Source organism: Sorex fumeus, unplaced genomic scaffold (genome assembly GCF_029834395.1).
Source record: "Sorex fumeus unplaced genomic scaffold, SorFum_2.1 ptg000078l, whole genome shotgun sequence".
Lineage (NCBI taxonomy): Eukaryota > Metazoa > Chordata > Mammalia > Eulipotyphla > Soricidae > Sorex > Sorex fumeus.
In genome coordinates, this window is record NW_026606135.1 from 9,642,729 (window position 1) to 9,714,817 (window position 72,089).

The window sequence follows — 72,089 nt, forward strand, 5'->3', positions numbered from 1 at the left end:
TGAAAAAGCATTGTGAAGTGATTTGCTTTCTACAGCTGGGTTCAAGAATTAAATGTTGGTTTTGGATTTCTGCTATTTTACTTATTGACCCTGGAAGTATTTCTACTGAAAGTCAGATAGTTAAGAAATTGGTTTCTGTGCACTGGAGACGTGGCCAGCACTTTCATTGTTTTTGGGTCACACATGGCAGTGCTCAGGGATCACTCCAGGTGGTGCTCAGGAGACCAAATGCAGTTCCAGGAACTGAATCCCCCTTTGCCCCCCTCCCCTCCCCGCGTGCAAGGCCAGCTCCTTAACTCCTCTCTCTCCGACCCCCATAGCAGCACTTTGTTAAAAGTGATTGAACCTGGGCCTTATGCATGCGATGCATGTGCTCAACCCTCTTGGGCCTAAGAGTTCACTTCCAAAGAGGTCCACTTTGAATCTCAGTGAGCCATTTAAGAGGAGATCTCGGTAAAAACTACTGGCTGTGCAGAATACAGATGACCAACATCTAAGCTGTTTCCTTGGAGAAGTGAGGAGGTTGGAAGCTTAGGAACTTTGGGGGACTGAGAGCCTTTCCTCCCATGGGATGGTATTTAAGCTAAAATGGTATCAACAACTTATTGATAGGTTAACACTTAGAAGATCAGCTCCAGCACAAGTCAGAGGTCCAGTATTTCCTGGGCATGGGCCAACCCCAAGCACACCCCAGAAGCTCAAAGCAGCCTCCATGGGAAGCAGGAGATTGGTACCCAGTAACCCATATCTCTTTGACACATCCTAATGATGATCATTATTATTCCTTTGGTCCTTTGACCACAGCACTTTCATTGTTTTTGGGTCACACATGGCAGTGCTCAGGGATCACTCCAGGTGGTGCTCAGGAGACCAAATGCAGTTCCAGGGACTGAATCCCCCTTCGCGCCCCTCCCCTCCCCGCGTGCAAGGCCAGCTCCTTAACTCCTCTCTCTCTCCGACCTCCATAGTAGCACTCTGCTAAAAGTGATTGAACCTGGGCCTTATGCACGCGATGCATGTGCTCAACCCTCTGGGGCCTAAGAGTTCACTTCCAAAGAGGTCCACTTTGAATCTCAGTGAGCCATTTAAGAGGAGATCTCGGTAAAAACTACTGGCTGTGCAGAATACAGATGACCAACATCTAAGCTGTTTCCTTGGAGAAGTGGGGAGGTTGGAAGCTTAGGAACTTTGGGGGACTGAGAGCCTTTCCTCCCATGGGATGGTATTTAAGCTAAAATGGTATCAACAACTTATTGATAGGTTAACACTTAGAAGATCAGCTCCAGCACAAGTCAGAGGTCCAGTATTTCCTGGGCATGGGCCAACCCCAAGCACACCCCAGAAGCTCAAAGCAGCCTCCGTGGGAAGCAGGAGATTGGTACCCAGTAACCCATATCTCCTTGACACATCCTAATGATGATCATTATTATTCCTTTGGTCTTTTGACCACAGCACTTTCATTGTTTTTTTTTTTTATTTATTGAATCACCTTGGGAAAGATTACAAAGCTTTCAGGTTTAGGTCTCAGTCATGCAAATATCAAACACATTTCCCTTTACCAACACTTATTTTTTACCATGAAGAACCCCAATAAAACCCCACCCCCCACCCCTCCCAGTCCCTGTGGGGCAGATGAATTCTAGTTAACACTCTATCTGCTTTGATTAGATTCATTGTTTCAATAAAAGATTCACCGCTATTATTTAGAGTTTACCCCCCCCCCCCATCAGACATGCTGAAAAAGCATTGTGAAGTGATTTGCTTTCTACAGCTGGGTTCAAGAATTAAATGTTGGTTTTGGATTTCTGCTATTTTACTTATTGACCCTGGAAGTATTTCTACTGAAAGTCAGATAGTTAAGAAATTGGTTTCTGTGCACTGGAGACGTGGCCAGCACTTTCATTGTTTTTGGGTCACACATGGCAGTGCTCAGGGATCACTCCAGGTGGTGCTCAGGAGACCAAATGCAGTTCCAGGGACTGAATCCCCCTTCGCCCACCTCCTCTCCCCGCGTGCAAGGCCAGCTCCTGAACTCCTCTCTCTCTCCGACCCCCATAGCAGCACTCTGTTAAAAGTGATTGAACCTGGGCCTTATGCACGCGATGCATGTGCTCAACCTCTTGGGCCTAAGAGTTCACTTCCAAAGAGGTCCACTTTGAATCTCAGTGAGCCATTTAAGAGGAGATCTCGGTAAAAACTACTGGCTGTGCAGAATACAGATGACCAACATCTAAGCTGTTTCCTTGGAGAAGTGAGGAGGTTGGAAGCTTAGGAACTTTGGGGGACTGAGAGCCTTTCCTCCCATGGGATGGTATTTAAGCTAAAATGGTATCAAGAACTTATTGATAGGTTAACACTTAGAAGATCAGCTCCAGCACAAGCTCTTTGTTAAAAAAAAAAAGTCTTAAGAATTACAATCCCGGCTTGCCTTCCCGCGCTACTATTGTATGGTGCAGGTGCTCAAAGCAGAGCACCAGTCCTGAATATCCCCGGGCACCAAAGGTGGGTAGACTCCGAGGCCACCAACTCTCTTCTCCCACACTTCAAGTGAGTCGCTGCAACAGCTGGATGCAGTGATCAAGGGTTCTGAGCACATGCTTTGCGTGCATAAGGCCCAGGTTTGCGTGATCTCTGCTCTTTACCCGCCCTAGCTCCCTCATTCTCGCAACCCCCCGAGACGCTAATTATCGCTTTACAGAAGAAACGTGCGACGAGGGCCAGGCCGCTTTGCAGAGCTGAGTCGGCGGAGGGGAGCGGCGCTGGCCACGCCCCGCGGGCGGGCCCGATGACGTCACGGGGACCCGTGGTGCCCCGCGCGGCCGCGCTGCCATTGGCCCGGCGGCCCGGGCGCCCTGTTCAAATTCAGGCGCCGAGGCGTTTCTCGGCGTTTCTTCGCAGGCTCCGGGCGCCGGAGCAGGAAGAGCGGCTGTTGCTCGCGTCTCGGTCCGGTGCCGGAGAAGAGCCCAGGCCGGATCCCGCCCCGAAGGCCTGCCGGCGCGCCGCCGCCGACGCCCGCCGCCCCCGCCGAGCGCCCCGCGCCCCCGCGCCCGCCTGGACCTCGGCCTCCCGTCGCGCCGCCATGGCGTCCCAGCCCAGCTCCTCGGCCAAGAAGAAGGACGAGAAGGGCAAGAACATCCAGGTGGTCGTGAGGTGCAGGTAGGCCGAGCCCGGCGGGGTCGGACTCCGGGGCGGGGGGGTGGCGGTCCTGCGCGCCCCCCAGAAGGGGTTTCCGTGGGCGAGTTCTCGCCGCCCCGGGCGGTGGTGCGGGAAAGCAGCCCGGGTCGCCGCGAGCGCCTGCTCTTGCAGGAGCGAGAACGTCACACACACACACACACACACACATCCAAAACCCGAGACCGACAAGGGTTCACACATGCACACGCACACAACACGTACACAGCAAACGCACGCACTTACACCCAAAATCCGATATTGACAAGGGCTTGGATATCTACACACACACACACACACACACACACACACATCCAAAACTCGAGACCGACAAGGGTTCACACATGCACACGCACACAACACGTACACAGCAAACGCACACACTTACACCCAAAATCCGATATTGACAAGGGCTTGGATATCTACACACACACACACACACACACACACACACACATCCAAAACTCGAGACCGACAAGGGTTCACACATGCACACGCACACAACACGTACACAGCAAGCGCACACTCTTACACCCAAAATCCGATATTGACAAGGGCTTGGATATCTACACACACACACACACACACACATCCAAAACCCGAGACCGACAAGGGTTCACACATGCACACGCACACAACACGTACACAGCAAACGCACACTCTTACACCCAAAATCCGATATTGACAAGGGCTTGGATATCTACACACACACACACACACACACCCAAAACCCGAGACCGACAAGGGTTCACACATGCACACGCACACAACACGTACACAGCAAGCGCACACTCTTACACCCAAAATCCGATATTGACAAGGGCTTGGATATCTACACACACACACACACACACACCCAAAACCCGAGACCGACAAGGGTTCACACATGCACACGCACACAACACGTACACAGCAAACGCACGCACTTACACCCAAAATCCGATATTGACAAGGGCTTGGATATCTACACACACACACACACACACACACACACACATCCAAAACTCGAGACCGACAAGGGTTCACACATGCACACGCACACAACACGTACACAGCAAACGCACACACTTACACCCAAAATCCGATATTGACAAGGGCTTGGATATCTACACACACACACACACACACACACACACACACATCCAAAACTCGAGACCGACAAGGGTTCACACATGCACACGCACACAACACGTACACAGCAAGCGCACACTCTTACACCCAAAATCCGATATTGACAAGGGCTTGGATATCTACACACACACACACACACACACATCCAAAACCCGAGACCGACAAGGGTTCACACATGCACACGCACACAACACGTACACAGCAAACGCACACTCTTACACCCAAAATCCGATATTGACAAGGGCTTGGATATCTACACACACACACACACACACACCCAAAACCCGAGACCGACAAGGGTTCACACATGCACACGCACACAACACGTACACAGCAAGCGCACACTCTTACACCCAAAATCCGATATTGACAAGGGCTTGGATATCTACACACACACACACACACACACCCAAAACCCGAGACCGACAAGGGTTCACACATGCACACGCACACAACACGTACACAGCAAGCGCACACACTTACACCCAAAATCCAATATTGACAAGGGCTTGGATATCTACACACACACACACACACATCCAAAACCCGAGACCGACAAGGGTTCACACATGCACACGCACACAACACGTACACAGCAAACGCACACACTTACACCCAAAATCCGATATTGACAAGGGCTTGGATATCTACACACACACACACACACACACACACACACACAACCAAAACCGATACCGACAAGGGTTCACACATGCACACGCACACAACACGTACACAGCAAACGCACACACTTACACCCAAAATCCGATATTGACAAGGGCTTGGATATCTACACACACACACACACGCACACACACACACACTGACAAGGACTTGGGTATCTACTTCGACGTGCCTCTCTCCTTGTGGTTCTTTCGTTTCCGTAAAGCGGCACGCACCCTTGCCCGACTTCAGCACTGTCGCTGAGTTTGCCAGGCTTTTCTCCCCCCTCACTTTTGGAGACATGATCTTAGAAAACTTGTGTTCCTTTGCTATAGAGTGATGTTTTCCTGATTCCTGCTGGATGAGTAAATATCGCGTTTTTAAAAATTAAGAATGCTTGTTTTTGAGCGAATCAAGAAGACAACTAGACAGTGAAGCTGTTTGGTGGTGCTGCAAATAGATCTTTCCTACACCCAAGGAATGGGCTTGGAGATGTTCAACTCTCCCCTGATCCAACTTTAAATAACTACCCAATTTTTACCTGATTTTTAAATATTTGGGGGGTGTGGAGGGTTTCAGCTGTGCCGAGCGGTGCTCCAGAGGCCTTGTGTGTATGCGGTCCAAGGTTAGCTGCATGCAAGGCAAGTGCCTTAGCCCCTGTACTGAGCCTCCACACCCAGTTTTTCAGTGGACTAGAAAAGGAAGACACTATTCCAACGTTCAGGGAACCTATGCTTAGAGATTTGCTTATTAAAAGGTCCTCCAATTTACTGATCTGTGTTTTGTTTGTTTTTGTGGCCATTTAAAAAATTCTACCAACTACCCACACAGAAAATTGTAAATTAGCAAGTATTCTAAAATTAAGAAGTTGTTTAAAAATGTATCAGTAAACTTGGTTATTGCTGTCTCGGGTTTGGCGACTTGAGTTGTAGCTGTCAGGGGTGACCATTACTTGCTTTGTAAAATATGTGCCAGAGAGAAAATGTGGTGGATCTTTTTAGGGAGATATCCTTAGTTGCCTTCAAGGGTTTCTGTTAAGTTACTTTTCTGAAGAGTTAAAAAAAAAATTTCAACCCATATTGCAGCTGCAAACTTTTAGTTGATTTTGGTATTTGAAAGTAGTATTTTGATTGTTTAAGGCGATCTTTGTTGAGTTTTAATTTCTTCTTTTTCTCATTTTTGGTTAGTTACAGAACATACCAGACCTATGTAATAAACATAGGTTTATTTCATTCTTTACCATCGGTCAAATTCCAGTTTAACGTTACCCAGAACTTCCCCTTTTTGTTTCCACTTTTGTGTTTGCCTCACCCTATGATGTTTGGGGTCTACCTTTGGCTTTGTGCTGCAGGTTGTTTGGGTGGTCAGTGGACCATACACTGTCTGGATCTAACTGTGCTGGTTGCATTACAAGAAAGCCTCCTTAATCTCTGTATCAGGTCACTGAATTTCATGTCTATATCCCTAAACATTTCAACCCTTACCTTAGAAGCAATTTTATTTTGTTTTTGGGGATTGAGGGGAGTTTGTCATATGCATAGGTCTTTTGCAAGCAGACCTATGTAATGTATGTAGGTTTGTACTCCCCAAGCCCTCTGAGACATCTCCTAGCCCCTCTTGTACTTTGTAATTAATCAAGTATTTGGATTGTGTCTGTTATTTGCAATACATTTGGGGGGGGGGGGGGGTGGAGTGCGTGTGACCGTATTGAACTTACTCCTGGCTATTTGCTAAGGGATCACTCCTGAGGGTGCTTGGGAGGACCCAGTGCAGGTCCAGGGATTGCAGGGCTGGGGATTGAACCCAGGCCCTACCTGCTATACTGTTGCTCCTGTCACAGGTATTTGCAATAGTTTTTGAGTCAAAAGATTTTTTTTTCCCTTTATGGGTCACACCTGGTGATGCACAGGGCTTACTCCTGGCTCAGCACTCAGGAATTACCCCCTGGTGGTGCTCAGGGGACCATATGGGATGCTGGGAATCAAACCCAGCACAAAAATTTGTAAGTCTACAACTGTACCTCATAGTGTTTCACTAATAATAAAAATAAATAAAATAAAATAAAATTTTATTTTTATAAAGTTGTTCACAATAATTTATTACATTCCATATTCTAACACCAATCCCACTACCATACCTTCCCACAACTATTATTTCGAATATTCCCACCACTCGCAAAGCCTGACCCCAAGCAGGAACTAAATAATTTGTTTTGTATTGCTTATATCGGAGAGCCCCCGGCAAGCTACCGAGAGTATTCGATATGCCAGACACAGTAACAACAAAGTCTCCAATGGAGACGTTACTGGGCCCACTCGAGCAAATCGACGATCAACGGGAGGGCCTTTGCTTATATCGATCCAAAAATTTCTTTAGAGGAAAGTGTATGAAGATTGTTGTATCTCATACAAGAGATTAGTAGCATGTTGTTACAGGTTGAACCTGTGTGCTTTTTTTCCCCCCAAGATCACTTGCCTTCTGCTTTACACTCCACCAAATATGGTGTGCGATTCTTGGTACATCAGTGGGACAGAGTATGAGATGTTGCGTGCCCACAAATGATGTGCACTCCAGGAATTCTAAATATTTTAAACAGCTAGAGTTAAATTATTAACTGGACTGTGACTTTGGGGTCTGGAGGCATTTCTGAAGCTTGTTGCTCTCTTCCAGGATTTATTTGTGAGTCTTAGATTATGTCCTGCTAGAAATCTTTAAAAAAATCTTTTTTTGTTGTTGTTTGTATTTTGATTTTGGGCCATCCCCACTGGTGCTCAGGGCATACTCCTGGCTCTGTGCTCAGGGCACACTCTTGGTGGGGCTCAGGGACCATATGGAGTGCTGGGAATTGAATCTGGGTAGGCTATGTGCAAGATAAGTTCCCTACCCACTATGCTATCTCTTTGGCCCCCTTTATTTATTTATTTTTTATTAGTGAAACACCATGAGGTACAGTTGTAGACTTACAAATTTTTGTTCTTGGGTTTTGATTATACAATGATCAAATACCCATCCCTCCGCCAGTGCCCATTTTCCACCACCATGGATAATATCCCTCCCACCCCACCCCCTCATCCCACCCTGCCTCTGTGGCAGGGCATTCCCTTTTGTTCTCTCTCTCCTTTTGGGTGTTGTGGTCTGCAAAAGAGGCATTTAGTGGCAAACATGTTCAGTCCATTGACCCCCTCTTTTTAATTTTAAAACTTTTTTTTTTCTAGTTTTTGGGTCACACCCAGCGATGCTTAGGGGTTACTCCTGGCTCTGCACTCAGGAATTACTCTTAATGGTGCTCGGGGGACCATATGGAAATTCAGCCCAGTCGGCCGTGTGTAAGCAAGCGCCCTACCCACTGTGCTATCACTCCAGCCACTAATTTTAAAACTTAACTGAGAAGACAAAAAAAATACAGAAAATCACAAAGATCATTTAGACATTTTAATATTTAACTTGTGTACAATAATAGCATTCAATATCAATTTATTCAATAAATAGCTAATATATTAATAAAAATCAATAATGCTTGTACACTTGATATTTATACAGAATGGATTGATTATCATAGTTTCAGAGGTATTGTGATGAACAGTACCTTTGTAACTACCTCCAGTTCTTAAGAAATGAAAAATTAAATATGACTTTGTTGAGCCTTAAGAAAGCCCTCCCAGTGGCCTGTCATATTCCCCCAAGTAAACAATAAGATGGCCACTTGTTTATCGTTCCCATCCCAGTAGTCTTTGACAGAAAGTGGTGAGATTGTATGGCTTTATTATTTTTTTGCTTTTTGGGTCACACCTGGTGATGCACAGGGGTTACTCCTGGTTCTGCACTCAGGAATTACCCCCTGGTGGTGGTGCTCAGGGGACCATATGGGATGCTGGGAATCAAACCCAGGTCAGCCGCGTGCAAGGCAAATGCCCTACCCGCTGTGCTATTGCTTCAGCCCTGATTGTGTGGCTTTACGTTGCAGAGTGAATACCTGTTTGCTGCTTGCACAGTGTGCCCTGTTTCCATATCCGTTGATCTCCAGCACTTAGGCTCTCTTCTGTTTTGTTTTTGGGCAGCACTCCACTGTACTCTGCAATCACTCTTGGCAGGACTCAAGGGACCATATGTGCTAGGGATTTAACCCTAACCCAGATCATCTGAACTATCCCTCCAGCCCCTGATTTTTTTTTTTTGGTTGTTGTTAAAGACTTTAAAGCAACTGTTGTGAAAAGAGAAAAATAATTAAGTGCATAAAATAACGTGTTTTAAAGAAATTTACTTAATAAATGTGAAGAGAGAAAGAGAAAGCGCTCAAAGAAAACTCCAGTTTCTCTAGAGGGGAAGAAAAGCTGAGAATACACCTCAGATTGCTATTTGACCAATCCCCAGGGTGGAGAATGAGCCTGTAAAAATCACTCTTAGGTAAGGCAAGGGCCAGACTTGGCCCCAGAGATTGACTACTACAGAGCTCTACGTCATCCAGCAGTAGGCTCTCAATGTGATGCCCTGGCTCTCCCTTTGAAAGCAAATTTAAGTACTTTACCTTAGGCCCTTTGCAAAATCTGTGATTGGAAAACAGTTGCTAAAAATTGCTAGGTGGGGCCCAGGGCCATAGTAGAGCAGCTAGGGTGCCTGCCTTGCCGCATGGTCTCCCGGTGATACTCAGCTTCACCAGGTGTAGCCCTGGAGGCCCCCAGCATCACTTGGTGCTGTCCTGGTGATTCCAGCACCAGGAACTTAAACAGCGAGGCTTCCCTAGGTTTTAGTTACGTAACTGGCTTTCTTGCTTTTCCTTTTGTTTTTGGACCATGTCTGGCATTGCTCAGGGGCTTCCCTCTCCTACCTCCCCGCCCTCTGTTCATTTCTAGTTCATAAACATGTAATGATTTAGTTTACTTGTTTGGCCTGAGTGTTCTTACTCACCCTAGTATGGGTGGTAGGGGCATCTGATGATGGGAGGGGGATTGTGAGGGGTTACTGAGATGCCAAGAATTGAAGCCAAGGTTCTTGCATGCAAAGAATACAATCCAGACATCCACCAGGCTTAGTTGTACATATCTTTGAAAATAATAAAAGCCTAACTTTCTTTGCTTTTTGGGTCACACCCGGCTATGCACAGGGGTTACTCCTGGCAGTGCTCGGGGGACCATATGGGATACTGGGAATTGAACCCGGGTTGGCCGTGTGCAAGGCAAATGCCCTACCTGCTGTGCTATCACTCCAGCCCCTAAACCCTAACTTTCTTTCTGGATTTGTACTCTGAAAATTATGTTTGGCTTATAGTGTTATTTAGCCCACTTTTAATCTCTATAATTAGTAAGGTAAAGGTAAAGGCCCTCCCGTTGTTCATCGATTTGCTCGAGCGGGCCAGTAACGTCTCCATTGGAGACTTTGTTGTTACTGTGTTTGGCATATCGAGTACGTCACGGGTAGCTTGCCAGGCTCTGCCGTGCGGGTGAGATACTCTCGATAGCTTGCCGGGCTCTATAATTAGTAAGATAGTAAAAAATTCACATTGTTCTTAAGCAGGTAATGAAAATGCCATAAGTGATTATTAGGAGTTCTTGAATAACTGTATTTTTTTTTTATAGATCGTTTAATTCAGCAGAACGGAAAGTTGGTGCCTTTTGTGTAGTAGAATGTGATCAAGTTAGGAAAGAAGTCAGTGTGCGGACTGGAGGATTGAATGATAAGAGCTCAAGGAAAACCTACACTTTCGATATGGTACTGCTTAAATACTGCTGCTACTTTATTATCTGCTAACGTGAAGTCACCCAGATAGCATGGTCTCATACATGATTCTCATACACAGATAAATCTGATTTGACTTTTTGAGTGGCTGTGGTTTCTTGTGGGCCAAATTATTTAAGATATTAAAAACAAAATTAATTTTTTGAATTTTATTTAAACCATAGTGATTTACAATATTGTTAATGATACGGTTTCATGCATACAACTAAGACAAAAATTATTAAAGTGAGTAATATTGCGGATTATTTCCATGAAGAAACATTTTTGTTTTTTAAAATAGGTATTTGGACCATCTACTAAACAAATTGATGTTTACCGAAGTGTTGTTTGTCCAATTCTGGATGAAGTCATTATGGGCTACAATTGTACAATTTTTGCGTGAGTGAAATGCTATTTTTTTGTTGTTTTTGGATGACACCTGTCCTCAATCCTTCTGTCTCTACTCAGGGATCACTCCTTGCTACTGCCGGGGAGACCATATATGGTACAGGGGATCGAATTTGGGTTGGGCACATGCAAGGCAAGCGCTTTACCTGCAATACTGTCATTCCAACTCTAACATGTTATTATTTAGTTTAGTGAAAAGGTTTGGATGTATTTGCTTTTCACCAATGCTTCTTTCATCTTGACAGATATGGCCAAACTGGCACCGGAAAAACCTTTACAATGGAAGGTGAAAGGTCACCTAATGGAGAGTATACTTGGGAGGAGGTATTGTTTATAGAAGACTTATATCATTAAAGTGACTAAAATGCAACTGAATATAACTTACTTGAGGGCCTCTGTCATGAAATAGAATTGTGCAAGACAAGCTCCCTACCCACTGTGCTGTCTCTTCGGCACACATATAATGAATGTAATTAAGTATTACATTCTATAATAAAATGAAGCTAAAGTATTTGTTATAGTTCCTGGGATTTTTTTTTGTTTTTTGGAGTGGGGAGGAATTTAGGCTACCCTTGGCTCTGGACTTGAGAGTCCCTCCTGGCAGTGCTGGGGGACCATATGTAGTGCAGGGGGTTAAACTGGGGTCAGCGTTAAGCAAGGCAAGCGCCTTAACCCCTCTACCTCCCTGATCAGGTGGCTCCCATCTTAGAAACAGTTTCATTGGCACAGAGAGAAGCAATTCATAAGGCACAAATGATGTCTAGGACTGGGGAGATGTCTCAGCGCACTGAATCACATGCACTGCATGTAGGAGCCTTTGCTTCTATCTCTGGTACCATGTGGTCACCCTGAGCATTACCAGGTGTGACTCAAAAACTGAGAAAGAAGGAAAGTCTACTTGGGACAGAATGGGTGGAGTAGGATATTACGGAAATGTGAAAGATGAGTAGTATTTGAAATGGAAGACTTTGCTTTGAGAATGAGTTAAAGTTAGCTTTGCTGGGGAAGTTTGATATTTTACTGATGACCTTGCATATTCAAGAAATAAAAATCATTATTGTTGGGTTTTGTTTTGTTTTGTTGGATTTTGTTTTTGTTTTTTTTGGCCACTCCTGGCAGTGCTCAGGGTTTACATCTGGCTCTGCACTGATGGATCACTTCTGGTAGTGTGGGGGTTACAATACTTGGTGCCAGGGGTCAAACTCAGATTGTCTGCATGTAAGGCAAGTATCTTACTTGCTGTGCTATCTTTCTGTCCCTGTTATTGTTGGGTTTTATAAAAAGCACAAAGAACATTTCACAAAGATTTCCACTAAATATATCTCAGTTTTTTTCTAATTTATTTTTTATTAGTGAAACACTTTGAGGTACAGTTGTAGACTTTAAAATTTTTGTGCTTGGGTTTCAATTATACAATGAATATATCTCAATTTTAGTTACTGACTAAATTTTTTAAATTCACATCAAAGGAATGTAAATTGTCTTTATAGTATTTTTATAGCTACAGAATTAACGTTATGCAGGGATTATAAAGTTATATGAATTGTAATGATAGGAGACAGGGAAGATGCTTAAGGAATACTTGTAAACTCCACATATTCATAACAGTATTATTAAGGATATTAAGATATTTGAGAGACTTTATGGCAATTAGAGAATATACTGTTGGGTCATACTCAGCTGTGCTCAGGGATCACTCCTGGAGGTGTTCCAGGATATGCATGGTTGGGTATTGAACCCAGGTCAGCTGCATGCTTAGGCAAGCACCTTACCTGCTTTACTATCTCTCTGACCCTATTGTGCCCCTTCCCTGATTTAAGTTGTTATAGTCTCATGAGGAAAGTTGGGAAGAATCATTGAACTGGTTCCATGAGTAATTTGGCTTGTTTGGTTTCTGAGTAGTATTCAGGCATCAAGTGCCTAACAAGTATGATAGATATGTGTAGGATAATGAAGAATTACTTTTGAATGGGCGGTCGAGACTTCTCTAACAACAGTACTTCTCCTTTTTTAAACTTTCTTTGGCATACTTTTTGTTTAAGTGTATTATTAAAGGAGATTCTTGTTACATGTGTTTAAATTGCTTCACTAAATGGCATTCTTTATTTTAGTTCTTATTACTATAATTTCAGGATCCCTTGGCTGGCATAATTCCACGTACTCTTCATCAAATTTTTGAGAAACTTAATAATAATGGCACTGAATTTTCCGTCAAAGTATCCCTGTTGGAAATCTATAATGAGGAACTCTTTGATCTACTTAACCCATCTTCTGATGTGTCTGAGAGATTGCAGATGTTTGATGACCCCCGTAACAAGGTAGTTCAGTCTTTGTAATGAAAAGTCTCTAAATTATAAATTGTATGTGATGCCTTGAGAAATCTCATTCTCTCTCTCTCTCTCTCTCTCTCTCTCTCTGTGTGTGTGTGTGTGTGTGTTAATCTAATGGGATACTTTTTTGATATCTGGTCAGAGGGGAGTAATAATCAAAGGTTTGGAAGAGATTACAGTACACAACAAGGATGAAGTTTATCAAATTTTGGAGAAAGGTGCAGCTAAAAGGACCACTGCAGCAACACTGATGAATGCATACTCTAGGTAAGGAAACCATATTTCCATTGCCCCACTTTCTTTCAAATAATTAGGAACTTGCTGTGGGTTGTCCAGGGAACAAAGGTATTCTGTTGGGTGTAGATCACACCTAGATTGTACGCTAGGTTCTTTACTTGTTGGGCCATACCTGGAGCTGTTCATGGTTCTATGCTTAGGCCTCTGTGCTCAGGCATCACTCCTGGCTGTATTATCTCTCTGGCCCCATAAAATTTTATTATTTTGGGGGGAGCGGGTTTGCTCCAGGGTTTCTCCCAGCTTTGTGCTTAGGGTTCAGTCTCTGTTCTTAAAGATTGAACCTGGGCCTGCCTTCAGCATTCCAGGCAGTTGTACAGACTAGGGAGCTATCTTTCAGTCTGTTTTTCAGTCTGTTTTCTTTTCTTTTTCTTTCTTTCTTCTTTTTTTTTTTCGATTCTCAGGGATTATTTATGGTTTTTCACTCAGGAATCACTCCTGGTAGTGCTCAGGGTACCATATGGGATGCTGGGAATCGAACCCGGGTCAGCCATGTGCAAAGCAAATGCCCTACAAATGCCCTACCCTCTGTGCTATTGTTCCAGCCCCCTTTATTTTTTTGTTTTTAAGTCACACTTTTTAAGAAAGCTTAGGGCTTTCTCTTGACTTTGTGCTCACAAGTCACTCCTGGTGATATTCAGGGAATCATATGTGATGTCAGGGATTGAACGAGGATTGGCCACATCCAAGGCAAGCTCTAAGCTCTATAGTCTGTCTCTGGACCTCATAACAGTTTTAACTGAAATTCTGTTTTCAAAAGTGTGCATTTAAGGGGCTGTGGAGATGATATAGTGGGTAGACACTTGGCTTTCATGTGGCTGTTCCAGGTTCTATCCCCAGGATCACACATGGTTCCTTGAGCCCACCAGGTGTGATCCCTGACATAGTGCTGGAAGTAAGCTCTGAGTACTACTGGGTGTGGCTCAAAACCAAAAACCAAACAAAACCAAGCTAAATAAATAAAAGTACTATCTCTTGCATTATGATGAGAGCTAGTACATGGATCCAGCGATCACTCTTTTGTAGTGCTTTTATTGTAGCCATTCCTAGTAGAATTGAGGTAGAATTTTTCTGCTGACATTCCCAAAGGAGAATAGTGTAGCCTTGCGTTAATCTAATGGTTTGTTTGCTGTTGTTGGACTATGAATATTTTCAGTGGTTCTCATGATTAGCAAGGTTGATTGCAGCTTCTCCCTCTGATTCAAACTGTGGCTTATTCCAGTCCTGTCTTGCCTCACATATACTTTTCTGAGGTGTTTGAGGATTTAAGTTCCTATGACCATTAGGATATTTTTTATTACTGACTTAATAGGATATCCTCTGAAAACTGCAGGTACCTAAAAATAAAAATCCACCCAAATTTTGCTCTATGCAGTTTTCCAAAATCTAAATCTTAGGCTGTCTCCTTTTGGATACTTATTTTACTCTGGTGATTTAGATTTGGGCTGGAGCGATAGCACAGCAGGTAGGGCATTTGCCTTGCACAGGGCCAACCCAGGTTCGATTCCTCTGTCCCTCTGGGAGAGCCTGGCAAGCTAGTGAGAGTATCCCGCCCTCACGGCAGAGCCTGGCAAGCTACCCGTAGCGTATCCAATATGCCAAAAACAGTAACAAGAAGTCTCACAATGGAGATGTTACTGGTACCTGCTCGAGCAAATCGATGAACAACAGGAGGACAGTGCTACAATGATTTAGACTTAGATATTTTTTTTTTCTGTTTTGAGTATTTTGTAGAAAGCATACATGTTTTCATTGTAATGACTGGGCAACTTGAACTTGTTTTTTCAGTCGTTCCCATTCAGTCTTCTCTGTTACAATCCATATGAAAGAAACTACTATCGATGGAGAGGAGCTTGTGAAAATTGGGAAGTTGAATTTGGTAAGCATTTCCCTTGATATGGTTCCCCACCCCCCTCTCCAGCTTTATGGATGTATAAATGATAAAATGATCTATTTAAAGTGTACAACACAAACATAAACTAAATGAAACAGTACTAAGCTTTTGTACTAGAAGGCCAATTAGTGGTTACCAGAAGGGAAGGTGGGATGGGAGGTATGTATGAATCAAAATGCACATGTTAATTTTTAATGCTGCGCACCTGAAATCTGTATCATATAATGCAGTGAAACTTTAAAATGTCAGCAATAGAAAAGCAGGTATGCAACACCCTGGTGTGGTATACTTTGTGAAATGGTCAAAGGATAACCCTATGAGGATTATTATCTCATCTGTTGCCTCTCTTGATTCCTTCGCGCGCACGTGTTTGTGAGAACACTTAAGATCGCTCACCACCTGGGGGATAGATTAGATGCCAGAGCATGTGCCCTGAGTGTGGAGCTGAGGGGTTGATCCCTTCCTCTGACTGGTAGGCTCCTGTTAGGTAGCCCCTGAATCCCCTAACACTGCTGGCTGTGGCCCTGTAAATTAAGAAAATAAACCAAAACCCCTACACTCAGCGAATTTCAGAGTCTCGTTTTTGAAGTTGTTTCGGGGTGTCCCTAGGTATACCTGGTGCTGCTGGTACATGGCATCAGGGACAGACCCCAGGCCTTCTATGTGCAAGGCACTTACTTTGCCATCTGAGCCACGAAGTATTCTCAGCCAGCCCCTCAGGGCAATATTAACATCTCACAGGCAATCTGTCAGTTCCCTGGAACTTACTCATCTTTATATTTGTGGGCTGGGGGTGGGGGTGTTGAGCCTATCAGTGGCCAGGGTTTAACTCCTGGCAGGGCTTGAGGGACTGTGTGGTGCTAGAGATCAAATCCCGGTCAGCCTCCTATAAGACAAGTGCCTTATCCACTATGCTAATACCCCTCCAGCCCAGATTCTTGATGACTCTGCACAGCGGTTTCACATTTTGGCCTCTTCAATAGTTTTGTGGTCACTTGTTTATTAGCTTTATAGTGAGTTGCTTAACTATCAAATTATTTGGTCATTCCTGGCAGGGTTTGGGATACCGTTTGTGTTGCGGGGGCTCGAACCTTGGTTGTCCGTGCACAAGACAAGTGCCCTACTCTGTAGTATATCTCTCAATATAATATAAAAATGAAGAAGTCTTCAAGTCTAAATATAATTGACAACTTTTTTTTTAAAGGTTGATCTTGCAGGAAGTGAAAACATTGGCCGTTCTGGAGCAGTTGATAAGAGAGCTCGGGAAGCTGGAAATATCAATCAGTCTCTGTTGACTTTGGGAAGAGTTATTACTGCTCTCGTAGAAAGAACACCTCATGTTCCTTATCGAGAATCTAAGCTAACTAGAATCCTACAGGATTCTCTTGGGGGCCGTACGAAAACATCTATCATTGCAACAATTTCCCCTGCATCTCTCAATCTTGAGGTAAGCCCTTTGAAAGGTATCTGTAAGTGTAGTAGCAATGTACTTGCTCTCATTCTTACATAGTAATCATATTTTTTTAAAGTTTTGAGCTGGAACAATAGTGTTGCTGGTAAGGCCCTTTCCTTGCATGTGCCTGACATGGGATCAATCCCCAGCACCCATTTGGTCCCTGGAACTGTACTAGGAGCAATCCCTGAGCACCACCAGATGTGACCCAAGAAACAAAAACAAAGTTGCATATGGACAAAAGGATCACTTAATCACTTAACTTCCCGTTGGTCATCGATTTGCTCGAGCGGGCGCCACTAACGTCTCCATTTGTCCCTGTCGCGTGCTAGTGTAGCCCAATGGCATCTGTTCGCTCTATGCGAACGGACAAAAGGATATTGCTGAGAAAAATTTCTCCATTTTTAAAATGCTTTTATTTCTTTTCAATAGTGTTAATATCTGCCCCATCCCATCCTACTTCTTAGTAACTCTTAGTTCTGTTGTCATGGTCCAAGAATTTATTTTCATTGTCCTGGCAGAAAAATGACATTTTTTTGTTTTGGTATGTTTTGTTCTGGGGCCACACCCAGCTATGCTCAGGGCTTAACTCCTGGCTCTGAACTCAGGGATCACTCCTGGCAGGGTTTGGGGTATCATATGTGGTACGGGGATTCGAACCTTGGTTGGCTATGCACAGGACAAATGCCCTACCCTGTAGTCCCTCCTTTCATTAAAAATTGTTTTTCTTACTGAGTTGTAATTTACAGACCATAAACTTCAAGTAAAATGTATAACTCAGGCTGGAGAGATAGCACAGCCGGTAGGGCGTTTGCCTTGCATGCGGCCCGCCCTGGTTCGATTCCCAGCATCCCATATGGTCCCCTGAGCGCCGCCAGGATAACTCCTGAGTGCAGAGCCATGCACGAGCAACCCCTGTGCATTGCTGGGTGTGTCCCCCGTCCCCCCCCCCCCCAAAAATGTATAACTCAGGAGCTGGAAAGGTAGTATAGTAGGGTAGGGTGCTTGCCTTGCATGCAGTTGACCTGAGTTTGATATCTGGTTCCGCTTAAGGTTTCCTGAGTCCCACTGGGAGTGATGCCTGAATGCTGAGCCAGGAATTTGCGACTGTCTCCAAGAGAATCTTGTAGGGATTATTTATTTAATTTTAATAGAATGATTGTGAGATACAGTTACAAACTTGTTCATGACTGGATTTCAGTCATACAGTGTTCCAACATCTAGCACTTAACGAGTGTACATTTCCCACCACCAATATCCCCAGTCTCCATCCAGTACCTCATTCTATGGTCCCCCGTTCCCAGCTTGCTTGTAAGACAGATACCCTCCTCCCTCCTTTCCTTTTCCCCTCTCTCCCTCCGCCCTACCTGCTTTACTATCACTCTTGCCCTCCTCTTTCCTATTTAAAATTTTTTTTCTTCCATTGCCTTTGTTGTGATGTTGATGACCAGGAGCTTGCAGTTCTTCAAGGGTTGCTACCTTTGTTGGGACACCCCAGGATTGCCATGGGCAGTGGTGCCAGATGCCCCTTCTCAGGTGGGACAATGGGCAATGGAACTTCCGGCCTCAGGTCTGCAGGACAGACAGACCCAGACCCTGGGCAGTCTTCACCTGATGCTGGATTTAGTACCCTTAGTGGCAGATTTAAATTATTATGCAGAGGGTTTTGATACAGAAAAATATAACTCTCATAATGTCTTTAGTAATTTTCCTCTTTTGACTGCAGGAAACACTGAGCACATTGGAATATGCTCATAGAGCAAAGAACATACTGAATAAGCCTGAAGTCAACCAGAAACTCACCAAAAAAGCTCTTATTAAGGTAATTATGAAGTTTTGTGCAACAATACAGTATTATTTGACAAAAGGGAAAATAAAAAATTAGTTAAGCAGTTTTTAAAATTTGCATTAAATCTCTTTTATGTTAAAATGTTTTTTTCCCAAATGTTAACATGTTAATGTTAGCAGCTATAGGAGTCAGTACATAATTTATTTACTTATTTGGGAGTTTGGGGATTCCTCCTGGTGGAGCCACTCCTGGTGCCACTTAGTGACCCATATGTACGAGCAGTGCTAAGGATCCAACCCCAGTCAGCTGCTTACGAGGCATGCGCTCTGCTTGCTATCTACTTTGTACCTTTACAAAAACAATTTGTTGTTGTGTTTGAAGCTGCATCCAGTGGTGTTTACTCCTGTCTCTGTGCTCTGGAATCCTGCCTAGTGGTGTGATTATACCTAGTGGCTGGAATTGAACCCAGATCTGCCGTTTACAAGTCAGCACCATAACTCTGAACTGTGTCTCCAGACCCCTTTGCAAAACTTTATTTTTTTGTTTTGGGGCCAAAAACCTGGCAGAGCTCAGGGCTCCCTTCTGGCTCTGCTATCAGGGATAACTCCTGATAGTGCTCAGGGGACCATATGGAATGCAAGAACTCAAACCTAGGTCGTCTACATGCAAGGCAAATACCCTTCTCACTATACTATCATCCCGGCCCCCTCTGCAAATTTTAAGACATATTTGCAACTTCAGAGTGAGGTCTACACGGCATAACTTCATTCATTGTAAGTTTTAGTATTTTTACAGAATTTTGCAACATCACTACAGTGAGATCAGAATAATTTTCTCCTGTAGAGGTTTTTTTTTTTGTCCCTTTTCCAATCAGGTATTCCTGACTATCTCTAGAGAGGTCTTTTCTAGACGTTTTCTCTATAATTGGAATCAAATACTACTCAGTCTTCTTGCATCGTCTATTACTGGGCATAACATTTGGGCTTCGTCTGTGTTGTAACATGTACCAATTAAGTACTTTTTTTCTTTTTTTTTTTTGTGGAAATGTACTACATTTTCTGGATAACACATGTTTATTCATTCACCAGTTGATGAATTTTTAAATTTTTAATTATTTTTCTGGTGCAAGTTTGGTTTGCAAGTTGAACACTGAATGCAACATATTTGTGTTAATGTATTTTTATGTCTCTTGGGTAAGACCCAGCAATTTAATTTCTCAGTTATCGAATACATTCATATTTAACTTTTTTTGTGGGTGGGGGATCACTCCTGGCAGTACTTTGGGGACTATATGTACCTGGGATCGAACCAGGGTTGGCTGCATGCAAGGCAAGCACCTTACCCATTGGCTCTGGCCCCTTTAAGAGACTTTTGAAGGCTGTTTAATTATTATTATAAGCAAATGACAACAGAACGAAAGCATGGTTCTGACTCTGTTTGCTGTGGGTTGTATTGGGCAGTGTTTGGAGAGTGCTGGCCTTTCCTGGGAGCCAGTATGCAGAGCTCCCCAGCCCTGCTGCTCACTTTCATCAGACATGTTTATACTTTAAAAATCACAAGGTAGCTATTTTTGTATTTGTTGCATATCCTCCCCACATTTAATACTAAAATGAGTTAAGTGCTAAATTGACCCCTTGAACTTTCTTTCTGTGTAGGAATATACAGAAGAGATAGAGCGTCTGAAACGAGATCTTGCTGCGACCCGCGAGAAAAATGGAGTGTACCTTTCAGAAGAAAATTTCAAGTAAGTTCTTGGCAATGGAAGTTAATTTTCAAGAATGATCATTTTCTGTTAACAGAACTGAAGTGAAACGGACAAATATGACACTAAAGTACATCTATTGCCTATTAGAAATGTTAGTTTATGGTTGGAATGATAGTACATTCCATTGATAGGTCAGGCATTTGCCTGGCACATGGTCAACCCTGATTCAATCCTAGCATCCCCTATGGTCACCTGAGTTCACGAGGAGTGACCCCAGAGCACAGACGCAGGAGCCAACCCTGAGCACTGCCAGGTAGGGGGCAAAACCAAAACAGAATGAATGCTGCTTCTTAGGGGGCTGAGGTTTTGGGCTTTGTACCCAGGGGTCACTCCTGGCACTCTCGGGAACCATCTACAGTGCTAGGATTGACGTGGGGTCAGCTGTGTGCAAGGCAAGAGCTCCTGTACTGTCTCTGGCCCAGCAGTCATTTCTGAAGCTTGTTTATGCTCAAGAGATCAGAAAAACTGGTGATAATGGTCTCGAATTACCCGGTTCAAAATGTCAGTGGTACATAGAATGACTGCACTCATTTGTAGAATATAAAATGACATAATATGAGACTAACACCCAAGGACAGTAGAGACAAGGGCCAGGAAAACTGTTCCACGGTTGGAAGCCTGCCTCATAAGCTAGGGAAGAAGGCAGCTGGAACAGAGAAGGGATCACTAAGTCAGTGATGGTTGGAAGGATCACTCGGGATGGGAGATGTGTGCTGAAAGTAGATAAAGACCCAAACAAGATGGCCTCTCAGTGGTCTGTATTGCAAACTATATTGCCCAAAAGCAGAGAGAAAGTAAGAAGGAAATTGTCTGCCATAGAGGCAGGGGGAGGGGTGGGCATGGCGGAAGGATACTGGGGTCACTGGCCGTAGAAAATGTGCACTGGTGGAGGGATGGTTGTCCCATCATTGTATGACTGAAATTCAAGCATGAACGCTTTGTAACTGTCTCACAGTGATTCAGTTTAAAGAAAAGTCAGTAGTACTGAGGCTGGGAAACTACACCTCAGAAAGAGTCTTGCTTACGTGATGTAATAGTGTATGTGTTGGGGCGAATATTGGGTTGTGTTCAGTATGATTGTTCTGAAAGCACAACTATGTAATTCACTTCTCCAGTTTTTAACCTTTTGTTGCCTTCAAGTTCAGCTTGTCCTGAATTTTGTTTCCTGTCTAGAGCCCATGTTCCCAGTTACAGGTGCAAAGATGCTTAAGTTGTGTTTCGTGGTACGTGCTTTATGTGAATTAAAGTCCTCTATCAGCTGTGTACCTTTTCAAGTTTTATATTTGCGCACTTCTCCCTTCTTAGGCAAGGATTCTCAGTTTAAACATGTAGCTCATAAGGAAAACAGACTAGTTTTAAAATAAAGGCAAGGAATATATTTGTGTTTTGCAGTTTGTAATTATTGCTTATTGACTTTCAGTCTTACCAAAATTCTGATAATGGTGTTGATGATGGATAACTGCCACAATATATTAGAATATATTTTATAGGAATTGGGAAAATATACTTACTGTTATATTATTCTCAAACTTTATTTTAGAGTCATGAGTGAAAAACTAACAGTTCAAGAAGAACAGATTGTAGAATCGATGGAAAAAATTGGTGCATTAGAGGAGGAACTAAGCAAGGTAAGCATTCAAAATACTCTCAAATGTTAAGTGAAAAAAGCAGATATTGAAATTTCAGTCTGTGAGTGACCTAAGTCTGTGCGGGACCTTCAGTTCTTCTGAAGCTTTTTCTAAAAGTAAGTTGTTTTATAATTTTATTATTTTCAGTAAAATAAATGCTGTTTTGACAGTTATATTAATGCACAATGCAAGAAATTAATAGAATTTTGTAATTGGGGGGCTGGGCCACACCCAGCAGTACTCAGGTTACTCTTGGCTTTGTGCTCAGATATCACTCCTGGTGATGCTCAGGGGGTCATATATGATGTTGGGGATTAAATCTGGATTGGCCCCATGCAAGGCAAGTGCCCCTCCCAATGTACTAGCGCTCCAGCCCTTGAATTGTGTAATTTTAATTTTTACATCTGAATAGGCTTCTTTTCCACTGGTGTTTTTCTATTTATCTGTCTGACCAGGTCATAAAATTACTCATTAACGTTGATCTTTGACTTTGCAGAAGATTCTAAAAAAGCACAGTTACACCACTGTCTTGCTAAATTCCGACCCTGTTCTTTGCCAGCTGCTCGTTCATCTTCCAAATCACATTTATTGCCAACCAAAATCATTGGAACCTCTTTGTCTTTAACCCGTAAAATCTGTTCCTTCAAATCCTGTAAATCATTAAATGTGGATTGAGCTGTAGTAGAATATACTAGTGCAAACCCTTGGCTATTCTTCATATACAAATCCCTGTAAACCGCTCTGTTTCTTCATATACAAGTTCTTCATACACAAATCGCTGTAAACTGCTGTTTCTGCTTGCTGTATCCAGGATTTCCAGCATATACTGTTGGCAATCTACCTCAACTTGCTTTCTATAGGAATCTTCTATTGTTGGATCATTTTTTTTTTTTTTTTTTTTGGCTCTTTGGGTTACACCCGGCGATGCACAGGGGACCATATGAGATGCTGGGAAGACAATTGCGTTGCAAGGCAAATTCCCTACCCGCTGTGCTATTGCTCAACAAAAATTCCCTGAACAAATTGAACTGTCAGAGCAGACTTTCACACACCTGCACCAAGGTCCACTAGCTTATACTCACTGCATGATGTGGCCACTTTAAATACTGACTCTGCACCAGGCTGTTTACAATCGGGGAGCCCCAGAGAGGGGGAGGGCGAGAGTCCTCCGCACCCCAAGGGATCCAGCCCCGGCACCTAACCTCCACTACCCAACTGCAGCCACGATCCAGGCCACTTTCTGGGCGAAGTGACCACGCAATACGTCATATGACACTTCCTACCTATTGTCCAAAATCACCACACCATATTTGATAGAGTTCAGACAATAGGCAACAGGCCATAGAGAGAAATATATAAATATATGCCTCTCGGAGTGCCCGGCAAGCTACTGAGAGTATCCCGCTCGCATGGGCAGAGCCTGGCAAGCTCCCCCTGTCATATTCGATATGCTAAAACCATTAATTATAACGGGTCTCATTCCCCTGACCCTGAAAGAACCTCCAGTCGTTGGGGAGGATGAGTAAGGAGAGGCTGCTAAAATCTCAGGGCTGGGATGAATAGAGACACTACTGGCGCCCGCTCGAGTAAATTGATGAACAACAGGATGACAGTGACAGTGATACATCTAAATAATGGATTTCGAGCCATTTCCATCTACATGCTAATCAAGGAGGGAATGCAGATATTGGGAGGGAGAAACTAAGATCTGACTCCTCTTCATGTTGGGAGTGATACCAGGAAACTGGAGTTAATACCAGTACACTAATCTATAATTTGGTTGATATTTTTTTTTAATATTTCTGATTGAGAGGTGCTGTTAGATGTCACTCAGGCTGTGCTCAAGGCTCACTCCTGTGGGGCTTAGGGAACCATATGTGGTATCAGAGAGTGATTGAACTGGGGGCTCACCACATGCAAGACAATCCACCTGTATCTGCTGTACTACCCCTTTGGCCCTGTAATTCGTTTTCTTAAATTGTTCTGTTTTTCACTGGGTCTACTCACAACAGTGCCAGGGGACATACTGAGGTGTTGGGGTGGGATTGGTGGTGCAGAGAAGAAACTCCAGCCCTTGTCTGTGGTACTTTTCCTTTTTTTTTTTTTTGCTTCTTGGGTCACACCCGACGATGCACAGGCGTTACTCCTGGCTCTGCACTCAGGAAATATCCATGGCGGTGCTCTGGGGACCATATGGGATGCTGGGAATCAAACCCGGGTCGGCCATGTGCAAGGCAAATGCCCTACCCGCTGTGCTATTGCTCTAGCCCTAGACATATAATTTTTCATTGGAGCTCTGTTCCCTGCCCTTCATCCTTGTATTTTTGGACAGATGGTAAATAAAATGAGCTGGTGTGCTCCATAACTTGTTAACCTATTGCAGTTTTTTTCATGGGAATAATTTGTTTGGTTCTAATATTCTATACTATATAGTAATATAATATTTAGCTAATGTTATTTGCTTATGTTTATAATTTCTCTAATATGGAAGCATCATATTGGATTATAAACTAGCCAAGACTCATAAACCAGTTACATTTTATTATTATAAAAATTTTTTGAGGTGTTTTTGGTTTGTAAGCATGTAAATATTTGCGGGGCAGGAGAGATAGTACATAGTGGGAAAGGCACTTGCCTTGCATGCGCCTGATGCAAGTTATTCCTGACTTTAGAGCCAGGAGTGATCCCTGAGCATTGCTGGGTGTGACCCAAAAGCTAAAAAAAAAAAAAGTAGTATGTAAAGATTTATAAGTTTTTGGGTAAATGTTACCAAACCATGCCTACCACCAATACCAACGTTCCCTCCCACTGTCACAGGCCCTTCCTTACCACTTCTTCCCTCAGTTCCTATTTTTATTCTTTTTTTAAATTAATCACTTAACTTCCCGTTAGTTGTCAGTTTGCTCGAGCGGACGCCAGTAACGTCTCCATTTGTCCCTGTCGCGTGCTAGTGTAGCCCAATGGCATCTGTTCGCTCTGGGAACATGAAGAGCCTCAAACCGATCGTTCATGATCTTGACGAAGAAATCTGACCATTTGGTAGGTGGGCGGCCACGCGGTCTCTTGACATCCCGTGGAATCCAGTCAGTAACAGCTCTAGTTCAGCGGTTGTCTTTAAATCTCATTACGTGACCAGCCCATCTGATTTTCGACACCTTGGCAAATGAGACAGCGTCCCTGATTCTTGATCGTCAACGGATGTCAGAACTCCGGATTATTTCTCTCATTTGAGTGAAACGTGATATTCCAAGCATAGCTCTTTCTATTCTTCTTTGGGAGACCTGAATAGCGGTTCTCATCTTGTTTGCGTAGGGCCCAGGTCTCTGAGGCATATGTTAATATGTTAGTGGAATCAAAGAGATGTGCCCAGAGCCGGAGGTTCTTCGTCCTCTTAGCTATTTCTTCGACGTTCTTGAAGGCGTTCCAAGCCACTCTCTTCCTCCTGCGCAGTTCGGGTGCCAGGTCATTTCTCATGTTGACCTCTCGACCTAGGTACACATAGCTGTTGCATTCGGAGATGGTCGTTCCATTGAGAGCGAATGGGGCGTCGGGAACGAGGTTGTTTCTCATAAACATTGTCTTTGTAAGATTCAGCTGTAGTCCTACCTTTCCACACTCACGGTCAAAGTCGGCCAGCATTTGTGCCGCTTGGCTGATGTTTGGTGTTATTAAAACAATGTCATCAGCAAAGCGGAGGTGGTGTAATTGCCGACCATCTATCTTCACTCCCATTCCTTCCCATTCCAGTCATCGCATGATGTTCTTGAGGGTGGCACTGAAGAGTTTTGGTGAAATGGTATCACCCTGCCGCACCCCTCTCTTGACATCAACGATCACTTCTTTGTAGAATGGTGAGATCCTGGTAGTGAATCCGCAATACAGCTCATGGAGGATCTTGATGTATTGGGCTTGAATGCCCTGATTGGCTAGGGCTTCAGTGACCGCTTCTGTCTCAACAGAATCAAAGGCCTTCTATAAATTAATTTTTAAAAAATTTTTAAAAATTAAAAATTATTTTTAATAATTATTTAATAATTTTTAAAAAATTATTTTATTTTCATAAAGTAGTTCACAATAGTTCATTACAGATAATATCCAGCCCACCAGCGAGCACCTTCCCACCACTATAAGAGGGAAGTGTATGAGGATTGTTGTGTTTCATTTTGGAGAAATTAAGCACAAATATAAGAAAATGCAAGCAAGTATGTTAAAGCCAAACAAATGTGTTACTTTAGATACATCCGTGGGCTAGAGTATACTATATCGCTCTCTTCTGGGAGTTTTATTTTATAGTCTCTGGATCTTGGCTGTTGATGTGATTACATGGCGCCAGGGGCGTTTTGTAGGTGTCACTGCCAAGCTGCTGGAAAACTGGGGAGCTGGGTGGAGGTGGCCCAGTCCTGATCTGAGCAGGCTTGGAGAGCTCAGCCACGGGTCCCACGTACCCGGGTTCCTCTGTTGGCTCCCTCATGGGGGAGGCTCGTTCGAGCATGTGGAGAGTGGCCTGGAGCATGGCTATGGCTGGCATGGCTACGGCTGGGTTCTGAAGATTTTCAGCTGCTGGGGTGCTGCTTGGGGCAGGGAAGGAAACTCAACCCACCCACCCCCCTCTATTTTTATTCTTAAAAATGTCAATAATGTTTTTTAAATCAGGTTACAGAATTGTTTATAAATCATAAAAACGAGCTTGATCAGTGTAAATCTGACCTGGAAAATAAGGCATGGGAACTTGAAACCACTCAAAAACACTTAGAAGAAACTAAATTACATCTTGTTGAAGAAACTTATATCACCTCAGTTTTGGAAAATACCGAGGAAAAACTTCATGATACTGCCAGCAAGGTTTGTCCATTGTTTTAATTTGTACACACTTTAAGGAAACTAGAGAATGGGTTGACGTAACTTTCTTTGCTTTAGCCTTAATTGTAAAATTGTGTACCTTAAATGTTTGCCAATTTCAAAATTTTTTTAAAATATAGTGTATTAAATATTCTGTACTTGGAGATGATAATTTAAGAAAAAACTATTGCTTAAGTCTAATGTAGAACATGATTTTAATATATTTTATTTGGTAGAATAATAAAGTTTTTTATTTTCGTTTCGGAGCCACACCTGGGGATGCTCAGGGGTTCCTCCTGGCTTGCACTCCGAAATCACTCCTGGTGGTGCTCGGGAGACCATATGGGATGCAAGCACCTTACCTGATATACTGTTGCTCTGGTCCCTAGAATAATGATATTGTGTTTTTCCTGTGGTCCTGATTGGAACCAGTTAGTCATTAAAAATTTAGTGCTATGGGGATAAATAAAAAAGTTAGAAAAAAAGAATTTAGTGTTAGTGCTAGAAAATGTTGTATTCAATTTTTATTTGCTTTTGACAAAATATCTCAGAATGGGAAAAGAAAGGTGAGGCAGTATAATACTGTAAGAGAAAGCGGAATCAGTTTTCCTTGACTAGATGACTTAAAGGGTAAAACAAACACTCCTGGCCAATTGGATAACTCAGCATGAATTTAAAATGCTCCTCATTAAGTATCTAAAATTTAGTAGTTCTCTTCAGAACTCTTTATAGAGCACAGATACCTTGTTAAATTGTCTTATCCATTTTTATCAGTATATATTTTTTTTATCATATAGTTGCTTAACACAGTTGAAGAAACTACAAAAGATGTTTCTGGCCTCCATTTCAAGTTGGATCGTATGAAGGCAATTGATGAGCACAATGCACAAGTTCAGGATGTTTTTGGCAAAAACCTGAATAGTCTGTTTAATAATATGGAAGAATTGCTTAAGAATGGCAGCTCCAAACAAAAGATCATACTTGACTGTCACAAGGTCCTGTTTGGTAAGTTGGAGCATTTCTAATAATTCTAGTTTTAGTGGTTTTTTGTTGTTGTTGTTTTGTTTTGTTTTGTTTTTTGGGTCATACTTACTTGGTAAAGGCCCTCCCGTTGATCATCGATTTGCTCGAGCGGGCCCCGTAACGTCTCCATTGGAGACTTTGTTGTTACTGTGTCTGGCATATCGAATACTCTCGGTAGCTTGCCGGGCTCTCCGAGAGGGGCGGAGGAATCGAACTCGGGTCGGCCATGTTGGCCGCGTGTAAGGCGAACGCCCTACCCACTGTGCTATTGGTAATGCACAGGGATTACTCCTGGCTCTGCACTCAGGAATTACTCCTGGCAGTGCTCGGGGGACCATATGGGGTGCTAGAAATCGAATCCGGGTCAGCCATGTGCAAGGCAAACGCCCTACCCGCTGTGCTATCGCTCCAGCCCTATATTCTAGTTTTCTTGTGTTTAATTTGAGACTATGTTTAACATTGATTGTTTAGGAAAAAAGTCAAGGGACCATGTTACTTTTCCTCCTTCAATACATACACACACTGTTCTAAGCAGGAATTGATGCTTTTACTGCCACTGAATTAAAAAAATTTTTTTTTAAGAGGAGCAGTGTGAGTTCACAATTGGCAGTGCTCAGGGGCTCCTCCCAGCTCTGTGCTCTGGGTCTCTGGATGCTCAGGTTGGGATGCCAGGGAACGAATGGGGACTGGCTGCATGCAAGGCAGGCGCCTTGTCCTCTTTACTACTATCTCCTGACCCCAAATAAGTCTTAAAAAGTCAAATCTTTGTTAAGGGACCATAGTGGCAGTACAGCTGGAAGTTCTTACCTTGCATGCAGCTGACCCGGGTTGAACCCTTGGTAGCACATGTTGGTTCCTTGAGCCCCACCAGGAGTGGTCCCTGAGCACAGAGCCAAGCGTAAGCCCTAAGCACTGCCAGGTGTTGCCCCCAAACAACAAAACAGAAAAAAATCTTGGGCTTTTCCTACCCTCACTTTCTGTAATATAAGTTAGGTTTATTAAACTAAGAATGTAAACTTTAAAAGTTAAACTTCTTTTTTATCCCTGACCCTGTCTTATTCTTCATATTTCTGCTTAATTTATTGTTTTTTTCTATAAATTTGCATAAATTTTCTGCAACTTTCTTTTGGGTTTGGAGCCACACCTAGCAGTACTCAGATACTATTTCTCTGACCCAAGTATATGTATCTTGAATTTTTGCTGTATTGTTAGAATATGTATGCCTATGATTTAAACCATAACCACTGTTCTTTTCACTTAGGAAAATGATTATCTGTTAATTTATTGTTATCCTCACTAAAAAAACAAAGGAAAAGTATAAAATTCAAATATTTAAAAAATCAAATGTCCTAGAGTCTAGTCACTTACTCGGTCTACCATAAGTATTTTTTTTAATCAATGTATTGATTTATCATTAGTTTACCATAAAATTTTAGGAGCACAGCGTCAATCATCTATAAATGTATAAATCTCATACACCAAACTTCTACTGCTGTAATGCTGTCAAAATGAGCTTCTCTACCTCTTTTTTTCATATCTTTTTTCTGTAGTGACTATTCTAATTTTTTTTCACATTCTGAGAGTTCCTTGTTTTCTATTTTGCTGGCTTGAGGTCTTGGTTATTTATCTACCCTATGTGAGTGAAGCCATCTAGCAGTTGTCTTTGACTTACTGACCATTTGGTGGTGGGATGGGGTGAAGGGGTAGTGGTGTTTGGGGATACACCTCTCTATGCTCAGGGCTTATTCCTGGCTCTGCGCTCAGAGATCACTCCTGGCAGGCTTGGGGACCATATGGAATGCTACGATTGAGTCTGGGTCATCTGTGTGCCAGGCAAGCATCCTTTCCCCTGTACTCTCTCTCTCTTGCTATCTCCTATTCTGATTTGTTAATATTTGGAGGTGGGGGGTTTGTACCACACCGGCTGGTGTTTAGGGCTTTCTTCTGGCTCTGCATTCAGGGGTCATTCCTGGTGATACTTGGAACCATACGGGGTACTGGGGGATGAACCCAGGCTGGCCATGTGCAAAGCACCTTAACCAGTTTATTAAATATTTTCTTTCGTTCAGATATTTTAATTCTTTTAATTGTAGGGCTGGAGCGATAGCACAGCGGGTAGGGCGTTCGCCTTACAAGCGGCCAACATGGCCGACCCGAGTTCGATTCCTCCACCCCTCTCGGAGAGCCCGGCAAGCTACCGAGAGTATTCGATATGCCAGACACAGTAACAACAAAGTCTCCAATGGAGACGTTACTGGGCCCGCTCGAGCAAATCGACGATCAACGGGAGGGCCTTTACCTTACCTTTACCTTTAATTGTAGGTTATTGATGGGTCTAATATACCTAATTATGTAAGTGTTTACTCTTTTTGATATATCAAACATAAACGCACATGCATTTAAAATATTCCTTGTTTATGTAGTAGGCCAGCTTTAAGCTTATTACTAAAATTTCCACAAGAATGTAATTTTGTTTACTTCTTCCTGGTTCTCTTTTTAGATATACTTATGTTAAGATTTTTTTCTTTTTCACCCTGTTTTGGTACAGGTAACCTGCTATCTTCCAGTGTTTCTGCATTAGACACCATTGCTACAACAGCACTTGGATCTCTCACATCTATTCCAGAAAATGTGTCTGCACATATTTCTCAGATTTCTGATATGATATTGAAAGAACAGTCATTGGCAGCGGAAAGTAAAACTGTACTTCAGATGTTGATTGTTAGTGAATTTCTTAATTTTTGTGTATGTGTATGTGGTGACAGGGATTGAACCTAGGGCCTTCAACACACAAGGCATGTGCTCTACCACTTGAGGTACATCCCTGATGGCTTAAAGTATTTCCGAAGGGTTGCATTTGACACATCTTCACAAAGTGTCAAATGCTATTTTGTCATTTGGAGTTTTGTTGAACATAGTGATAAAACATAATACTTTGAGATAAAAATACTACTATTTGCCTTCACTTAACTTTAAAAAGAGAGGATTTTTTCCCCTTGTTTTAGGACCCAACCTATTGTGCTCAGGGCTTACTCATGCTCTGTGCTTAGGGATAACTCCTGGTGGTGCTTGTGCTGCCTTATATGGGGCCAGGAACCAAACCTGGGTCAGCCATGTGCGAGGCAAGCAGTACATACTGTACTGTGTTTCCAATTTTGGGGTGATGTGTTTTTTTTTTCCCTACACCCAGTGATGCTCAGGGGTTACTCACACTCAGGAATTAATTACTTCAGGCATTACTCTGGGGAACTGTACAGAATGCTGAGGATTGAGCCAGGTACAGTGTGTGCAGGCAATCACCTTACCTGCTGTACTATCACTCCAGTCCGGGTAGTTTTTTTATTTTTTATTTTCTAATGATTAATCTTTCCATGTGTTTTCTTCTGTGGGAGATTGGTTTCTAAATACACATAATGAACCCTTGGAACTGAGTAAGAGTTATTAAGCGTAATAGAGAGTTAGATTTGGCTCCCCGTAAATTAGAGACCCATGAGGTAATGGACCATGGAATTATTTCTTCATTGACCCCAGAATGTTTGTGCTGGTCTTATGCTGACCCATCCAGAAAGAGACATTAAGTGGTTAATTTGAAAATTACTTCACACTAAAACAGAAAGATGTGCAAGAGAAAGGATACAGGACTGTAAGTACAATGGTTTGAGGGATCCGATCTCTGTGACTAAGCCTGTATGTATAAGTAGAAACAGGTTTTCATCTAGTTAATAACACCCTGTACCTGGTTGTGTGCTCTATACAGTTTGTCACTGTACACATTGGTTAGGAAGTTCTCAGCCTTATCACTGCTTCTTTGTGTGGACTTTTGGGTCCTTTTTGAGGTTACTGACTCTTCCCAAGTACAATAGATATTGGTTGACACTGCCTAGTTTTAGTGCTTGTATGATATTATTGGTTGGTGTTTCTGTCACCCACATTTGAGAAAACTAAAAGATGTTCTGGGGCCTTGTGTGTGGCTCGCTGGTAAAGCTCATGCTTTAGATGTGTAAGACCCTTGTTCAATCGCTGGCATTTCAAAAGGGATTCTCTGACAGTATTGACTTTTTGGAAGTGAATCTATTTACTAACTGGTGGCCTGTACTTAATGTCTTTTTATGAAGTTACAAGCATTACTTGAGTCAAAAGAAATGAGTGATGCTCTCAAAGAGTAGTTAAAATTAGTATAATCACCTTCTTTCTGAAAAATGATGGTGACCTTTCTTAATCATTTGTTTTAGTTCCCTAGACCTCTGACCTGGTGGATGGAGTTCGGATTCCCCCCACCGTACCCCACCCCTCCTTTGTCCTATTACCTGCAGTGACGGGGTACCACACATGCTTGGTTGGAATGCACTGGAGCTCGCACACTTGGTTGCGGCACAGGGATCCCATGTGGCAGTGCAGTGTTGTCATTTGTACTCAGAATGTGGGGTGGTTTCTGGATCCCTACTCCTGGCCTCAAGCTTGCAAGGCCAGTGTTCTACCACTGATCTACATGTCCTGATTCCCTGGCTTGTGGGATTGTTTCATTTAATTACCTTTGTAATGTTGTAATCTTGTCAGGTGACTGCCATTCTCCCCTCTCTGACCTCTGGCTTTAGATTGCTTAGCCTCTGTTGGCCAACAATTTAACTCAGTGGTAGAGTGCTTGCTACATGCTTGAAACTCCGGGATTGTGTCTCAGCAGAAATTAAATATTCTATTATCCAGTAAGCAACTATTTCCCTAATTCCTGTAAGTGGGACTAAATGATTTCTTGTGAACATAAAGTCTAGTGACAGCGTCGGTAAGACTAAAGGATAGAGAATGGGCACTTAGAATTTTATCAGTAGGCATTTAATTCAGAGCATATTTAAGATATCAATAAACTAGTCAGGTTTATTGAAATGAAAGGGTTTATTTTTTTTTTGACTTGTTTATTTTTAAAATCAGGGTGAACTCAAGACTGAGCTTCAAAGTTCGCTGAAAACATTTTTATCCCCTACTGTGTCGTCAGTACTGAAGATCAATAGTCAACTAATGAATATTTTCAAGACTTCATTGACACTGACTGATAAGGTAGGTGATGTTAGGTTTTTAACATCCCCAAAGTGAATATTGCTATCGCTGCTGTTTGAGGGATCTCACCCAGTATTGCTTGGGGACCATAACTGACAGTGACAGGGATTGGACCCAGAGTTTCATAGGTGGAAGTTATATGTTATCACTTCAGCCACACCCCTAGTCCCTCAGAATTGAATTGTACAAGAATAGAATTCTGTTTTATCTCGTCACACTTGGAGACCCATCTTCATGAGCACTCCAGGAACTGGATAAACAGTCCAGAGAAGGGAGAGCTATGATGCATTTTACCATTGCTGTGGTCATTCACGATCACAATCACGACCATCCTGTTGTTCGTCGATTGCCTCAAGCAGACCCCAGTAATGTCTCCTTCGTCCTAGCCCTGAGATTTTTTAAAAAGTGCCATATTCAAGGCTCTTTCAGGGTTAGGAGGATGAGCCCCATCATTGTTACTGGTATTTGGCATATTGGGTTTGCCACGGGGAGACTTTGCCAGACTCCGCCGTGTGGGCAGGTTACATTTGGTAGCCTGCCAGTTTGTCCAAAGTAAGAATGAGATAATAAGAGGTCTTCTGGGATGGGATTACACGGCGCCAGGGGGCCAGTTGGTGGGTGTGACCCCTGACTACTGGAAGGTGGGGGATCTGGGTGGAGGATGCTCAGCCCCTATCCGAGCAGGCTGGGAGATCTCAGCCCTGGGACCTGCATGCCTTCGTTCCTCTGCCGGTATCTTCATGCGTATGGAGAGTCATCTCAGCATGGTGGTGGCTGGTTCTGGAGGTCTTCGGCTGCCGGAGCCCTGGTCGGGGCAGGGAGGGAAACAACCCGCTCCCCTCCAAGGGGCCCCAGCGAGGACAGCCAGGCGCCGGGGCAGGAGACTCTGCGCTGTTCTCTTCCGGGAGCTGGGTTTTATAGTCACACCCACCAACTGACCCCCTGGCGCCATGTAATCCCATCAATGGCCAAGACCCAGAGACAATAAAACCAGCTGTGGTCATTATTTAGAATAATGATTAAGAAAAAACTGGGAACTGTAAAGAGATAGTACAGGGATTAAGATGATTGCCTGGCTGAACCTTGTAAGATCCCTGGTATTACATATGGCCTCAGAGCACTGCTGGGTGTGGTGTGAAAGAAAAAAAGAAATTAAAAAGAGAAGGAACAATTTTCAAGATAAATGATAAAATGTGTCAGTGTGAAATTTTTGCATAAATAATATGGTGAATGAGGAACAAAAATGTTTAAATGTATACGTGTCTGCTTAAATAGGTATAAATTATCTCTGCAAGTGTGTAAAAATATAGTAATTTGGACTCTGGAGAAGCCTGTACTCTCTTGAGCACAAGTATCTCTTTCCTCTCACATTTTTCTAAGTAAGTTTATTTCAGCTAAAAACTACTTTGGGGGCTGGAGAGATAGCACAGCAGGTAGGGCATTTGCCTTGCACGCGGCCGGCCCAGGTTCCATTCCCAGCATCCTATAGGGTTCCCTGAGCACCGCCGGGAGCAACCCCTGTGCATTGCCAGGTGTGACCCAAAAAGCAAAAAAAAAAAAAAACCAAAAAAACCCTACTTTGTTTCATTTAAAAACATTCATTTAAAAACATTCCCTAAGTAGATTTCTTTCAATATAAAGCTACTTTGTTTTACTTAAGAAAAAAAAAGTAGCAGTTTGCTCAGATATGGGTGTGGAGGGGTAAGTATGATTCCTGATAGGAAGGAACTTTCTCTTCCTACTCCCTCAGAGTTGCTTTGTGTGACTGTAGTGACCCCCAAGAACCACCCTATTGTTTTTTAAAAACCTTATTTAAAACATTTTAAAGTGAAACCTGTTTTTTTCTTCAAAGGTAGAGGAACAGAAAAAGGAAATGGATGATTTTCTGGGCACATTTTGTAACAGTCTCCACCAATTACAAGAAAATACAATTTCTTCCTTGGCTGACTTACAAAAGCGGTGTGAAAATTTAACAGAAGAGCTGAAGGAAATTAAGAAAATCCATTCACAGGTATCTAATTTAGCAGATTTGGGACGTGTTACGAGAAAGTTATGTAACTTGAAAATCTCTGTTCTATAGATAAATGCTGTATAACTAACTCAGAAACCTGAAAATGCCATAGCCATTATTCTTCTAACCAATTAACAATGTTAAAATAATACAAAATACTTTTTTTGACCTGGTAGTATTTGAAGATTTGCTGAACGTAGAACCCTGTGCTGGAGAGTACTTAAATGAGTATCAGGGCCAGAGTGAGAGAATGGCAGGCAAGGCACTTGACTTGAGTGCAGCCCACGCAGCTTCCATCCCCGGCATCCCATACCGTCCCCTGAGCTCCTCCAGGAGTGATCACTGAGTGCAGAGCCAGGAGCAACCCCTGAGCACTACTTGTTGTGGCCCCAAAACAAAATAATAAAATGAATAACTACATTATAATGTGATAAATTATTTACAGGGTTACAAACACCTATTTTCTCCTAATATTTCAGTCTCATTGATGTTAGGTTTAAATTATAGTAAGCTAAGTGAAAGGTAGTATAGAAGTTAAGACAGCTTGCTTGCGATTGACGACGCTGTTTGAACCCCAGCACTGCATATGGTCCCCTAGTATCACCAGAGGTGGTCCAAAGGCTCCTCACTCATACCAATTATTGAGAATTACTACAATTCTTATTTTGCTTTTTGGGTGGGGGATGTCACTTCTAGTAGTGCTCAGAGTATCTTCCAGTGCCAATCAAACCTGACCTCCAGGATGCAATGGGTAAGCTGCCGCTCTTTGAGATTGAGTTAACTGTCTGATTCTGGCCCGACAATTTGTTTCTCTTGAAAATGACGCCCCTCCCATCCTGCCAATCTTTTGTGAGGCACTTGGTTAATTTTCCTCCACAATTTTTTTTTCTTGGCCAATCTAGCAATGCTTAGGGCTTAATCCTTGCTCTGCGCTCAGGGATCACTCCTGGCAGCCTCAGGAGATCATATGGTGCTGGGGATTGAATCCAGGTTGACTGCATGCACTACCTCTCTGACCCCTTTCTCCACTATTCTTAATTTTGATTCATTATAAATATATTTTTTATGTGTGTTTTGGTTTTTAGGCCACACACCCAGTGATGGTCAGGGGTTACTCCTGGTTCTGCACTCAGAAATCATTCCTGGTGGTACTCAGAGTACCATACGTGATGCTGGGGATAGAACACAGGTCAGCGGCATGCTGCCCGCAAGGCAAACACCTAATCACCATACTGTCTTGCTGGCCTCAGTTTTGATTCATTATAAATGTAATTTTAGGGGCTGGAGCAATAGTACAGAGGGCAGGGCATCTGTCTTGTATGCGGCTGACCTGGCTTCGATCCCTGGCATCCCATGTAGTCCCCTGAGCACTGCCAGAAGTAATTCCTGAGCGCAGAGCCAGGAGTAACCCCTGAGCATCACTAAGTCTGACCCAGAAACAAGCAAACAAAATGATAAATATAAGTTTGACTTCTCTTCGTGTGGATTATTGCTTAATATAAAGACTTTAAATTGAAACTCAGCTTTCAAGCCAAGGAAGTTATAAATCTATTAGATATATGGAAATCAATTTCCAGCATCTTTCAGACTTTAGTAATATCTAAAGTTTTGCTAAATGGAACTATTACTAGGTAGAATTCTCTGGTCAGTGAAATCATTAGCATGCTTTCTTGAGCAGAAAAGGATTCTTTAAACAGTTTAGTGTGAGGGAATTCACATCCATGTCACCAAAATGAGAAGGAAAACTCAACATATTTCAAGGTAAAATTTAAACCACATTATGATTGTTCATTTCTCTAACAAGTATGAGAGCTTTGATAGAAAAGATTAATATCAGGAACTAGTAAAAGTGATAATTGAGAGAGCAGGTAAGCCACCTTCATGTGGCTGACCCGTGTTGGGTCCATGGCACCCACTAACATTCCCCGAGCCCACCATAAGTGATCCCTGATTGCAGAGCCAGAGGTAAGCCATGAACACCACTGTGTGTGGGGCCCCTTCTCAAAGAAACCTGGTAATTGACATTTATTAAATAATTCATTATGTTTAATTCTTCCACCAACATAGACTTGGGTTCTGGCTCACCTTCCTAATGAGGAATTGGGCTTTGCAAGTATCTAAAAGTACTTAGATCATTTCTAGATAGCAGGAATTATACCAAAAGGACTCCATTTTATGGATCTTTCGTGTATTTTGGGACATATTTTTGCTGTTTGAAAGTGCAGTAGTATCTTTGTTGTTGCATAAAGGTAAAGGTAAAGGCCCTCCCATTGATCGTTGATTTGCTCGAGCGGGCCCAGTAACGTCTCCATTGGAGACTTTGTTGTTACTGTGTCTGGCATATCGAATACGTCACGGGGAGCTTGCCAGGCTCTGCCGTGCGGACGAGATACTCTCGGTAGCTTTCCAGGCTCTCCGAGAGGGGTGGAGGAATCGAACTCGGGTCGGCCGTGTTGGCTGCGTGCAAGGCAAACGTCCTACCGCTGTGCTATCACTCCGGCCCTATGTTGTTGCATAGAGAGAGTATTTTCCTTTTACTTGTCCTGTTTTAAATACATCTTTTGTGGTTCATCCATTTTTATCATTTAGCTGTTTTGAAATGTTTAAGATTGGTAAACAGTTACTTAAAAAACAAAATACCTATAATTTGCAAAGTATTTAGCATGAATGTTTTGGCTTCCCTTACTTTAAGGAAACAATTTTATTAAGTGAGCAACATCTTAGATTTTTCTAGAAATTGAATTTATTTAAGAAAAACGGGGCTGTAGAGAAACAGAGGTCAGGACCTTTGCCTTGCATGCAGCCAACCCATGTTCAATTTCTGGCACTCCATATGGTCCCCCAAGCACAGCCAGGAGTGATTCTTGAGCACAGAACAAGGAACAGGTGCTGAGCATTGCCAGATGTGACCAAAAAAAAGAAAGAAAGAACATAAGAATGTTTAATAAAATTCTAAATGCCTAAGCAAAATGAGAGAATAAAGTAAAATTCTGAATGCCTATTTATGTATAATCCTATCATTCTTACATTTTCTGAGTTTAGTAAAAGCACTTGAGAACTTTATCCATAATCAGTATGTGGGAGTTGACCAAATAATAAACTGAGTATTAGAATGCTGGTACATATTCAATTCTTTGTCTTTATCATTTTGCAACCTGAAGTCCTTAGTGTATTATCTGCCTGGAAATCCTTGTTTTAAAGATGTTAAATAAGGCTTATAAATAAAACTCTACACTAGTAGTCCAACTAGGTTCTGTCAAATGTTCCCACTCTAGTAATTTTATACTATTCACTAGATCATTACTTTTTTGTTTTAGTTTTGAGCGACACTTTGCTGTGCCCTGGGCTTATTTCTGGCTCTGAGCTTAAAGTTCTTACTTGTGGGCACAGGGAACCATAGATGGCGCTGAGAATTCAGCCTGGGTTGGCTGTATGCAAGGCAAGCGCCTTATCTGCTGTACTAGCTCTCCAACTCAAATATTACTTTTCTACTCGTGGTATCAGAGGATACCTTATGTCGCTGTCAAAGTGGCTCTCAAATATAATGTGGTCTCTTAGGGCATTTCATTAGATCTGAGATCTTCTGAATTTATTACTAAAAGTTTAAAATAGTAGAGTTTGCAAATTATTTACTTTTTAATATAATACTAGAATGTATATTTGATATATGTAAGCTATTTAAAATTATTTTGAATTATAAGCTATTTAAAAGCTATTTAAGATAAGCATTATATATAAGATATTAAAAAGATATGGATTTTGTGGGCAGAGTGATAATACAGTGGGTAGAGCGTTGGCCTTGCACATGACTGACCCAAGTTCAATTCCCAACATCCCATATAGTCCTCCGAACCCACCAGGAGTGATTCCTGAGTGCAGAGCTATAAGGAACCCCTGAGCACCACCAGGTGTGGCCCTAAAACTAAACAAAAGAAAAACATACGGGTTATCTATATATATGTTGCATATATATTTTATAAAATACATACAAAATTATGCATAATTTTATAAAGTGCATTTCATAATACATTTTATAAGGTAAAGGCCCTCCCGTTGATCGTCGATTTGCTCGAGCGGGCCCAGTAACGTCTCCATTGGAGACTTTGTTGTTACTGTGTCTGGCATATCGAATACTCTCGGCAGCTTGCCGGGCTCTCCGAGAGGGGAATACATTTTATAAAAATAATACATTTTATAAAAATATATAATTTCTATAATACTTTTTGAATAGCTTTTTCATTGGTTTCTTCTGAGAGAAATAAGATTAAAGATCTTTTGCCAGGGCTGGAGAGATGGTACAGGAGTTAAGATGCTTGCCTTGCATGACCCCTGTTAGATCCCAGCACCCCACGTGGTCCTCCAAGCACAGCCAGAGGTCAGAGAGCCTCTGAGCAGAGCGCCAGAAATAGTCTCTGAGGACTGCCAGGTGAGGCAGACACTCCAACCAAATAAATTTTTTTGTCAGGGATTTGTAGACTCTTTACCTATAGGATAATACTTTATGTCCGTTTGGAAAAAGATCAAGTGTCATAATTTTTGTCTCTTCTCTCACATCTTTCTTATAGGAACTTTTCCAGTTAATCAATCTTTGGGGAGAGAGGTTCTGTGCTTTGGAGGAAAAATGTGAAAATATCCAGAAGCCACTTTGTACCATTCAAGAAAATACAGAGAAGTAAACTATTTTTAAATACTCTTTTCTGTCGGAAATGATTTCAGGAAAAACAAAATAAACTTTTAAAAGTCTAATTACAGGGGCTGGAGCAATAGCACAGCAGGCAGGACATTTGCCTTGCACGCGGCCAACACAGGTCGATTCTCACTACCCCATGTGGTCCCCGGAGTACCACCAGGAGTAATTCCTGGATGCATGAACCAGGAGTAACTCCTGTGTATCGCCGGGTGTGACCCAAAAAGCAAAAAAATAAAAAAGAAATCGAAAGTCTAATTACTATCAATTCAATGTTTCAACTAACGTGTTTACATATTTGCTTTATAATATTTATTCTGTCTTCTCCCACTTTGATGATCTTTGTGAATTAGCTATGGATAATTTACAATTGCAGTGTCCAAATATTCTTGAACATTTATGATTCTATCGCCTTTCCATCTCCTTTTTATACTGCTACTGCAAAGTTCAGCTTATTGGACATTCTGTTTAACTTTTCCTCATTTAGATAACTATTTCATTCACTCCTATGCATTTTCTTAGACATTAAGGTCATTTTCTCTGAAGCAGGCCTATTTTATCATTTCTTTGGTTAAAAACTTTCTTACTCTGTGTTCTAGCTTACATGTTTATTCTGTTTTCTCTATTTTTCTTTTCTGACCTGAAATCTGGAGTGATAGCACAGTGGGTAGGGCATTTGTTTTGCAAACGGCCGACCTGGATTCAATTCCTTCTTCCCTCTCAGAGAGCCTGGCAAGCTGAGAGTATAGCACGCTCAAGGCAGAGCCTGGCAAGCTCCCCGTGGCGTATTCAATATGCCAAAAGCAGTAACAAGTCTTACAATGGAGATGTTACTGGTGCCCACTCTAGCAAATCGATGAACAACGGTAGGACAGTGCTACCTATAGTGTCTTAAATGCTTCAGTGTATTTCCATTAAATCGTGGATATTCTCTTAATAATCTTAGTTTTAATCATAATTTTGTTCATTTGGAAGTATAATTATTTTACAAAAGAGAATAAATATTGATGACTACTATTACCGAATAGGCAGGCCTAATTCAGATTTAGCCAATTGTCTCCCTAATGTACTTTTTTTTGGGGGGTGTGGGGTGGGAGGATGGTGTTGCACCTGTTGATGCTCAGTGGTTACTCTTGTCTGCACTCAGGAATCGCTCCTGATGATGGTTGGGGAGCCATCTGGGATGCCAGGGATTGAACCTGGGTTGCTAGTTCTTCTAAAAAAAATGAAATTTTTTCTTTCCCCTCCCAATTTTATTTATGTTATCATATTAGAGGCTGCCCCAAAAACCTCTATCCCTCTCAGAGAGCCCGGCAAGCTACCGAGAGTATCTCACCTGCATGGCGGAGCCTGGCAAGTTACCTGTGGTGTACTTGATATGCCAAAAGCAGTAACAATGATGGTCCTCATTCCCCTGACCCTGAAAGAGCCTCCAATATGCCATCGGGCTGCACTAGCATGTGACAGGGACGAATGGAGACGTTATTGGCGCCTGCTCAAGCAAATTGATGAACAACGGGCAAATCGATGAATAACGGGGTGATAGTGATATTATCATGTTAAAATCCATTATATTTAGATATTCAAGTAATTCAGTTGATTAGGAAGAACTTTTTTTTTTTTGGTGTTTCTTGGATCAAACTCGGGGCCGCACATGTGCAAGGCAAGTGCTGTTGCACTGAGCTCTACCCTCAGCACTGGTGAGAACTCTTCCAGGTCGGCCCCCATGTCCTTCTGATGTGACTTACCCTGCCTAACATTGCTTTACTTTCTGGATGGGCCCAGCTTACCTTGTGCTTTCTCACCCACCCCTAGAATCTATTCACAGAAACTGAACTCTGAGTAGTAGCTATTACCACTGTTTCTTCTCTTTCCTACTTGTGGATATGGTTTGAATGATGTGTGTGTATGTTTATATGTACCTGCACATAAATGTCTTCCTGGTGCATGTGAGTTCCCTTGCAGACCATGAGAAACCTGGCCTGAATGAATAATTTTTTTTATTTGGTTTTAGAGTATACATTAATTTCTGCACCAGTTTGGATGACAGATATGCTCATTAATTAGAGCAAGATTTGGCAAACTGTAGCTGGCAGTCTGGTTGGCCATTTCTCAGATGATTTATTTAACATAGCTATGTCTGTTTGTTCATGTGTTGTCATTGGTTATATTTGGCTTCCTCTGCACTGCAAAGGTATGTCAAATATTGCATACCCCATAAACCTAATATTGCCTGTTTAGATTTTTGTTTAAGTAGATCAACTTAATTTTGTCAGAGTAGGTGTCTCTCCAAAATTCCTCATTGCCTCATTGCCACTTCAAAGATACTTGTAGTATCTTGACCTGATGGTTAAGTGTTTGGGCTCTGCAGTGTTTGGGGGCTACGGGGTGTTGGAATTGAACTTGATGCTTGGTGTATGCAAAACTCGTGCTCTAGCCATTTGAGCTAGCTCTCTGGCCCATAGATTAATTTTTGTGTATTGTACAGAAATAATTTTTGAAGGATTCTTTGATAAATTTCATTATAAACTATCAAAAGATATGTTCAACACAAAAAAGACATTTATTTACACTTGTTCCTTGTATTTATTTTATTTTCTGTTTGTTTTGGTGCCTCTACCTATGGTGCTCAGAGGCTGTTTTTGACATGGGTCGTAGAAGTAGTATAGTAGGTAGGGCATTTAATTTGCACAGAGCCAAACCGGCTTCAATCCCTATCATCTTATATGGTCCCCTGACTACAGGGCCAGGAGTAACCTCTGAACATCGCTGGATATGACAACCAAACCAAATCAAACCATAAAAAAAAAATGACCCCCTAGCAGTACTTGGGAAACATGTGGTACCAGGATTCAAACCTGGGTTGGCAGTCTGCATGATGCTGTCTGGCCCTATTGATAGGGCAAAATGTCCTGTTGCATCACAGATGATAGAGATAAATAAAAACATGAAGGCATATTAATGGAATATGTTTTCTTTCAAGTGCTATTTAGCTGACAAACATACGTAAGTGATTACAGTGTGTTTATTAAAGACTGGAGCAAGGAGCCTGGGAGATGGTTCAAAGGGCTGATATGCATCCTTTGGCTTTGATTCCAGGCACCACACTAGGAGCTTCCCACAGCACTGCTGGCCTAACTCTAACTCTTCTCTCCCTTCTCTTTAACTATGTGTGTGTGTGTGTGTGTGTGTATAGGCATATATTTTTCACAGCCTGGCAAGCTACCGAGAGTATTCGATATGCCAGACACAGTAACAACAAAGTCTCCAATGGAGACGTTACTGGGCCCGCTCGAGCAAATCGACGATCAACGGGAGGGCCTTTACCTTTACCTTTTCATTTCATCATCCTGTTATTCGTCGATTGCCTCGAGCAGGCCCCAGTAACGTCTCTTTCATCCTAGCCCTGAGATTATATTCAAGGCTCTTTAGGAGAATGAGACCCATCATTGTTACTGGTATTTGGCATATTTGGTACGCCACGGGGAGTTCGCCAGACTCTGCCCTGTGGGCAGGCTACATTCGATAGGCATATATAATACGTATTATATACAATAAATATAATACTATATATAGTGTGTATGTATACCCACACACAAAGACAATTATTTTTATTTCTTCCCATGTTGATGTTGAGATGATTCAGAGCTTGTGCACAAAACTTATCCATTAGGAGTCACATATTAGGTCTTGGTGCTTTTTTTTTTTTTTATTTCTTTATTGAATCACCGTGGGAAAGGTTACAAAGCTTTCAGGTTTAGGTCTCAGTCATGCAAATATCAAACACATTTCCCTTTACCAAAACTTATTTTTTACCATGAAGAACCCCAATAAAACCCCACCCCCACCCCTCCCAGTCCTTGTGGGGCAGATGAATTCTAGTTAACACTCTATCTGCTTTGATTAGACTCATTGTTTCAATAAAAGATTCACCACTATTATTTAGAGTTTACCCCCCCCCCCCCAAATCAGACATGCTGAAAAAGCATTGTGAAGTGATTTGCTTTCTACAGCTGGGTTCAAGAACCAAATGTTGGCTTTGGATTTCTGCTATTTTACTTATTGACCCTGGAAGTATTTCTACTGAAAGTCGGATAGTTAAGAAATTGGTCTCTGTGCACTGGAGACGTGGCCGTGCTGGAGAGCCGCTAGTGGGGGGCAACCGGTGGCCTCGGTAGGGCGTGAAGGGCGGACCGAAACGCCCCCCTTCCCATGAGGTTCCAGTCGCCCCCAGTACCCCGGCTCATACCTGCTGTCCACAAGGCTCCCATGCGGCCGCCATCTTTCTTTCCAGAGAGGAGAAGGCGACTGGGGCAACACCCTTTCCCCTCTGGACAGACCTGATGGCCTGGATTAACGCATAGTCCATTCACTTTTCTGCTCCAAGCTGCCGGGTTCTGCATTAAGTCCTTGTGCTTCTGGGGCCGTGGCCGTGCTGGAGAGCCGCTTGCGGGGGGCAACTGGTGACCTCGGTAGGGCGTGAAGGACGGACCAGAACGCCCCCCTTCCCATGAGGTTTTAGTCGCCCCTACAACCCCGGCTCATACCTGCTGTCCACAAGGCTCCCATGTGGCCGCCATCTTTCTTTCCAGAGGGAGGAGGGTGGAAGGGACCAACACCCTTTCCCCTCCGGGCAGGTCTTGGTGCCTTTACCCCTGGTCACGGTGTTCAGTTCATTTAGTTGTGTCTTCACATACATGCTTGTCAATGCTTGCGCTTCATTAAGCACACAGCTGAAAGTTAGTGTCCACTTGCCAGGTGTTGCATGCCTTTTTGTAGTGATTGCACCTAGATGAGGTGTAGCCTGAAACTATTTGCTTCACTGGTGATCACAGGCAGCAAAACTGCCAGGATCAAGCTCAGCACAGTGGGATACTGGGGATTTGAACTCCTGACCATGTACTTGCAAGGCAGGTGTGCTGAGACACTGTGCTCTTCCTCTGGGAATCTGTTTTTCAGTTCTGTCATTGCTTCTATTCACTATATCATGTTCTATGATGACATTTCAGATTTGAGGTTTTGTTTTGGGGACTACACCCGGTGGTGCTCAGGGGCCGTTCCTGGCATGGCGGTGCTGGAGGAGCCAGGTAGTGCCAGGTATTGAACTTGGTGCAAAGCGTGTGCCCTATTTCTTTGAGTTATCACTTGGGCCCCTCCTGTTTTTAACCTTTTACATCTGTACTGGTATTCCTCAAAGTGTGACTCAAGGAGTCTGTTCAGCTCCCTGAGCGAGGTGGGGCTTGGAATTCTTAGTCCAGTTTGTGTATGCTGAAGCGTGTGTCCTGTCTTTGGCATTTATTGGTGTGGATCATAGTTACTTATGAGTAAATTTCAACTTACTATGAGTGATGAGTTCTCTAAGGGGATAGGTTTGTCTTATAGCTTAAGTTTCTGTCCCTTTGTCAGTAGTTTCCACTTGGTTTGTAGTTGGACTCCGGTTTTCAAAGTACTTAATTAGCTTAGTAAACTCTGGTATGCCATCTACTGGTAATAAAAGGTAACTGTAAGTTTTGACTCCAGCCCTCTGAACCTTTGTGGGATAGAAGTCATCAGTGAATTTTACTTATCTATTAATTGTGGGGGGGCATTGGGTCACACCTGGCAATGGTCAAGGCTTACTTCTGACTCTGTGCTCAGGGATCATCCCTATTGGTGTTCAGGGGACTATATGTTTTGGTGGGGTTCAAGCTGGGCAAGCGCCATATCTACTGTAATGCCTCCATCCCATCATCAATGAATTTTAAATATATATTCTGTTTGATTTTATTGTGGTGCTAGGGATTAAACTTGAAGCCTCACACATGCGAGGCAAGCGCTTCCTCACTGTTTACAGCCCCAGCCCTTAAACGTATGTTCCCACTGATGAGTTTTATATCACGATTGTTAGAAAGGAGTGCTACATGTATAGTTTGTCATGCCCCAATATAATTTTTCATTGTTAGAAAACATTGTAGCTCACATATTACTTTATAGCATAATTTTTTTGATTTATTTTTTGTGCCAGGCAAAGAAAAAGAGCAGAAGAACAGAATGACTAAATAGCCCAGCGTGCAGGGACTAGACAAAAGCCCGTTGGAGGTGCCCTTGAGGAATGGGGAAGATTGCACTCAGGCAGATTCCACTGACATAGTTGTGGTTCATACAGAAGGAGCCTTCTATCTGGAGAGGGCTGAAAGGTTGTCTGAAGAGAGACTTCTAGTGTCATTTGACAGACAGGCAAAGGCAGCGTCCTTGGTGTGTAAACAAGCGCGGCTGAACCACGCTGCCTCGGCTCACATGTGCTATGTGAGCTTTGGCAAGTGGTGCATATTTTGATTTTTTTTTTTGTTTTGTGTTTTGGTTTTGGACAACACCCAGTGGTGCTCAGAGCTTATTCCTGGCTCTGCCCTCTGGGATCACTCCTGGCGGTGCTCACGGGACTATATGGGTTATGCACCCCGGTCAGCCTCCGGGGGTCAGCCTCCACATGCAAGGCAAATGTCCTACCCACCGTTCTAATCACTGCTGTAATCACTCCAACCCCCATACATATTTTGAGTGCTTTCCCTTCACCTCTCTTCTCCTCCCCTCTCCCCTTCCCCTTCCCCAACCCTCCTCTCCTTTCTCTTTTTTATCTTGGTTATACCAAAACTGCACAGGACTTACTCCTGACTCTGTGCCCAGGGCTCAGTGGACAATAGGGGGAGTTGGGTATCGAACCTGGGTTGGCTGTGTGCAAGAGAAGTGCCCTGATCTCTGTTTTATCTCTCCTGCCCAAGTTTTTCTTTCTCTTTTTAATTTCCACTTTCCTTTTGAAGACCTCACCCACTCGCTTTTTGGGACTGTACAGTACCGGGGATCAAACTCAAGGACTCGGTACATGCTTGATTGCCCTGTCACTTGAGTCATCCCTCACCCCTGATGTTTTCCATTTTAACTGTCTTTTTTTTCTTTTTCTATAGGAAGTCTAAGGATATAATCAGGAAAACAAGATCTCATAATACAAAATTTTGTGCTGATTCAGATGGTTTGTCCCAGGAACTCAAGCATTTTCATCGAGAAGGCACAGATTTGGTTGAGGAGTCCGTGAAACACCTTGATAAACTCAGTAGCAACCTTGAGTTAATAACCCAACACACAGAACAGAGATGCGAGGCTCTGAATACAAGTACACTTTGTTTTTCAGAAGAGTGGGTATCTTGCCTAAATAAAAGAGAGGAGGAACTTCAAAACTTAATGCAGGTAATAATTTTGTAGCTGGAACCAGCGCTTGGAGAAAATTCTGATAGTCATAAAATTAATGGGCTGGAGCGATAGCACAGCGGGTAGGGCGTGCGCCTTACAAGCGGCCAACATGGCCGACCCGAGTTCGATTCCTCCGCCCCTCTCGGAGAGCCCGGCAAGCTACCGAGAGTATTCGATATGCCAGACACAGTAACAACAAAGTCTCCAATGGAGACGTTACTGGGCCCGCTCGAGCAAATCGACGATCAACGGGAGGGCCTTTACCTCCCTTGTTTAAAGATGGTGAAATTTGAACATCAGAAAGAGCCATTGCTACAATATCTTAAAATATATGGGAGGGCTAAGCACACAATTTTTAATTTTATTTTAATTTTATTTTTTATTATTTTTTATTTTTAAATTTTTCTTAGTGAAACACCATGAGGTGCAGTTGTAGACTTACAAATTTTTGTGCTTGGGTTTCAGTTATACAATGATCAAGTACCCATCCCTCCACCAGCGCCCATCCTCCACCAACACAGGTCCCAGCATCCCTCCCCCCCCCCCCCAACCCCCTATTTCACCCTGCCTCTGTGGCAGGGCATTCCCTTTTGTTCTCTCTCTCCTTTTGGGTGTTGTGATTTGCAAAAGAGTAAGCACACAGTTTTTTATGCAAGAAACTGGTTAGAAGTCCAGCACTGCACGGTCCCCCAAAGCCAAAAAAGGGGGGGGGGAGTAGTAAGTCAAAGAAATAAGACTCATGAATCTTATTTTTTGGACTTATTTATTATTTTGTTCCGGGTTGGGGGGGGTGGATAAATGGCAATCTTGTTTGGCCTATATCCCATATCTACATAAGTGTTCAGTCTGGGTACTGGGTATATAGAAGTAGGGTCCACTATAGAGGGTGAGTTATACCACTTTCTACTTCTGTGTGTGCTTTTAAGCTTCTACTGTGGAAAGCTTTAAGGTAAGGAAAATTAATTTTTAATAAATCACTACAACTTTCAATAATAAACTCATTTACATAATTTACAGGTTGTTCACCAAGGTTGTGAGACCTCAAGTTCCGAAATCACAGAAAAGCAAAGTGGACATAAAGCAGCTAATGAGAACCTGAATAACCTCTTTCTCCATCAGATACATGTTGATGAAGAAGTACTCATGTCTCAAAGTCTGGAATTTAATGACAACATAAAAATTGGCTTGACTAAACTTAATAGCTTTCTGCAAGAAGAACTTAAACTAGATGTCGCAACAGGTACATTAAGAGAGAACAGAATTTTCAAAAATCATTTAAAAATATTTTATTTCTAGCATTGCTAAAATTTAAACTGAACTTAACCTTATACAGGGGCAGAAGTTAAGAAAAATTAGGTCTTAGGGCCAGAGCAATAGTGCAATGGGCTGCACATGGCTGACCTAGGTTCGATCTCCGGTCTCCCATATGATACCGGTACCTCAAGCACCACCAGGACTACTTCTTGAGTATAGAGCCAGGAGTTAACCCCTACATTGCTGGGCGTGGCGCAAAGACAATAACTAGGTCCTCCCATAGTCTTAAGGGGAATTTATCGTTTCGCTCTAATTCATTCACATGTGGAAAATTAGCAGTATTCTAAAGTAGCACTCAAAGTCAAGTAAGATAGAAGTGAACATATCAGAAATTTGGATGCCATCGATTTGCTCGAGCGGCTCAGTAACGTCTCCATTGGAGACTTTGTTGTTACTGTGTCTGGCATATCGAATACGTCGCGGGGAGCTTGCCAGGGTCTGCTGTGTGGGCGAGATACTCTCGGGAGCTTGCCGGGCTCTCTGAGAGGGGTGGAGGAATCGAACTCGGGTCGGCCATGTGGGCTGCGTGCAAGGCAAACGCCCTACCGCTGTGCTATCGCTCCAGCCCTTGGATGCCATCATTGAGTAAAATTTTACAAACATTCAGAGAATTGACTTTGTTAAAAGAGGATGTTTTAAAGAAATGAAAAGAAAACCATCTATCCAGCTCTCTTTGTGAAAAGACATTTAATATAAAAAGTAGTAAAGAGGCATAATTAGATAAATTTAATGCAAAGCTTGCCATACAATGCATTTTCTTGTATATGCTTTTCGTTTTGTCGTGGACTGTTAGTTTGGCATTAGAGCATCACCAGTTTGGGAGGTCATGGAAGGGCAAAGATCAATTTAGGTTGTAATGATTCAGGGAAACCCTTGTGAAGAAAGTATAACAAGTAGTTTAACATAGGATGAGTAATAGGGTTATTATTGGATTGTGATGATGTACATTTCATAAAACTTAAAGAGTGAGTTTCATGCTCTATTAAATTCTGCTTCAAAGCTAATGGGGAAGGGGCTGTTTTGGCCACACCTAGTTGTGCTTAGGGGCTATTCCCAGCTCTGTAATTAGGAGTGACCCCTGGCAGTGCTGGAGGACTGGCGCTAAAGCAGATTTGTTTTATAACACAAAGGAGGTGGCACTGGAATGTTTTGGGTCACCCCATCCCCCACAGGTAATATTGTTTATTTTTTCCAATAAAATCAGTTTGTGAAATGTGAATGAGTAGGAGAGCAAGGTCCTTTGCAAATCAGGAGAACTTGAGCTCATTATAAAGAAAGGTGTCTGGTTAATAGTTAGCCACTGCCAATTTTACACCGTAAAATTATACCTCTTAGTGATTTTGCTGGGTTGCTGGGGAAGCTGTAATCTTTTCTAACAGTGCTGCCATTTCTTTGAGGTCCGGGTCTCCATACAGAGCCTACAACAAACAATTTTGGTCCATCTTCAGAGATGGAAAATGTGAGTTGAGTCTCTCAAAGATAGAATGTCAGGAAATATGAGTTGTAAACGATATAATACCTGAAAGGTAACCTGACTGAGAGTGTTACATTTTGGGAAAATAAAGCATCATTGGGAAGTATAACTTATAGCATTAAAAAATAAATCTGGTTCCTATCCCATGCACAAGTTTTTTCTGTTATCTGCTGCTCACTAAAGGTACAACACCACAGAGGAAAAATTACTCGTATCCATCACTGTTGGTGCGAACCAGACCACGTGAACAGCTTCTTGATCAGCTAAAAAGAAAAGATCCAGAGCTATTAATGGTGCCAAATACTTTTGAGGGTAAAGAAGAGGCCAGTCAGGTAAAAGTTACCATCGTTATTTTAAAATCTTCATCAACTCTTGATTTTTTTTTCTTTCTTTTACGTCACACCTGGCGATGCGCAGGGGTTACTCCTGGTTCTGTACTCAAGAATTACTCCTGGCAGTGCTCAGGGGACCATATGGGATGCTGGGAATTGAACCTGGGTCGGCTGCGTGCAAGGCAAATGCCCTATCTGCTGTGCTATCACTCCAGCCCCACTATTGTCATTTTATATGAAACTAAGAATTATCCTGTTCTGAGCTATGGAGGGTAGAATTGGCAATGGTATCTTTATTTTTTATTTATTACCAAGTTGTTCATGATTGGACTTCAGTCGTATAATGTTCCAACACTCATCCCTTCACCGGTGTACTTTTCCTACCAGCCGTGCTCCCAATTTCCCTCCCCCCACCCCAACCCACCTGCCACTATGGTAGGCACTTTTCTTCTCTCTCTCTCTCTCTCTCTCTCTCTCTCTCCCTCTCCCTCCCTCCCCCCCTTTCCTCCCTCTCTCTCCCTTTCCTCTCCTCTTTTCTCTCTCCTTATGGTTTGTAATACAGATAATGAAAGGTTTTCAGGTATATCCCTTTACCTACTTTCAGCACAGTTCCTGTCGAAAATGGTCATTTCCGACTGTTGTCATGTTGGTCCCTTCTTGACAACAGAACCGTGACAGTCAAAAGTCAAATTCCATAGTTTGTCCTCATCTATAGTGATTCTAGAAAAATTGGGGAAGGAGAAAATTACAAAGAAGAAAGTGAAAACAGGCTGTAGTTTTATTACTTTGAGATTACCTTCTTAATTTTATTTTAAAAAATGTATTTGTTTTGGTGCCACACCTGTGAGTGCTCAGGTCTTACTCCTGGCTCACTGCTTATAAACCATTTAATTCTGGTGTTGTTCAGGGGACCATTTGCTGTGCTGGGGATCGAGCATGTTGGCCTCATGGCAGGCAAGCATCTTAACCCTGTAGTAACCACTTGAACATAATTCCCCCTCTTTCCCCATTTTGGTGTGTTTGGGTCACACCCAATTGTGTGCGGTTGTGCTCAGGGGCTACTTCCACCTGGGGTTGCACCTGGTGGTGCTCAGAGGATTTTGAGGTACCAGAAAATGGAACCCAATTTCCATCCTACATACCAAACATGCACTTTATCCCACTGGGCGTCTCTCTGGCCCTACTTTACCATTTTAGTACAGGTACTTCTGCTTATATGCAGCTATAGCTCTTCTAGAATGAGCATTGTGATACTTTTGAAGAAAATTGCGCTTTGTGATTTTTAAGTCCTCGGATTTACTCACCCAGCTTCTTCTTCTAGGACGCGGATGAAGAAAAGTCCGTTCTGGAGAGTACCATAGAAGAACCTCAAAGTCAAGAGCCTTCTGTGGATACCAGTGTGGATTGTTCTTCGAATGGCGGGGTTCCATTTTTTAAGGTACCTAATGATAGCACAGCGGGTAGGGCGTTCGCCTTACAAGCGGCCAACATGGCCGACCCGAGTTCGATTCCTCCGCCCCTCTCAGAGAGCCCGGCAAGCTACCGAGAGTATCTCGCCCGCGCGGCAGAGCCTGGCAAGCTCCCCGTGACGTATTCGATATGCCAGACACAGTAACAACAAAGTCTCCAATGGAGACGTTACTGGGCCCGCTCGAGCAAATCGACGATCAACGGGAGGGCCTTTACCTTTTTAATGATATTTTATCAGATAACCCTTCCACATCTGATACAAGTCATTTGCTACTCACTATAAAGGTATTTTCTCTTGCTGGTAGAAGGGCAAGTTCATTTTAGACATTTTTTGGCTGACTTTTATAATCAAAATTATTTACACAAATCTGGCAATTGGTTATGGCTTTTTGGTGGGATAAAGACAAAATTAGACTTATTCTGCACTTAATCTCTTAGCTGATATTTTCAGCGAATATAAAGACTCCTCTTTCTGCTTCCTACATTCTCAGAATGGTTTCTGAGCTGGGATTTCTCTCTGCTTTTTACCTGACATGAAAGTAGAAGTCCAGTAGTTTCAGTCTGCCCAGAAACAGACTGAGAAGGCAAGAGATCTAACACTTGAGAGACCAAATGCTGCCCAGCACTATGAATGATTTCTCTTGCCCGAAGCACTTCTTTCCATATTTTTATCTTGGGTTTTGGAGCCTGGCAGTAGTGCTCAGTGGTTACTCCTGCTGATGCTCAGGGGACCATATGGAATGTCAGGGATCTAACCTGGGCCAGCTGCCAACAAGGCAAAAGCCCTACACTCTATTATCCCTCCGGCCCTGCATCTTTGCTCTTTATTTCTGTTTTCTGTGCCTTTCACCTGCCTTGATCCTGTGCTAGCTAATCCTCTGATTTCTTTTCCACCCTTTCATATACCTGGAACAGTATGTTACTGTCTAGCATCTATCTTGCTATTTTGAAAACATGGGGCTAGCAGAGTTCTTAAGGGTTTCCGTACAGAAAGCATTGGTGCCTTCGTTTTACAGTGAAGTACTGCTTCTGATAGGTGTAAGCTTCTACCTGTCTGTTGTAATTCACATTCTGTGAAATTCCTCGCTGATGCTTCAAGCCAGTTTTATCCCAAAGTTCATTCTTCCTACCTTTCACTTTACCGTTTCAGTTAGAAAACTGACAGTGTTAGAACTGACAGGGCCCTTCCCCTTTAATGCTTTCATCTCCCTGCCCTCCCTTTGTTCTTGTCAGTGTTGTGATGTCCAGGGGTTGTATACTTGCTTGTGGTGTTTGCCAGGACTCACAAACCTATTGTGGTGCTGGGTTTCACAGCAACTCAGGACACATGGGCTCTCTACCCCCAGGCACATCCCTGTGTCTCCATCGTTTTTTCTTTCTTTTTTTTTTTTTTTGAGGGGGAAGTTTAGGCCACACCCAGTGGTGCTTAGGGTTTACTCCTGGCTCTGTGCTCAGGAATCATTCCTGGCGGGCTGGGGAACTATGGGAATCAAACTTGGTCAGCTGCAGGCAAGGAAAACTCCCTACCCACTGTACTATCTCTCCAGCCCCACCATCTTTCTATCTTTTAAGTAAAGCAAAGGGGAAAGTTATGAAAGCAACCTAGTGATGACTTCCTGGTTGGAAATCTGTTTTTGTTTTTTCTATTTAAGGCATTTTGAAAGTTAGGCTTAGTGACTCAGCTGTGGACAGGAAGTTCCTAGAGTACCAGAAAGCATTTGAGATTAGGAATGGGTTCTAGACCATCAGCTGAAATTCATAAATTATTTTTACCCTGATAGTATGATGTGGGGGTAAAGCTTTAAAGTTGTTTTATGGTTTGACTTAAGAATTACTACTAAATCTATAGTGAATACGTTTTGAAACAAGAAAAAAAGATTGGGGCCAGATTGATAATTCAGCCGGTCGGACTCTTGTCCTGCACACTTGACTTGGGCTTGATCCCCAGCACCTCTTATTGTGGTCCTCCAAGCCTGCACGGAGTGATCTGAGTGTAGAGTGAAGAATAAACCCTGAGCACTGCAGGATATGGTCCCAAAAAGCAAACAAAATGGAAAAAAATAACATGTGCCTGAGATAATTCCTATCAGAATTTCTGCTTAAAATATAAGTGCTCTTTTTGATGATGGCAAATCTTTGCTTTCCCCGCAGCACTTTTGGCTTTTGAGCAGATAATTCTTTGTTGTAATGAGCTGTTCTGTGTCTTATATGTTTAACTACAACCCTTTACAAGTCAATAACACCCTCTTTTTTTTTTAGTATTGGAGTACTGCTATTTATTCAGCCATTGATTAAGCTGATTGAATTGAGCATGAACTCCAGATTACTGTTTTAAAATTTTTTTTAAATTGAATATCCATTACAAAGCTGTTCGCAATTGGGTTTCAGTCATACAGTGATCTAACACTCATCCCTCCAAGTGTACATTTCCCACCACAAATGTCTCCTGTTTACCTACCACCATCCCCCAACACCCAAGCCCCCACCCCAGCCTCCGTCTATGGGAGGCACTTTCCTTCTTTCTCTCTCCTTTTCCTTTTGTGCATTATGGTTTGCAATACAGGTGCTAAGGGGTCATGGGGTTTGTTTAGGGCATGTAGTATTTTTATCAGGATGGTAAGGCTGGAGTAGTTTTTCAGTTGGGGAGCTGCTTTAGGGTGGATGTGATTGCCGAGGCTTCTGGAAATACAGGGAATTGGTGGGAGGTCCCCATCCCAACTTTGAGAAAGCCTGGAGATTTCAGTCACAAAACCTGCATACCCAAATTTTCAGCAGATTATGTCTCAGTGAGATCCGTCCTGAGACAGTGGAGACAGGCCAGGATATGGCAGCGATTTTTGTTTTGTTTTTTGCTTTTTTGGTGGGGAGGAGTCACACCCAGCAATACTCAGGGGTTACTTCTGGCTCTGCAGTCAGGAATTACTCCTGGTGGCGCTCAGGGGACCATATGGGATGCTGGGAATCGAACCTGGGTCGGCTGCGTGCAAGGCAAACACCTACCCCCTGTGCTATCGCTCCAGCCCCAGGCAGTGATTTTTGGACTGTGGGAGCAAGTAGCTGCTGGGGCCTCTGCTTGGGCGAGCACCAAGCCGACCCACACATCCCCGATTTACCTGGGTCTGTTCAGCCATGCATGGGTCCAAGCTTAACTGTGGCTTCTGATCTCTTTCAAGATTTATTTATGGGTCTCTGAAGTAAGGATAATAAATGAGCTTGTATAGCTGAGTTGGGCTGGAGCGATAGCACAGCAGCAGGGCGTTTGCCTTGCACGCAGCCAACATGGCCGACCCGAGTTCGATTCCTCCGCCCCTCTCGGAGAGCCTGGCAAGCTACCGAGAGTATCTCGCCCGCACGGCAGAGCCTGGCAAGCTCCCCGTGACGTATTCGATATGCCAGACACAGTAACAACAAAGTCTCCAATGGAGACATTACTGGGCCCGCTCGAGCAAATCGACGATCAACGGGAGGACCGTGATTGTATAGCTGAGTTGGAGGTGGTTTGTGGGCGTGGCTCCCATATATCTAACGTTTGGCTATTTAATTTCTTGGCAAACTTGGTCCCAAGTTGTTGGGGTTCTGCCAAAGGCATAGCAGCAATTTCGGGGTATCAAGAAGCCTGAAGGCACTATCAGGCCGCTGATGCACTTGCCCCACAGGTACAGGTTAACCCACCGGTGGCATCGTACCCCCCACCAGTCAAAAATGTCTCTACACTTGACCTGGCAGACCAAAAAATTCTGAACCACAGATTTTACTGTAAATTTTACTACAGTAAAACCTGTAAATATACTTTAGGAAGTCTGGCAGAAAATTAATATTTCTTTCATCCTATCCTTTCATTGTGGTAAAATGAAGCCATGCATCTCTGTTTAACCAAACAATTGGTTGACTCAAATTGCTGTGTTTTAGAAAAGGAAATTTTTCTGATTTTTTTTCATTCTTAATTATTTTCTGTAGCATAGAGAACTTTAAAAATGAAATGTGGGGCTGGAGCAATAGCACAGAGGGTAGGGCGTTTTCCTTGCACGCAGCCAACATGGCCAACACAGGTTCGATTCCCAGCATCCCATATGGTCGTGCACCCCCCATCCCCCCCAGCACCGCCAGGAGTGATTCCTGAGTGCATGAACCAGGAGTAACCCCTGAGCATTGCCGGGTGTGACCCAAAAAGCAAAAAAAAAAAAAGAAATGTAGCTAATATGTATAAAATTTTACTGTATATTGACTTATTTTTTTCCCTTAAATCTGCAGCGTAAAAAGCCACATGGAAAAGACAAAGAAAACAGAGGCATTAACCCAGTGGAGAGGTCTAAAGTGGAAGAAAATACAGAACCATTTGCAAAAAGCAAATTGCCTCTTCGAGCCTAGTTTAATCTTTAGTTGACTTGAGGATTGGTATTGCATATTTTCATAAAAATAAGAACTATAAACCCAGAACTTGAGCCTTGTGTACAGATTTAAAACTAAAAAGATCAAGGCAGTACTGTAAATTTGACTTTTTTAATGTATCTATTTGTCTGTCATCCTCCTTTTTATTGTGTGTAAGTAGGGTTTAATTTGGGATCTATATTGAGTAAATATGAGTTTTAAGCTTTTGATATAATCATTTCATAGATAATAAAATTTTTCTTACATATTACTGAGTAGCGTGTATATATATATCTAGAAAGAGAGAAGCTGCCTTGTTCTTTCAGACTTGACCTTATAGAGTTAGTAATGACCATTACTTTGCTTTGGGAAGGATTATCTCCTTCCCCTTTTTTTGATGATTGAATTATGTATTATTTGCTTGCCTCCTTCCCTGAACTTTTTTTATTTTAACTTCTGAAATCACTTTCTGTTATTCACCACCAAATCATATGTAGGGCTCCAAATTGTAATGCAGTGTAGCCAGGGTTTTTTCTAAAAATCTGTTTCGTGTGGCTGTCTCTAAAATCCCTGTTAACAGAGATCCCAGAGGTACCACTTCATCGTTATTTTCTTTCTTCTTTTTTCCTTTTGAAATTTTTTGTTCTGTTTTGTTTCACTTGGGCGCCATCTCTGGTCATGCCCAGGATATATCTAGCTATGTAGGGATCATTCCCAGCGGTGCTCAGGTGACCCACCATATAGGGAGCTAGGGATAGAGCCCGGGTTGATCGTGTGCAAGGCAAACACACTTTGGCCTGTCTTTTGAAAATTTTTTGCCACACCTGGTGGTGCTCAGGGGCCACTGCCAACTGTGTGCTTGAGGTTGATCCCAGCAGTGTGGGGGTAGATGGGTAGGGGTGGGGGTGGTGTTGAGGATCGAAGCTGGGTTCGCCTCATGCAAAGTGCTTTAGCCTCGAAACTATCTAGTCCCTCATTTTAATATTTTTAAGTTGTTTTCTCCTAGACGTGAAAGTATTTCATTTCTTTATGAGGCTTAATGCATTAACTTCCAAAAGGCAACAAAATTTGGGCCCAGGGAGATAGCACAGGGGTCAGGGAACATGTTTTACATATTCAAGACCCTGGATGACTTGAACCCCCAAGCACCACCTGTCCCCAGCTCTTGTCCCCAGCACTGCAGGACCTAAACAGCTCCACCTTCTCAGGCCAGGCACTAAGCTGCCCCTCCGGGGTGACTTCAGTATCTGGGACTCCCCACCCCCACTCTCACCCCGCCTGTCCAAGCACACCCAGCCCCCACGCTGTCCTCTGCCTCCCAAAAGTTAACAAGTTTAACATAAATTTCTATTATGGGAGAACTTCCTAGAGCTAGAGCACTGATTAATGACTCCATTGCCCCACTTTGAGGCCTGATCTTGTGCATAAGTGATCTATGGTCTTTCTGAAGTTATTACTGATGACTAGATGTTTTGTTTCCTCAGTGAAACTTGTTATTTTTGTCGAATGCCTCGAGCAGGCCCCAGTAATGTCTCTTTCATCCTAGCCCTGAGATTATATTCAAGGCTATTTAGGAGAATGAGACCCATCATTGATACTGGTATTTGGCATATTGGGTACGCCACGGGGAGTTTGCCAGACTCTGCCCTGTGGGCAGGCTACATTCCATAGCCTGCAAGTTTGTCCAAAGTAGGAATGAGATAATAAGATGTCATAAAAAGATGTCCTGATAAGATGTCACGGCCGTGGCCGCGCGGTTCCGGGAGCTGGATTTTATAGTCTGAGTCTTGGCCGTTGATGGGATTACACGGCGCCAGGGGGCCAGGTGGTGGGTGTGACCCCCGCCTACTGGAATTTGGAGGATCTGGGTGGAGGATGCTCGACTCCAATCCGAGTAGGCTTGGAGATCTCGGCCCCGGAACCCGCGTGGCTTTGTCCCTCTGCCAGTACCTTCATGTGTGCGGAGAGTGGTCTCGGCATTATTTTTGTATATAATGTATATAATGAAAAATGAAATATATAATGAAAAATGTATGTATATATTTTTTTCTCTATTGAACTCTTATTCCTTAATCTTTGTTCTGCAGCCAAATTGATGTAGCAGCCAAATTTTTGGAAGCTGAGGTGTATGATTCTGCATGAAGAAGTAGAGCACTTAGAAGGAATAAATATTGTGCCCACGTGAAATTAAGCATATAAAACTTAAAGAGATTTAGCCTTGACCGCTAGTAAAATTAAGACCTATTGGAGAGTTAGAAATTGTGCTAATTCAAGGAATGAAACGTACCTTGCAGATTATTACCTGAAAGAAAATAATGACATAATTTCTCCATAAATTATTCAATGTAAGGACAAACTTGCAGGCTATCGAATGTAGCCTGCCCACAGGGCAGAGTCTGGCAAACTCCCCGTGGCGTACCCAATATGCCAAATACCAGTAACAATGATGGGTCTCATTCTCCTAAAGAGCCTTGAATATAATCTCAGGGCTAGGATGAAAGAGATGTTACTGGGGCCTGCTCGAGGCAATCGACGAATAATAGGATGATGAATGAATGAATGAAGCATAAACTATGAATACTAAATGTCTAATAAAATTAACTGCCCTCAGTAAATATACGATCAATAAATTTGGTTTCTATGTTAATTTGCTCGCCCTATTTCTTATTTGGCAATGGGTATGTTGACACAGTTGAGCAAGTGGTATTACAATTCCTAAAAATGAACGTCCACAGAGAAAAGACTCTGAGGAAGCAGACCCGCACTGGGCCTGAAGTAGCTTTGTCAGCTCATGCCCTGTCTTAAAGTAGCATGGAAATGCTGATGCAAGTCGTTTAACTCTGACAGAAGCAAGTATGTTTCTGAAGAAATTCAACATCTGGGGCCTTAAGCTGGTTATATCAGCTTTCATCTACAGTGTTGTACCCTCACAAATGGTAGTCAGGCAGCTTCAAGAACCTTTTTCCCCATTCAAAAACAATTTTGTCAGCCCTCTGGAAAGTAGTCACAGCAGTGACTCAAACATTAAGGTAACAGTAATCTAAAAATAGAAAAATTTTGTGAATTTGATTTTTGGTTTGAGGGTTTTTTTTCCCCCCTTCATTTTTACCCTGTCTCCATTCCTCTTACTGGCTTTGTGGTGATCTTGGAGGTAGAAGGCTGACTGTTCTCTGCAGGGCACTTCCTATTCCTGGGTTCTGAAGGAGTCGAGGAGAATTTAGGAGAGACTTCTCCAAAGAGAACCAGAACCAGAGTACTTCAGATAGGGCACTTCTCTTGGACATGACTGACCTGGGTTTGATCCCAGTGTCATATGGTCCCCTGAGCCCTCCTGTAGTGATCCCTGAGTGCAGAGCTGGATGTAAACTATGGGCACCATTGGGTGTAGCTCAAAACCTGGGGAAAAAAAAACCCAAAAAACTCCAAACACTGTTGTAACCTGCCTGTGGCTATGTGAGGGCAGGTACAAGACTCTAGCCTGTGTTTCATCTGACCCGAAACCTAATCAAACTGGGAAATAACAGGCTTGTCTGTTATTGACTGGAAGGCAAATGAATAATCCACTATAACCTGGTGCAAAAGACTACAGTTGAATCAAACAAGCCCAAATTGGCCTCTGATGATAGGAGTGAATTTCTGAGGGAATTGGGTCACTCCAGGAGTTGAATCCACATATGTCCATGGCAAGTTGGAGGGTGCTCGAGAAGAACCAGGACTCTCACCACTCTGACCGCTGCTCACTCCGAGCAGGAAATGAAAGCGAAGACTGATTTAAAATAACTAAGCAGCAAGGGTGTGTTCTAACAATCTTCAGAGACTTGGAGGATTTATTTTCTCTCCATTTTCTTGTTTCAGTTAGTTTTGGATACTGGCTTTCAGGGAAATCTGTCAACACATTAGCATACAAGCAAAAAGGAGAGAGACTTGAGGAGGAAAAAAACTTCCCTATGACACAGTGATCCCACTTCTTGGCATTTCCCCCAGAGCACAGAATCATGAATTCAAAGAGACATATGAACACCTAGCCCATTGCAGTGCTGAGTACAACAGCCAGGATATGCGACTCTTAGCTCTTTCTCACTGTATTGAATAGCTTTTTCTTCAGCCTGCCTTGACTTTTCTCTCTACCTTGTTTCAGTAGTTGGATCTGGGTGGAGCCACATTGCTGGAGGGCTTCTCTCAAAATGTTTCTGTTCCCCCAGCTTTTGAAGCCTCGCTTTGTGCCAGAGCTGTGATGGATGGACTGGTCTCTGCCCTTCCACCCCAGGAAGGCTGCTATTCCATGCTGCCTGGGGCTTGCTGGCTCAGAGCTACAGGCAATGGACTGAAGGCTCTATGGCCAGCAGATAGCTGAGAGGACTGGAGTACAAGTTTATTTATTTATTTAATTTATTTTCCTTTTTGCTCTTTGGGTCACACCTAGCAATACTCAGGGGTTACTCTTGGCTCTGCACTCAGGAATTATTCCTGGCAAAACTCAGGGGACTGGGGATGCTGGGGATCGAACCGGGGTCAGCTACGTGTAGGGCAGATACCCTCCCCACTGGACTATTTCTCTGGCCCCAAGTTTTGCATTCTTGAGGGCCTAGATTCCATCCCCTGCACCAGTGATTCCCTGAAGAACAATGGGTCTGGCCCTTATAGCTCTCAGCCATGTAGAAAGAAAAAGGAGAAACAGAAACAAAGTGAGAGGAAGAAAAAAGATGAGCTGGAGAGGGAGTATGGAATTTAAGTCTTACATGCAGCTACCCAAGTTGAATCCCTTGAGCTCGACCAAGAATAATCCCTGAGCACAAGGTCTGGCAAAATTCCAAGCAAAAAAAGAGGAAGGGAAGGAAAGAGGGAGAGAAGGAAAGAGAAGGAGAGAAAGAGGGGGGAAAGGGGAACAAAGAAACTAAGGAAAAAGAACAAGCTAGCAGCTCCAGCCAGGACTGGCCATGTGTGGACATTGTCCTGCTTTAAACTGGCATCAGTGCTGGGTCTCATCACTGCCATCAACTCAGTCATTCTCACAACTGCTGCCATGTGGTCATGCCACACTTGCGGCCCCATGGCTGCTCTTGTCCCTGTTTGCTTATTCCTCCCCAGGAATCGAGTCATTGACCCCCCTGCTTGCTCCAAGCACATGACCCCTTCCCCTAAACCTCAGAAAGCCCCACAGGTGACTCTCAGCCTGCCAACTCTTGTCCTTTCCTCTGGCGTTGGCCGGGGGCGGGGGGGCATGACCTGCCCATGCTGATGCCCGCAGGCTTCGGGCTGTGTGCTGGCACAGGGGAGGGAGGACCAAGACAACTCTGCTTCTTCAGCTGCGATGAGTCCAGGGGCGCCCCTCCAACCTGGGGACTGGACCTTATTTCATTCAGCTCAGTCTGGGCTCTCAACTCTTTAACTCTTTCACTTTATTTTGGTTACTGAGCACCCATGGGTGGAGCCCTAGAGAGGCCTGGAGCTGCATGTAGTCGGTGCAGTTAATCCTGCCCCCTGCTCCCCGGCACTGCATCTTCGGGCCCTTACACTGAACAGCCATCTCAGTTGGCTGACAATTATTGGGATTCTGGTTCTGAGCCTCCTGGACATTGTTTGGTGACCTAAAAATAAAAGCTTGCTAAGGGCTTTTCAATAATGAATTAACATTTCATTTATATTGAATGTTCTTTTGTTTCTCTGGGCCTTACCAGTTTTGCTCAGGGATCTCTCCTGGTTGGGCTCAGGGGACCATATGTGATGCCAAGGATTGAACCCAGGTCAGCCACTTGCAAGGCAAATGCCCTACCTGCTTTGCTATCTCTCAGGTCCCTGTATTGAATGTTCTGTGTCTAGCCAGGTGATTTTTTTTCACATTAGCACAGCGGGTAGGGCGTTCGCCTTACAAGCGGCCAGCATGGCCGACCCGAGTTCGATTCCTCCACCCCTCTTGGAGAGCCTGGCAAGCTACTGAGAGTATTCGATATGCCAGACACAGTAACAACAAAGTCTCCAATGGAGACGTTACTGGGCCCGCTCGAGCAAATCGACGATCAACGGGAGGGCCTTTACTTTATAGAGATTTTTATTTTTATCTTTTTTTTCTTTTTGGTTTTGGGGCCACACCTGATGGTGTTCAGGGGTTACTCCTGACTCTGCACTCAGGAATCACTCTTGGGCAGGATCAGGGGGCCATATAGGGTGATGGGGATTGAACTTGGGTCAGCAGCCTGCAAGGCAAATACCCTACCCACTGTACTATCTCTCTGCCCCAAATGGTCATACTTTTAACAGTGGAATATATTACCTGCTATGCTCGTGAGCATATTTACAAAGAAACAGAATATGAAAATCTCAGAAGCTAAATGAAGAAATGGGAAGATTAGAATGCTGCTTACGTAATACCTGGTTGATTGCAACACTAATAATAATAACTACTCATCTTGAGTACTACTTTCGCTGAATTTCCAGTTCTTGAGTCTTAATGCTTCGTATTCATTTTAATTAAATTCACTACAAAACAGAAATCACAGGGTCTGGGGTTGTTTTCAGGATAGTCATCCAATCATACGATTATAACAAAGTTCCTTATGGGCAAGGTTATTTCCTATTTGTCTTTATATCCCCTACAGTATAATAATCTCTAGCAAATTTCTAATTGAGAAACCTCCTTGTAATCAAAGACTCGCAAATGCAGATGATGCACATTTATTTCAAGCAATATTTACTATAGTGATGCTCTATTATTATAAGAGAATGAGGAGAGCCCCTTGGTCTGCTCTTCTCCATAATTACTGTGGTTGTGTGTAACCTGTGTGCCTGTAATCTACATACAATAACTCATTTAATCCTCACAGTGATCCTATGAAAGGGATATTATTATAATCCCTTTGCCACTTTTGAGGAAACCAGTTCAAAGAGGTTAATCAGAGCTCACGGTAAAAATGGGAGAGCTAGAATTCAAAGTCATGTTGTATGAATTCATGAACTCACTATTCGAAAATGCCTTTGGGGTACCTATGACATGCATGATACTATCTCAAGAGCTGGATTAAAGTTTCACAGAGGATAAAAGGGTAGGAAACTTACCCTTCATTTGCACCCCTTACAGTTTTCTTTTGAGCAAGCGTCAAGTTTTAATTTTTATTGAATTAATACTGGTTTACAAAACTATCAATGCTTACATGCTTTAGGGGCATAAAGTTACTACACCACACCCAACTCACCACTAAAGTGTCAGTATTTCCACCACATTTCATTAGACCCCTTTTTTCCATCCCCCCCCACCCCATCCTTTCGATAACCGTGGTTCTGTGGACAGAATCTAGGGGTTTGTTTTCATTTGTCTGTATCTGTTCTCTTACTTTTCCTTATATGCCAGAGATCATCTGATATTTGTCTTTCTTCTAACTTATTACACTTAGCAAGATCCCCTCCAGTTCCATCCAATTTGCAGCAAAGGGTAAGACTTTTTTCTTCCTTTGTTTTATTGTTTTGTTTGGGGACCATAACCCAGCAGTGCTCAGGGGTTATTTTTGGTTCTTTACTCAGCAGTAACCCCTGATGGTGCTCTGGGGACCATAGATCATGTCGGGGATTCAAACGTTGGTCAGCTGTATACATAATAAGCACCTTACCTCCTGTACTATCTCTCCAGCCCAAGACTTTGTCTTTTCTGTGGCTGAGTAGAGTTCCACTGTGTTCAGAGATGTTCAAACTTACTGTCCCACAGCCCTCCTTTTCAGAAAAATACTACTCAGCTCTCTCTCCCTCCCCAAATCTACTTCCTTTAAGAGAACAAAAAGAAAATGCTCCCCAGTTGCACCCAGGGTTACTTACCACTCCCTTGGATTGGTCCAGTGTCTCCTGGGTAGTGGATAGTATCGCTCACTTTGGAAAGCTGACATATGTACCACTTCTTTGTCGTTTGTTTGGGGCCCACCCCTGGCAGTGCTCAGGGCTTACTCTATTGGTGCTTGGGAAACCATCTGGGGTGCCAGAGATCAAATTAGGGTCTGCCACATGCAAGGCAAGCGCCTTACCTTATGCACTGTGCCGTCTGGCCCCATGTACCACTTAAAAAAAAAACCACCTTTTTTGTTGGGGAGGATCCACGCTCAACAGTGCTCAGGGCTTCTCCTTGCTCTGTGCTCAGGGATCACTCCTGGCAGGCCTGGGGGACCATATGAAGTTCCAGAGCTCAAACCCAGGTCAGCAGTGTGGAAGACAACATGCTACCCACTGTACTATTACTGTTCCAGCCTCATGTACCACTTCTTAGCAGACTCATCTGTTGTTGGGTATTGCATTGCAAATAGAGCTACATTGAATGCAGGTGCACGTGCACACACACACACACACACACACACACACACACACACACACGGTTTTTGGTTTTTTTGATTAGGGTTTTGTGTTCTTTTGAGAGAGACCTAGAAGTAGAATCCCCAGATGCTGGATCACATGGAAGTTGTAGTTTTAATTTCTTCCCCCACTGCATGCTGCTAGGCTTGAACCTAGGGCATCCCACATGCAAGGTGAATTCTCAACTGCTGCCCTGTTTTCATTTTTTGAGAAATATCTCGACTGTTTTCCATAGGGGCTGGACCAAATCACCACCAACAATGTCTAATAGTTCTTTTCTACATCTTCATCAGCTGGTAAATGTTATGAGTTTTGGGGAACTTATCCTTTCAACCAGGAAACTTGTCTTTTCGGTGAAACCTTGGCATGATCAATTTCCCCCACTTTTTTTTTGTGGGGAGGGGCATCTGGGGGGTAGAGGCTCAGGGATCACTCCTGGCAGTGCTTGAGGATCATATGGGATGCCAGGGATTAAACCTGGGTCGGATTAAAACAAGGCAAGTGCCCTACCCACTGTACTATCACTCTGGCCCCATCAATGTCCCCCACTTCTAACAGTCCCTGACTTCTCAGTTATGTTAATTTTAAATATCAGTATTTGAAGCCCATTGCATGGTTGATGAAAAAAATGCCTTTGGGATGCCACATTATGTTTTATCTGAGATGAGATAATTGCCAAGCTGAAGAGTAAACTGTAGTTGGCTGTACCCTGACTCATAGCACTTTGACCATAAAGTTTCATTTTTCCAAGAGGTGGTTATCCCAACTCTTATAAATCTCCACACTTAGAATTCCATTCTTCACCCTCCCCCTCTGAGTCCAGTCATACTGATGAGTAAGGTCTGTGACATTTTTGTGGCCCTGGCATGTCACAGGTGTGGTGGTTTCTATCCTTTTTTTTTTTTTCTTTCTGGGTCACAACTGGCGATGCATAGGGGTTACTCTTGGCTCTGCACTCAGGAATTACCCCTGGCGGTGCTCAGGGGACGATATGGGATGCTGGGAATAGAACCCGGGTCAGCTGCGTGCGAGGCAAACGCCCACTGTGCTATTGCTCCAGCCCTGGTGCTTTCTTTTTTTCAGAATAAAATCTTCATAATGTTCCTTGGAGAAATTATGGGCCCTGACATGAATTTTAAGTTCTCAAGTGAATTGCAGAAAATGAAAAAAATCAGGACCATTCCTTGGTAATAAACACCCCCCTTGCCCTTTCTGAATGGAGGACACCTGGCTGGTGAGGAAAAGTGCAGGGGAAGGAGCGCCAGGGCCAGGGAATGCAGGTGTGTGTACTGAATCAACAGGGCTCATGTCCAGTAGCAAGTCCTGACTCACTATTTTAGGTGCCTTCCCACAGGTTGCTGTTTGGCTTTCCAGGATGGAGGATGGCTTTTCATCACGTGATTTAGATTATGTGTCCAAAAAATTCTAATACAATAATCCCTGTTAAAATTATTATAGGGTACATTATTATCTTTCATTTGACACTCTTTCATTGTTTGAAAAAAAAAATGAATTGCAGGGCCAGGAGATAGTAGGGCTTAAGGCACTCGCCTTAAAAGCAGTCAATCCTGGTTTGAATCTCTATACCAGCTGGGACTCCAAAACACCGCCAGGGGTCAGTCCTGAGCACAGAGCCAGGAATAGCCCCTGGGCATTGTTGGAATTGGCTCTAATGCCCACGGCCTCCCCACAGATGTCACTGGGAGGCAAAGAGATAGCTCAGTAGGGTGGCGTTTCTTGGACAGGGAAGACTGGAACCAATCTCTGGGTTTCATGGACCCCTGACCACCACCTAAAGCACCCCAGAGGCCAGAGCCAGGGAAACTCCTGAGTCCTGCCAAGTGTGATCCCCAAAACTAAGAAAACCAAATAAAAGGAGCTAGAGAGGAAGTACAGTGAGTAGCGGGGAGGGCTATTGCCTTGCACACAGCAGACCCAGGTTCGATCCCTAGCACCACCCCAAGCCTCACAGGGAATAACTCCTGAGTGTAGAGTCAGCAGTAATCCCTGAGCTGCCAGGGGTAGCTTAAAAACAAAACACCCCCTCCAAATTGAAGCACAGTTTTATTGAGATAGGACTCACATCATATAATTCACTCATTAAAAATGTGTGTTTTTCCTCTTTTGCAAACCACAGCACCCAAAAGGAGAGAGAGAGCAAAAGGGAGTGCCCTACCACAGAGGCAGGGTGGGATGGGGGGTTGGGGGATGGGAGGGATACTAGGACCGTGGTGGTGGAAAATGGGCACTGGTGGAGGGATGGGTACTCGATCACTGTATAACTGAAACCCAAGTGCAAAAATTTGTAAGTCCACAACTGTACCTCATGGTGTTTCACTAATAAAAATTTTTTTAAAAAAAGTGTGTTTTTATCGATGTAGCTTTCTAACCCAGGAGGCCCACCCCAGCAGCACACCTTCTAGAAACCACATGGAGAAGGCTCCTTTGGAGATAGTAGTTTTCCTGTTTTTCTTTGGGCTGTTTTTCTTGGAGCTTAAATAAAGGTAACATTCTCTTTTAAATAAAAAACAGGGGATGGAGCGATAGTGCAGTGGGGAGGGTGTTTGCCTTGCAAGCGGCCGACCTGGGTTCAATCTCCGACATCCCATATGGTCCCCCGAGCACTGCCAGGACTAATTCCTGAGTGCAGAGCCAGGAGTAATCCCTGAGCATCGCTGGGTGGGACCCAAAAAGAAAAAATAAAAATGAAATCCTGGGCTTTTTTTTTGCTTGCTTGCTCCTGTTTTTTTTTGTATCACACCTGGCACTGCTCAGGGAATAAAGTGGTGTGTGGATTGAAATTGGGGGCTCCCACCTGCAAAGCATCCCATCCCTTTGAGCTATCTCTTCCCCCTCTCCCCCGTTTTCTTTAAAGATGATTCACAAAAGTAGTGTAGTGATTAACACAATAACTCTTAGAACACGTTCATTACTGCACAGGAAACTGTATTCATTTGTATACAGCCTCCCTTTCTCCCAATTTTCTCAAATGTAGGTAATCACTAACTTATCTTCTCTCTCCATAGATGTACCTAAATCGGGACTTCTCATAGAAATATAATATGGGGACTTTTGTATCTTTTATTTTTTCTTTTTGGGTCCCACCCGGCGATGCACAGGGGTTACTCCTGGCTCATGCACTCAGGAATTACTCCTGACTGTGCTCAGGGGACCATATGGGATGCTGAGATTCAAACCCAGGTTGGACGCGTGCAAGGCAAACACCCTACTCTCAGTCCTATCACTCCAGCCCTATTGTGCCTGGTTTCCTGTGTAGCAAAATGTGTGATAGTTCACCTATGTTGTCGTAACAGCACTTCATTCCTTTTTATTACCAAACAATATTCCATTGCCTGAATGCTCCATAATTTATCACAAGTTAATATTTGTGCCATTTTACAATTTTTGCTGTTAGAATTCTGATATGGTCATTTGGTGAACAAGTTTTTTGGTGAATATGCACCTTCTTTTCTTGGGCACATTCCTAGGAGGAGAATTCCTAGGTTAAAGGGTAACTCCAAACCTTTTCAGGAATTGCTAGTTTCCCAAGCCAGCTGTCATTGCCACTACCAACGTACGAGGGTTCTAAAGTTTCACATCCTTAAACATCATTTTTATCTTCTGGGTAAAAAAAAAGTATTATAGCTATTTTAATGGCTGTGAAGTGTTATTGTAGTTTTAATTTGCATTTTCCTGATGACTAATGATGTTGAACATCTTTTCATATGCTTATCACCCATTCATATGTCTTCTATGGAGTAAAGTCTATTCAGATTATTTTCTCATTGTCAAAACTGGGTCCTCCTCCATCCCCTTTGGTTTCTTCATCCTTTTTTGGATTAGCAAATAAATATCATAAGCTCAGCCATAGCTCTGTAGTCAATAAAACTCACCCATATTACATGCTAAGTGATGCATACTGGAATATGTAAAATGTGGAATGGAACATCGCTGAAGTGGTTTCATGGGGACTATATTACCCATGTGTTCCACAGCTCTGATCCCATTTGTGACGTAGATGAGACATTTTAATTTGCACTTGTCAGCATTTTCTAAGTTAAACAGTAAGACACAAATGAGATTATGTCAGACTTTAGATAAAATGTGATAAAACTATTTAGTATGTAATAGGAAATAATTACAACATTTGAAGATAAATATTTTTTAAATTTTGGGGCCACATCCAGTGGTTTTGAGGGGCTACTCCTGGTGGTGCTCCAGGGACCAACTTGGGGATCCAACTTGGATGCAAAGTCTGTGCTCCCGTCATTGAAATAGCTCTCCAGAAACAATAAAAATTTTAGTGCAAGTAAAAATAGACCAACTTTTAAAAAAACTGATACTTCTAAACTCTAGCTACCTTGAAGTTTTACCTTCATATATTTAATCACAGAAAATAAATTGCAAAATTTTACTGAAGTTCCTACTAGATAAATAAGGTGGCAACCAACTTCTTTCTCACCAAGTATGGTCTCTTGCACAATAGCCCTGACTAAAATAAATGGTGCCAAATCTTTGGAGAGTCTTGTTTAATTCGGAATATAATTAAAATCTCATGTAGCTTTATTGGTTTTAGTATCCAGCAGAGAAAAAATATTGAAACTCCAAGAGATTTTTGAATTAAATAGCTACAACAGTTTTGTTTTATTAGTTTTGACTGTGTGAAAAAATTATAAGGACAACTTTGGAAAAATCTAGTTCTCTTAGGGCCCCAAATGACTTTTAAAACAATAAAACAAACTATAAAACCTACACAAGTGATATTAAAAATTATGTAGCTCAATAAATGTGACATTCATAAATGTGGTTGTAATTTTTTTTTTAACTATAGCAAAATGAACATAGATCTGACGATTGGATTTAGAAGAGGTAGTGTTATGCAGCTTAACGGAATTAAGTGCTTCAATTCACTGGTGAAGGTTATGTAGTAGAGCTGGAATGTTATACCAACACCTTTTAAGATCTCCATTCACTTCTCTGGGTCTGTGGCTAAATCAAAGAAGGGGATGATGCCTTCTTTTTCTAAATTAACGATTAACTAGCATTTTAATATTTATTTTTGGAAGGTTTGTACAGTGTTTTTTAAAAAATTTTTTTGACTTGTGGCTGAGTCATACACAGAATAAAGGAAACCGTACTCTCTTGAAGAATAATTTACTTGAGCAGAATTAAGTGAATTAGAATTGTTGCCTTACTAAGTGGAAAGAACTGGGAAAAGAAGAAAAACAGGGATGAGGGAGAAATCTCTTGTGAGGAAGTCATCACAGTGATTTTGTTAGTTCACTGAGATAATCTTTCAAGAACCAAGCATAAGTTTTGATGGCACTTTTTTTTTTTAAGCTTTGTTATGGTAACTGTCTTTTCTGTGTTCCCACGTGCCCTTGGTGAACAGAAGACAGTCTCCAAGTACCTGACTGCACTTTCCTCTGGGAGAGGGTTGAGAATGCGGACTCAGGGGTGGTCACTCCAGCAGCTGGACCACAGAAAGATGGGTGATTTGCAAAGTCCCCGACAAGTGGTTTCCAAGACAATGTGCTGCCTGAACTTGACACTGATTTAATAAATATTTTAAATTATTTGTATATTTTTAAAATCAAAGAATTTTATTTATTTTTGGTTTGGGGGCTGGAGCGATAGCACAGCGGTAGGGCGTTTGCCTTGCACGCAGCCAACATGGCCAACCCGAGTTCGATTCCTCCGCCCCTCTCGGAGAGCCCGGCAAGCTACCGAGAGTATCTCGCCCGCACGGCAGAGCCTGGCAAGCTCCCCGTGACGTATTCGATATGCCAAACACAGTAACAACAAAGTCTCCAATGGAGACGTTACTGGGCCCGCTCGAGCAAATCGACGAACAACGGGAGGGCCTTTACCTTTACCTTTACCTTTGGTTTGGGGGCTGTATCTGGTGATGCTCAGGGATTACTTCCGACACTGCACTGCACTCAGGGGATGCTGGGACACAAGGAACCAATCCCTGGTCAGATGCCTGCAAGTCAAGTGTCTTTATCCACTGTGCTATTCAGTTGGGCCCCAGTTATTTATATCTTTTTAAAAAAAGCCAGAGACAAAGAGATAGTTCAGGAGGCAAGGTGCCTGCCTTGCACGTGGCTGACCAGGTTCAATCTCAGCACTGCATATGGTTTCCTGAGCACTGCCAGGGGTCATTCTAGCACCAGTTGGTGTGGCCCAAAATTCCAAAAAAGATAAAGGTGAGAGAGAGAGAGAGATCCTTTACCTTTTTACATAAAACCACGCTTCCATACTCATTTTTTTTATATCTAATATTTTCAAGTTAAGAAACAGAGCAAAAGTAGAGCAGGTAGGTGACTGACTGCCTTGCACATCACTTACTCTGGTTTGATTCCCAGCCACATATGATCCCCCAAACACCGCCAGAAGTGTTGAGTACAGGAACCAGAGTAGGACCTGAGCAACTCCAGGTGTGACCCAAAACAACAACAAAAATCTAGAATCCAATTAATTGGTGTGTGATAGTATGAGAAATTCATACTATCTGTGTAAATTCTCATGAACAATATTGCATGCAATGGTTTTGGTGTACAGTGGTGAGTTTTATTTTTGTGGTGATGGGAATGGAATTAAACTTCGGTTACAAGCACGCAAACATGAACTTCACAGCTAAGTCACATCTCTGCCCTAATGATGGTCATTTCCTGAAAGAATCATTAATCAAAATAAAATCATTTTCCGATTTTATCTGTCTTCCTACTTGCCTTTTTTTTTTTGCATTATCATTCACCATCTCTTTCTTTGAATATCTCTATGACAGTAATACTAGAAACTGTTATATTCAACAGGCACTATAAATCATGGGGTGTTTTGATGCTTACATCATTTCAAAGTTAGCCATGGGAAGAGCCTTCAAGATGGATCCTGGTTTTTTGGCACAAGATGTTTCAAGCTCACCTTTTTTCTTGTCCAAGACTTAGAATTTAGTTTCTTCAAGGACTTTCTTACACCGTGAATCCCACACACTTTAATTCTCCAAATACTCATTAAATACAAAGTATCCTCTCTCAAACTCCATCTCTTTGTAGAGTGTGATGTATTGTGTGTGTCCCTGTGTGATACTCAACGTTCTAAAAATAACATGCTCCACTTACTTGTGTTTGTCTTTGTTAATTCTTGGCTGTCATCAGCTGCTCAAGGATGCCCAGGAACCCAAGGCCAGAAGGTTAGGAAACTTTAGGCAAAGCTTCACATGTTTGAAACGAAAAAAATCTCCGGGAGATTGACTTAAGCAAAATTGCACTGGCAACTTTCACATGTTAATCCTTCATCTGGGAGAGTTCGACCCTTTCTAGACATTTATTTTGCAAGCATCTCTTCTTTGGAGAACCCCTATCCTTGCTTCCTCCCTCCTCCCCCAATTAAGTGACGTCCCCTTGTTATAAGGTTTCAGATCACTATGTACTTCTCCTTTCCAGCACACACACAAGGCAGTGTGTTAAAAAGTTTGTTTCCTGCCTTGAGGCCAGGAAGTCATCTGTCTTGTTCACTGCTGGCACACAGTAGCGGCTCAACAAAAATGTGTAGTGAAACTCGAACTCAGGTCAGACGGCTTCCAATCCACTCTTTCCAACGGCGGCCTCGCTGCAGCTGGAGAAATCGCTGCGAGATTGTAAAGAAATAATAATTAAAAAAAAAAAGTCTTCTCGAGAGAAAAACCTGGGAAGTTATTTCATTTCCACGGGTAATGAAAGAACCT

At 42.9% G+C, this 72,089-nt stretch overlaps 1 protein-coding gene and 1 pseudogene across 1 annotated transcript; one reads left to right on the top strand and one right to left on the bottom strand.

Annotated features, from left to right (window-relative positions):
• Positions 1 to 11,337: 11,337 nt before the first annotated feature.
• Positions 11,338 to 56,294, top strand: KIF11 (kinesin family member 11). The gene is made up of 19 exons (XM_056130396.1): positions 11,338 to 11,409; positions 13,218 to 13,403; positions 13,558 to 13,682; positions 15,498 to 15,588; positions 16,808 to 17,050; positions 18,783 to 18,878; positions 20,501 to 20,589; positions 22,151 to 22,238; positions 26,892 to 27,080; positions 27,875 to 28,082; positions 30,649 to 30,821; positions 33,027 to 33,152; positions 35,005 to 35,163; positions 39,729 to 39,835; positions 46,792 to 47,071; positions 48,194 to 48,314; positions 50,046 to 50,194; positions 51,516 to 51,632; positions 55,916 to 56,294. Exons 1-19 carry the CDS (start codon positions 11,365 to 11,367, stop codon positions 56,030 to 56,032), a joined length of 2,709 nt encoding a protein of 902 aa, XP_055986371.1. The 5' UTR covers positions 11,338 to 11,364; the 3' UTR covers positions 56,033 to 56,294.
• LOC130038594 (ras-related protein Rap-1A-like) lies at positions 22,637 to 26,766 on the bottom strand (annotated as a pseudogene).
• Positions 56,295 to 72,089: the final 15,795 nt, after the last annotated feature.

Bases quoted from the DNA above. Each gene is read 5' to 3' on its own strand.
- KIF11 (XM_056130396.1), top strand. From the start codon at position 11,365: ATGGAAGGTGAAAGGTCACCTAATGGAGAGTATACTTGGGAGGAG. The intron at 50,195-51,515 runs GTAAAAGTTACC...TTCTTCTTCTAG, and splicing joins GTAAAGAAGAGGCCAGTCAG to GACGCGGATGAAGAAAAGTC. The intron at 51,633-55,915 runs GTACCTAATGAT...TTAAATCTGCAG, and splicing joins GCGGGGTTCCATTTTTTAAG to CGTAAAAAGCCACATGGAAA.